This window comes from Hemiscyllium ocellatum, chromosome 5, assembly GCF_020745735.1.
Source record: "Hemiscyllium ocellatum isolate sHemOce1 chromosome 5, sHemOce1.pat.X.cur, whole genome shotgun sequence".
NCBI lineage: Eukaryota > Metazoa > Chordata > Chondrichthyes > Orectolobiformes > Hemiscylliidae > Hemiscyllium > Hemiscyllium ocellatum.
In genome coordinates, this window is record NC_083405.1 from 141,105,259 (window position 1) to 141,177,347 (window position 72,089).

The 72,089-nt window shown below is 51.0% G+C and overlaps 1 protein-coding gene across 1 annotated transcript; it reads left to right on the plus strand.

Moving 5' to 3' along the window:
• Window positions 1–291: 291 nt before the first annotated feature.
• Window positions 292–44,827, plus strand: LOC132815909 (plectin-like). Its single transcript, XM_060825286.1, has 2 exons — window positions 292–400; window positions 40,807–44,827. Exon 2 carries the CDS (start codon window positions 40,856–40,858, stop codon window positions 44,789–44,791), a length of 3,936 nt encoding a protein of 1,311 aa, XP_060681269.1. The 5' UTR covers window positions 292–400; window positions 40,807–40,855; the 3' UTR covers window positions 44,792–44,827.
• Window positions 44,828–72,089: the final 27,262 nt, after the last annotated feature.

The following is a 72,089-nucleotide window of genomic DNA, read 5'->3' on the forward strand; positions in this document are numbered from 1 at the left end:
GTTTGGGTCTATGTTCAGGTTTTGAGTTAGGATTTGGGGTTAGGATTAATTTTCAGGTTAGGGTTTGTGTTCAGGATAAGGTTAATGTTTGGGTTATGGTTATGGGAGCAGCATCTTGTGTATGTATAGGGATCAGCATTGGGGAAGTATTTTCATGTTCTGGTCTAACAACATTCCTTACCTTCCCTATGACAAGTTTGGGCTGTTGTGGTTTGGCACGCCTCCATTTATTGATTTCACTGGAAAACTAATCTGCTGCCAACAATGCTGTTCCAGTGTCAGGGCGGGGAATCTCTACTTTAAAAAGGCTCAGACCTGAGTGAGAGCTATCCGGACTGGAGCACGAGCCTGGAACAGAACAAGAGCAGGCTGCAAGAGAAAGTGGACTGAACACTCCCAGGTAGGGATAGTGCTGTACACAGGGGAAGTTTAACTCTGTATTGGTGCTCCAGCTTCCTTTAGGGCAGTGTCTGTTTGGGGTGCAAGGTCTGGGATCTTGTCTAACCCTTAGTCCTGTGCTGAGGGTCAAGCTACAGACAGCAATCTGAAACAGAACTATGCAATGAACTCCACAGAACACCGCGGTATCGGGAGATAGGAGTTGTGCAGAGGCTGTGACCTCATCCAACGGTACAAGAGGACTGGGACGAGACTGGATGGGATATTAAAGGGAGAGGGGGAGTGAGGGGGGAGAGTGGGATTAGACTGGGTGGGATATTAAAGGGAGTGGGGAGTGAGGGGGGAGAGTGGGATTAGACTGGGTGGGATCTTAAATGGCGTCGGGAGTGAGGGGGGAGAGTGGGATTAGACTGGGTGAGTTTAGAAGACTGAGAGGGGATCTGATTGAGACATATAAGATTATTAAAGGATTGGACACTCTGGAGGCAGGAAACATGTTTCCGCTGATGGGTGAGTGCTGAACCAGAGGACACTGCTTAAAAATACGGGTTAGACCATTTAGGACAGAGGTGAGGATAAACTTCTTCACCCAGAGAGTGGTGGGTGTGTGGAATGCTCTGCCCAGAGGGCAGTGGAGGCCCAGTCTCTGGATTCTTTTAAGAAAGAGTTGGATAGAGCTCTTAAGGATAGTGGGATCAAGGGTTATGGGGATAAGGCAGGAACAGGATACTGATTAAGGATGATCAGCCATGATCATATTGAATGGTGGTGCAGGCTCGAAGGGCTGAATGGCCTACTCCTGCACCTATTGTCTATTGAATCACATTTCAGTATTTCGACTCACTTCCATAGTTGCTTTACTGTAATTTTAGGGGCTTGTTTGTATTTATTATGAATCAGATCAGGTAGGAGCCCAATTAAGTTCTGTTCTTTAGCTAAAGCCACCCCCCCAAAGCTGCTAAAGACCTCACACTGTTGCGTCTTCCCTGTCCCCCAAAATCACTCAATAGTTATAATCATGCATTGGAGCGGGATGTCTGTGCTGACCCACAAAGGTCAAACTGCACTCGTCCCATTGACTTGCATTTGGTGCAGAGTTTACTACACCCTGGAACTTGAAGAACTCATCCAGATGGATCGTGAACAGAGTGAGAATATCTGCCTGCACCACCCTCTGGGTTTAAAAAAAAGCCCCAGTCCCCCAGACCCACTGCCCAATGCCCCACACCCACTGCCCAACGCCCCACACCCATTGACCAACACCTCACACTCACTGCCCAGTGCCCCACACCCACTTCCCAGCCCCACACCAACTGCCCAATGCCCAACACTCACTGCCCAACACCCCACACTCACTGCCCAGTCCCCAACACGCACTGCCCAATGCCCCACACCCACTGTCCAACGCCCCACACTCACTGCCCAATGCCCCACACCCACTGCCCAATGTCCCACGCCCACTGCACAACGCCCCACACCCACTGCACAGTCCAACACCCACTGCCCAATGCACCAGACCCACTACCCAATGCCCCACATCCACTGCTCAGCCCCAACAACCACTGCCCTATGCCCCACACCCACAGCCCAATGCTCCACACTCACTGCCCAGCCCCAACACCCACTGCCCAATGCCCCACACTCACTGCCCAGCCCCAACACGCACTGCCCACCCCATAACACTCACTGCCCAATGCCCCACACCTGCATTGAGTGCAATGCACTCAACACCCACTGGCCAACCTCCCACACCCACTACCCAATGCCCCACACCCACTGCCCAATGCCCCACACCGCACTGCACAATCTTGTTATCTTGTTATTTGGTAGGAATAACAAGATAACAAGATAACAAGATAACAAGATGATGGATTACTGGGCTAATGGTAGGCTACTTGGTAGTGTGGATGAGCAGAGGGATCTTGGTGTCCATGTACACAGATCTCTGAAAGTTGCCACCCAGGTAAATAGTGCTGTGAGGAAGGCATATGGTGTACTGGGCTTTATTGGCAGAGGAATTGAGTTCCGGAGTCCTGAGGTCATGTTGCAGTTGTATAAGACTCTGGTGCGGCCTCATCTGGAGTATTGTGTGCAGTTCTGGTCGCCATACTATAGGAAGGATGTGGAAGCTTTAGAACGAGTGCAGAGGAGGTTTACCAGGATGTTGCCTGGAATGGTAGGAAAATCTTATGAGGAAAGGCTGAGGCACTTGGGGCTGTTCTCATTGGAGAAGAGAAGGTTTAGGGGAGATCTGATAGAAGTGTATAAGATGATTAGGGGTTTAGATAGGGTAGATACTAAGAACCTTTTACCGCTAATGGAGTCAGGTGTTACTAGGGGACATAGCTTTAAATTAAGGGGTGGTAGGTATAGGACAGATGTTAGGGGTAGATTCTTCACACAGCGGGTTGTGAGTTCATGGAATGCCCTGCCCGTATCAGTGGTGAACTCTCCTTCTTTATGGTCATTTAAGCGGGCATTGGATAGGCATTTGGAAGTTATTGGGCTAGTATAGGTTAGGTAGGATTCGGTCGGCGCAACATCGAGGGCCGAAGGGCCTGTACTGCGCTGTATCCTTCTATGTTCTATGTTCTATGTTCTATGCTGCCCAACACCCCACACTCACTGCCCAATGCCCCACATTCACTACCCAATGCCCCACACTCAATGCCCAGCCCCAACACCCACTGCCCAATGCCCCACACCCACTGCCCAATGCCCCACACTCACTGCCCAATGTCCTACACCCACTGTCCAATGCCCCACACCTGCTGCCCAACACCCCACACTCACTGCCCAATGCCCCACATTCACTACCCAATGCCCCACACTCAATGCCAAGCCCCAACACCCACTGCCCAATGCCCCATACTCACTGCTCAATGCTCCCCACACACTGCCCAGTCCCCAACATCTACTTCCCAGCCCCCAACACCCACTGCCCAACACCCCACACTCACTGCCCAGTCCCCAACACCCACTGGCCAACCTCCCACACCCACTACCCAATGCCCCACACCCACTGCCCAATGCCCCACACCGCACTGCACAACGCCCCACACCCACTGCCCAATGCCCCACAACCATTGCCCAATGCCCCACACCGCACTGCACAACCCCCCACACTCACTGCCCAGCCCCAACACCCACTGCTCAATGCCCCACACCCACTGCCCAACGCCCCACACTCACTGCCCAATGTCCTATACCCACTGTCCAACGCCCCACACTCACTGCACAACCCCCCACACTCACTGCCCAGCCCCAACACCCACTGCTCAATGCCCCACACCCACTGCCCAACGCCCCACACTCACTGCCCAATGTCCTATACCCACTGTCCAACGCTCAATGCCCAGTCCCCAACACCCACTGTCCAATGCCCCAAACTCACTGCCCAGTCCCCAACACCCACTGCTCAATGCCCCACACCCACTGCCCAACGCCCCACACTCACTGCCCAATGTCCTATACCCACTGTCCAACGCCCCACACTCACTGCACAACCCCCCCCACTCACTGCCCAGCCCCAACACCCACTGTCCAGCCCCCAACACTCACTGCCAAATGCTCCACACCAACTGCCCAACGCCCCACATTCACTGCCAAATGCCCCACACTCAATGCCCAGTCCCCAACTCATACTACCCAATGCACCACACTCACTGGCCAGCCCCAACACCCACTGTCCAATGCCCCAAACTCACTGCCCAGTCCCCAACACCCACTGCTCAATGCCCCACACCCACTGCCCAACGCCCCACACTCACTGCCCAATGTCCTATACCCACTGTCCAACGCCCCACACTCACTGCCCACTGCCCCACACACTGCCCTGCCCCCAACACCCACTGCCAAGCCCCCAACACGCATTGCCCAATGCCCCACACCCACTGCCCAATGCCCCACACACTGCCCTGCCCCCAACACCCACTGTCCAGCCCCCAACACACACTGCCCAGTCCCCAACACCCACTGCTCAGCCCCCAAACTCCAATGCCCAATGCCCCACACTCACTGTCCAACACCCCACACTCACTGCCCAGACCTAACACCCACTGCCCAGTCCTCAACACCCACTGCCCAATGCCACACACTCACTGCCCAGACCCAACACCCACTGCCCAGTCCTCAACACCCACTGCCCAATGCACACACCCACTGCCCAATGCCCCACACCCACTGCCCATGTCCCCAACACCCAGTACCCAATGCCCCACACACAGTGCACAATGCCCCACACACACTGCCCAGACTCAGCACCCACTGCCCAATGCACAGCACCCACAGCCCAATGCCCCACACTGACTGCCCAGTGCCCAACACCCACTGCCCAATGCCCTACACTCACTGCCCAGTGCCCAACACCCACTGCCCAATGCCCCACACCCACTGTCCAGTCCACAACACTCACTGCCCAATGCCCCACACTCACTGCCCAGTGCCCAGCACCCACAGCCCAACGCTCCACACTCACTGCCCAGTCCCCAACACCCACTGCCCAATGCCCCACACCCACTGCCCAATTCCCAACACCCACAGCCCAGTCCCCAACACCCACTGCCCAGTCCCCAACACCCACTGCCCAATGCCCCACACCCACTGCCCAATCCCCAACACCCACAGCCCAGTCCCCAACACCCACTGCCCAGTCCCCAACACCCACTGCCCAGTCCCCAGCACCCACAGCCCAATGCTCCACACTCACTGCCCAGTCCCCAACACCCACTGCCCAATGCCCCACACCCACTGCCCAATCCCCAACACCCACAGCCCAGTCCCCAACACCCACTGCCCAGTCCCCAACACCCACTGCCCAGTCCCCAACACACACTGACCAATGTCCCACACCCACTGCCCAATCCCCAACACCCACAGCCCAGTCCCCAACACCCACAGCCCAGTCCCCAACACCCACTGCCCAGACCCCAACACCCACTGCCCAGTCCCCAACACCCACTGCCCAGTCCCCAGCACCCACAGCCCAATGCTCCACACTCACTGCCCAGTCCCCAACACCCACTGCCCAATGCCCCACACCCACTGCCCAATCCCCAACACCCACAGCCCAGTCCCCAACACCCACTGCCCAGTCCCCAACACCCACTGCCCAGTCCCCAACACACACTGACCAATGTCCCACACCCACTGCCCAATCCCCAACACCCACAGCCCAGTCCCCAACACCCACTGCCCAGACCCCAACACCCACTGCCCAGTCCCCAACACCCACTGCCCAATGCCCTACACCCACTGCCCCGTGCACAACACCCACTGCCAATGTCCCACACTCAATGCCCAGTCCCCAACACCCACTGCCCAATGCCCTACACCCACTGCCCAGTGCCCAACACCCACTGTCCAATGCCCTACACCCACTGCCCAGTCACCAACACCCACAGCCCAATGCCCCACACCCACTGTCCAGTCCCCAACACCCACTGCCCGTCCCACACTCACCGCCCAGTCCCCAACACCCACTGCCCAATGCCCCACACCCACTGCCCAGTCCCCAACACCCACTGCCCAATTCCCCACACCCACTGTCCAGTCCCTCACACCCAATGCCCAGTCCCTCACACCCACTGTCCAGTCCACCACACCCACTGCCCAGCCACCAACACCCACTGCCCAATTCCCCAACATCCACTGCCCAATGGCCCCACACCCACGGCCCAGTCCACAACACCCACTGCCCAATGCACCACACCCACTGCCCAATGCCCCACACCCACTGCCCAGTCCCTCACACTCACTGCCCAGTCCCTCACACCCACTGCTAAGTCCTTCACGCCCACTGTCCAGTCCCTCACACCTACTGCCCAGTACCTCACACCCACTGCCCAGTCCCTCGCACCCACTGCCCAGTCCCTCACACTCACTGCCCAGTGCCTCACGCCCACTGCCCGATGCCCCACACCCACTGCCCAGTCCCCAACACCCACTGCCCAATGCCCCACCCACACAGCCCAATGCCCCACACTCACTGCCCAGCCTCAACACGCACTGCCCAGCCCACAACACTCACTGCCCAATGCCCCACACCCACTGCCCAACACCCCACACTCACTGCTCAATGCCCCACATTCACTGCCCAATGCCCCACACTTACTGCCCAGCCCCAACACCCACTGCCCAATGCTCCACACTCACTGCCCAATGCACCACACTCATTAGCCAGCCCCAACACCCACTGCCCAATGCCCTACACTCACTGCCCAATGCCCCACACCCACTGCCCAATGCCCCACACTCGCTGCCCAATGCCCCACACTCACTGCCAACGCCTCACACTCACTGCCCAATGCCTCACACCAACTGCCCAATGCCCCACACCAACTGCCCAATGCCCCACACTCACTGCCCAGCCCCAACACGCACTGCCCAACACCCCACACTCACTGCCCAATTCCCCACACCCACTGCCCAGTCCACCACACTCACTGCCCAGTCCCCAGCAAACACTGCCCAATTCACCACACTCACTGCCCAGTCCCCAATACCCACTGCCCATTCCCCAACATCCACTGCCAAATGCCCCACACCCACTGCCCAATGGCCCCACACCCACTGCCCAGTCCTCAACACCCACTGCCCAGTCCACCACGCCCACTGCCCAATACACCACACCCACTGCCCAATGCACCACACCCACTGCCAGTCTCTGACAACCAATGCCAAGTCCCTCACACGCACTGCCCAGTCCCCAACACCAACTGCCCAGTCCCCAACACCCTTTGCCCAGTCCCCATACCCACTGCTCAATGACCCACACCCACTGCCCAGTCCCCAACACCCACTGCCCAGTCCCTAACACCCATTGCAGAGTCCCCAACACCCACTGCCAAATGCCCCACACCAACTGCCCAGTCCGCAACAACTACTGCCCAGTCCCTCACACCCACTGCCCGATGCCCCACACCCACTGCCAAGTTCCCAACACCCACTGCCCAGTCCCCCACACCCACTGCCGAGTCCCTCAAATCCACTGTCCAGTCCCTCACACCCACTGCCCAGTCCCTCACACCCACTGCCCAGTCCCTCACAACCACTAACCAATGCCCCACACTCACTGCCCAGTCCCTCACACCCACTGCCCAGTACCCAACACCCACTGCCCAGTCCCTCACACCCACTGCCCAATACCCCACACCCACTGCCCAATGCCCCACACTCACTGCCCAATGCCCCACACTCACTGCCCAACACCCCACACTCACTGCCCAGACCCAACACCCACTGTCCAGTTCCTCACACCCAATGCCCAGTCCCTCACACCCACTGCCTAGTCACCAACACCCACTGCCCAATTCGCCACACTCACTGCCCAGTCCCCAATACCCACTGCCCATTCCCCAACATCCACTGCCCAATGGCCCCACACCCACTGCCCGGTCCTCAACACCCACTGCCCAGTCATCAACACCCACTGCCCAATGGCCCCACACCCACGGCCCAGTCCACCACACCCACTGCCCAATGCCCCACACCCACTGCCAGTCTCTCACAACCAATGGCAAGTCCCTCACACGCACTGCCCAGTCCCCAACACCAACTGCCCAGTCCCCAACACCCATTGCCCAGTCCCCAATACCCACTGCCCAATGACCCACACCCACTGCCCAGTCCCCAACACCCACTGCCCAGTCCCTAACACCCATTGCAGAGTCCCCAACACCCACTGCCAAATGCCCCACACCAACTGCCCAGTCCCCACACCCACTGCCAAGTCCCCAACACCCGCTGCCCAGTCCCCCACACCCACTGCCGAGTCCCTCAAATCCACTGCCCAGTCCCTCACACCCACTGCCCAGTCCCTCACACCCACTGCCCAATGCCCCACACACTGCCCAGACTCAGCACCCACTGCCTGATGCACAGCACCCATAGCCCAACGCCCCACAATCACTGCCCAGTCCCAACACCCACTGCCCAATGCCCTACACTCACTGCCCAGTGCCCAATACCCACTGCCAAATGCCCCACACTCACTGCCCAATGCCCCATACCCACTGCCCAATCCCCAACACCCACAGCCCAGTCCCCAACACCCACTGCCCAGTGCCCAACACCCACTGCCCAATGTCCCACACTCACTGCCCAGTCCCCAACACCCACAGCCCAATGCCCCACACCCACTGTACAGTCCCCAACACCCACTGCCCAATGCCCTACACCCACTCTCCCGTGCCCAACACCCACTGCCCAATGTCCCACACTCACTGACCATTCCCAACACCCACTGCCCAATGCCCTACACCCACTGCCCAGTGCCCAACACCCACTGTCCAATGCCCTACACCCACTGCCCAGTCCCCAACACCCACTGCCCAATGCCCCACACCCACTGTCCAGTCCCCAACACCCACTGCCCAACGTACAACACACATCGCCCAGTCCCCAACACCCACTGCCCAATGCCCCACACCCACTGCCCAGTCCCCAACACCCACTGCCCAATTCCACACACCCACTGTCCAGTCCCTCACACCCACTGCCAAGTCCCTCACACCCAGTCCAGTCCACCACACCCACTGCCCAGTCACCAACACCCACTGCCCAATTCCCCACACTCACTGCCCAGTCCCTCACGCCCACTGCTAAGTCCTTCACGCCCACTGTCCAGTCCCTCACACCCACTGCCCAGTCCCTCACACCCACTGCCCAGACCCTCACACCCACTGCTCAGTCCCTCGCACCCACTGCCCAGTCCCTCACACTCACTGCCCAGTCCCTCACGCCCACTGCCCGATGCCCCACACCCACTGCCCAGTCCTCAACACCCACTGCCCAATGCCCCACCCACACAGCCCAATGCCCCACACTCACTGCCCAGCTCCAACACGCACTGCCCAGCCCACAACACTCACTGCCCAATGCCCCACACTCACTGCCCAACACCCCACACTCACTGCCCAATGCCCCACATTCACTGCCCAATGCCCCACACTTACTGCCCAGCCCCAACACCCACTGCCCAATGCTCCACACTCACTGCCCAATGCACCACACTCAATGCCCAGTCCCTAACACCCACTGCCCAATGCCCCACACTCACTGCCCAATGCCCCACACTCACTGCCAAGCCCCCAACACCCACTACCCAATACCCCACACCCACTGCCCAATGCCCCACACGCACTGCCCAATGCCCCACACTCACTGCCCAATGCCCCACACTCACTGCCAACACCTCACACTCACTGCCCAATGCCCCACACCAACTGCCCACTGCCCCACACTCACTGCCCAGCCCCAACACGCACTGCCCAACACCCCACACTCACTGCCCAATGCCCCACACTCACTGCCCAGTCCACCACACTCACTGCCCAGTCCCCAATACCCACTGCCCATTCCCCAACATCCACTGCCCAATGGCCCCACACCCACTGCCCGGTCCTCAACACCCACTGCCCGGTCCTCAACACCCACTGCCCAATGGCCCCACACCCACGGCCCAGTCCACCACACCCACTGCCCAATGCCCCACACCCACTGCCAGTCTCTCACAACCAATGGCAAGTCCCTCACACGCACTGCCCAGTCCCCAACACCAACTGCCCAGTCCCCAACACCCATTGCCCAGTCCCCAATACCCACTGCCCAATGACCCACACTCACTGCCCAGTCCCCAACACCCACTGCCCAGTCCCTAACACCCACTGCCCAGTCCCCAACACCCACTGCCAAATGCCCCACACCAACTGCCCAGTCCCCACACCCACTGCCAAGTCCCCAACACCCACTGCCAAGTCCCCAACACCCACTGCCCAGTCCCCCACACCCACTGCCGAGTCCCTCAAATCCACTGCCCAGTCCCTCACACCCACTGCCCAGTCCCTCACAACCACTAACCAATGCCCTACACTCACTGCCCAGTCCCTCACACCCACTGCCCAGTCCCTCACACCCACTGCCCAATGCCCCACACACTGCCCAGACTCAGCACCCACTGCCCGATGCACAGCACCCATAGCCCAACGCCCCACAATCACTGCCCAGTCCCAACACCCACTGCCCAATGCCCTACACTGACTGCCCAGTGCCCAACACCCAATGCCAATGCCTTACATTCACTGCCCAGTGCCCAATACCCACTGCCCAATGCCCCACACTCACTGCCCAATGCCCCATACCCACTGCCCAATCCCCAACACCCACAGCCCAGTCCCCAACACTCACTGCCCAATTCCCCACACCCACTGCCCAGTCCACCACACTCACTGCCCAGTCCCCAGCAAACACTGCCCAATTCACCACACTCACTGCCCAGTCCCCAATACCCACTGCCCATTCCCCAACATCCACTGCCAAATGCCCCACACCCACTGCCCAATGGCCCCACACCCACTGCCCAGTCCTCAACACCCACTGCCCAGTCCACCACACCCACTGCCCAATGCACCACACCCACTGCCCAATGCACCACACCCACTGCCAGTCTCTGACAACCAATGCCAAGTCCCTCACACGCACTGCCCAGTCCCCAACACCAACTGCCCAGTCCCCAACACCCTTTGCCCAGTCCCCATACCCACTGCTCAATGACCCACACCCACTGCCCAGTCCCCAACACCCACTGCCCAGTCCCTAACACCCATTGCAGAGTCCCCAACACCCACTGCCAAATGCCCCACACCAACTGCCCAGTCCGCAACAACTACTGCCCAGTCCCTCACACCCACTGCCCGATGCCCCACACCCACTGCCAAGTTCCCAACACCCACTGCCCAGTCCCCCACACCCACTGCCGAGTCCCTCAAATCCACTGTCCAGTCCCTCACACCCACTGCCCAGTCCCTCACACCCACTGCCCAGTCCCTCACAACCACTAACCAATGCCCTACACTCACTGCCCAGTCCCTCACACCCACTGCCCAGTACCCAACACCCACTGCCCAGTCCCTCACACCCACTGCCCAATACCCCACACCGACTGCCCAATGCCCCACACTCACTGCCCAATGCCCCACACTCACTGCCCAACACCCCACACTCACTGCCCAGACCCAACACCCACTGCTCAATGACCCACACCCACTGCCCAGTCCCCAACACCCACTGCCCAGTCCCCAATACCCACTGCCCAATGCCCCACACCCACTGCCCAGTCCCCAACACCCACTGCCCAATTCCCCACACACACTGTCCAGTCCCTCACACCCAATGCCCAGTCCCTCACACCCACTGCCTAGTCACCAACACCCACTGCCCAATTCGCCACACTCACTGCCCAGTCCCCAATACCCACTGCCCATTCCCCAACATCCACTGCCCAATGGCCCCACACCCACTGCCCGGTCCTCAACACCCACTGCCCAGTCATCAACACCCACTGCCCAATGGCCCCACACCCACGGCCCAGTCCACCACTCCCACTGCCCAATGCCCCACACCCACTGCCAGTCTCTCACAACCAATGGCAAGTCCCTCACACACACTGCCCAGTCCCCAACACCAACTGCCCAGTCCCCAACACCCATTGCCCAGTCCCCAATACCCACTGCCCAATGACCCACACCCACTGCCCAGTCCCCAACACCCACTGCCCAGTCCCTAACACCCATTGCAGAGTCCCCAACACCCACTGCCAAATGCCCCACACCAACTGCCCAGTCCCCACACCCACTGCCAAGTCCCCAACACCCACTGCCCAGTCCCCCACACCCACTGCCGAGTCCCTCAAATCCACTGCCCAGTCCCTCACACCCACTGCCCAGTCCCTCACACCCACTGCCCAATACCCCACACCCACTGCCCAATGCCCCACACTCACTGCCCAATGCCCCACACCCACTGCCAGTCTCTCACAACCAATGGCAAGTCCCTCACATGCACTGCCCAGTCCCCAACACCAACTGCCCAGTCCCCAACACCCACTGCCCAGTCCCCAATACCCACTGCCCAATGCCCCACACCCACTGCCCAGTCCCCAACACCCACTGCCCAGTCCCTAACACCCATTGCAGAGTCCCCAACACCCACTGCCAAATGCCCCACACCAACTGACCAGTCCCCACACCCACTGCCAAGTCCCCAACACCCACTGCCCAGTCCCCCACACCCACTGCCGAGTCCCTCAAATCCACTGCCCAGTCCCTCACACCCACTGCCCAGTACCCAACACCCACTGCCCAGTCCCTCACACCCACTGCCCAATACCCCACACCCACTGCCCAATGCCCCACACTCACTGCCCAATGCCCCACACTCACTGCCCAACACCCCACACTCACTGCCCAGACCCAACACCCACTGCTCAATGACCCACACCCACTGCCCAGTCCCCAACACCCACTGCCCAGTCCCCAATACCCACTGCCCAATGCCCCACACCCACTGCCCAGTCCCCAACACCCACTGCCCAATTCCCCACACACACTGTCCAGTCCCTCACACCCAATGCCCAGTCCCTCACACCCACTGCCTAGTCACCAACACCCACTGCCCAATTCGCCACACTCACTGCCCAGTCCCCAATACCCACTGCCCATTCCCCAACATCCACTGCCCAATGGCCCCACACCCACTGCCCGGTCCTCAACACCCACTGCCCAGTCATCAACACCCACTGCCCAATGGCCCCACACCCACGGCCCAGTCCACCACACCCACTGCCCAATGCCCCACACCCACTGCCAGTCTCTCACAACCAATGGCAAGTCCCTCACACGCACTGCCCAGTCCCCAACACCAACTGCCCAGTCCCCAACACCCATTGCCCAGTCCCCAATACCCACTGCCCAATGACCCACACCCACTGCCCAGTCCCCACCACCCACTGCCCAGTCCCTAACACCCATTGCAGAGTCCCCAACACCCACTGCCAAATGCCCCACACCAACTGCCCAGTCCCCACACCCACTGCCAAGTCCCCAACACCCACTGCCCAGTCCCCCACACCCACTGCCGAGTCCCTCAAATCCACTGCCCAGTCCCTCACACCCACTGCCCAGTCCCTCACAACCACTAACCAATGCCCTACACTCACTGCCCAGTCCCTCACACCCACTGCCCAGTCCCTCACACCCACTGCCCAATGCCCCACACACTGCCCAGACTCAGCACCCACTGCCCGATGCACAGCACCCATAGCCTAACGTCCCACAATCACTGCCCAGTCCCAACACCCACTGCCCAATGCCCTACACTCACTGCCCAGTGCCCAATACCCACTGCCAAATGCCCCACACTCACTGCCCAATGCCCCATACCCACTGCCCAATCCCCAACACCCACAGCCCAGTCCCCAACACCCACTGCCCAGTGCCCAACACCCACTGCCCAATGTCCCACACTCACTGCCCAGTCCCCAACACCCACAGCCCAATGCCCCACACCCACTGTACAGTCCCCAACACCCACTGCCCAATGCCCTACACCCACTCTCCCGTGCCCAACACCCACTGCCCAATGTCCCACACTCACTGACCATTCCCAACACCCAATGCCCTACACCCACTGCCCAGTGCCCAACACCCACTGCCCAGTGCCCAACACCCACTGTCCAATGCCCTACACCCACTGCCCAGTCCCCAACGCCCACTGCCCAATGCCCCACACCCACTGTCCAGCCCCCAACACCCACTGCCCAACGTACAACACTCATCGCCCAGTCCCCAACACCCACTGCCCAATGCCCCACACCCACTGCCCAGTCCCCAACACCCACTGCCCAATTCCACACACCCACTGTCCAGTCCTTCACGCCCACTGTCCAGTCCCTCACACCTACTGCCCAGTCCCTCACACCCACTGCCCAGTCCCTCACACCCACTGCTCAGTCCCTCGCACCCACTGCCCAGTCCCTCACACTCACTGCCCAGTCCCTCACGCCCACTGCCCGATGCCCCACACCCACTGCCCAGTCCCCAACACCCACTGCCCAATGCCCCACCCACACAGCCCAATGCCCCACACTCACTGCCCAGCCCCAACACGCACTGCCCAGCCCACAACACTCACTGCCCAATGCCCCACACTCACTGCCCAACGCCCCACACTCACTGCCCAATGCCCCACATTCACTGCCCAATGCCCCACACTTACTGCCCAGCCCCAACACCCACTGCCCAATGCTCCACACTCACTGCCAAGCCCCCAACACCCACTACCCAATACCCCACACCCACTGCCCAATGCCCCACACCCACTGCCAAGCCCCCAACACCCACTACCCAATACCCCACACCCACTGCCCAATGCCCCACACCCACTGCCCAATGCCCCACACTCACTGCCCAATGCCCCACACTCACTGCCAACACCTCACACTCACTGCCCAATGCCCCACACCAACTGCCCAATGCCCCACATTCACTGCCCAGTCCACCACACTCACTGCCCAGTCCCCAATACCCACTGCCCATTCCCCAACATCCACTGCCCAATGGCCCCACACCCACTGCCCGGTCCTCAACACCCACTGCCCGGTCCTCAACACCCACTGCCCAATGGCCCCACACCCACGGCCCAGTCCACCACACCCACTGCCCAATGCCCCACACCCACTGCCAGTCTCTCACAACCAATGGCAAGTCCCTCACACGCACTGCCCAGTCCCCAACACCAACTGCCCAGTCCCCAACACCCATTGCCCAGTCCCCAATACCCACTGCCCAATGACCCACACCCACTGCCCAGTCCCCAACACCCACTGCCCAACACCCCACACTCACTGCCCAATGCCCCACACTCACTGCCCAATTCACCACACTCACTGCCCAGTCCCCAATACCCACTGCCCATTCCCCAACATCCACTGCCAAATGCCCCACACCCACTGCCAAATGGCCCCACACCCACTGCCCAGTCATCAACACCCACTGCCCAGTCCACAACACCCACTGCCCAATGGCCCAACACCCACTGCCCAGTCCACCACACCCACTGCCCAATGGCCCCACACCCACGGCCCAGTCCACCACACCCACTGCCCAATGCACGACACCCACTGCCCAATGCACCACACCCACTGCCAGTCTCTCACAACCAATGCCAAGTCCCTCACACGCACTGCCCAGTCCCCAACACCACCTGCCCAGTCCCCAACACCCATTGCAGAGTCCCCAACACCCACTGCCCAATGACCCACACCCACTGCCCAGTCCCCAACACCCACTGCCCAGTCCCTAACACCCATTGCAGTGTCCCCAACACCCACTGCCCAATGCCCCACACCATAGAACATAGAACATAGAACATAGAAGGATACAGCGCAGTACAGGCCCTTCGGCCCTCGATGTTGCGCCGACCGAGTCCTACCTAACCTATACTAGCCCAATAACTTCCAAATGCCTATCCAATGCCCGCTTAAATGAACATAAAGAAGGAGAGTTCACCACTGATACGGGCAGAGCATTCCATGAACTCACAACCCGCTGTGTGAAGAATCTACCCCTAACATCTGTCCTATACCTACCACCCCTTAATTTAAAGCTATGTCCCCTAGTAACACCTGACTCCATTAGCGGTAAAAGGTTCTTAGTATCTACCCTATCTAAACCCCTAATCATCTTATACACTTCTATCAGATCTCCCCTAAACCTTCTCTTCTCCAATGAGAACAGCCCCAAGTGCCTCAGCCTTTCCTCATAAGATTTTCCTACCATTCCAGGCAACATCCTGGTAAACCTCCTCTGCACTCGTTCTAAAGCTTCCACATCCTATAGTATGGCGACCAAAACTGCACACAATACTCCAGATGAGGCCTCACCAGAGTCTTATACAACTGCAACATGACCTCAGGACTCCGGAACTCAATTCCTCTGCCAATAAAGCCCAGTACACCATATGCCTTCCTCACAGCACTATTTACCTGGGTGGCAACTTTCAGAGATCTGTGTACATAGACACCAAGATCCCTCTGCTCATCCACACTACCAAGTAGCCTACCATTAGCCCAGTAATCCATCATCTTGTTATTCCTACCAAAGTGAACGACTTCGCACTTAGCTACATTGAATTCCATTTGCCACATTTCCGCCCAGCTCTGCAACTTATCTATATCCCGCTGTAACCTACCACTTCCTTCCTCACTATCCACAACTCCACCAACTTTTGTGTCATCCGCAAACTTGCTTACCCAGCTTTCAAGTCCTTCCTCTAGATCATTTATAAAGATAACAAAAAGCAATGGTCCCAAAACAGATCCTTGTGGTACACCGCTAGTAACTGCGCTCCAAGATGAACATAATCCATCAACTACTACCCTCTGTCTCCTTCCAGCCAGCCAATTCCTAATCCAAACCTCTAATGTATCCTCAATGCCATACCTCCGAAGTTTTAGCATTAGCCTACCATGGGGAACCTTATCGAACGCCTTACTAAAATCCATATATACAACATCTACTGCTTTACCCTCGTCCACTTCCTCCCACACCAACTGCCCAGTCCGCAACAACTACTGCCCAGTCCCTCACATCCACTGCCCGATGCCCCACACCCACTGCCAAGTTCCTAACACCCACTGCCCAGTCCCCACACCCATTGCCGAGTCCCTCAAATCCACTGCCCAGTCCCTCACACCCACTGCTCAGTCCCTCACAACCACTAACCAATGCCCCACACTCACTGCCCAGTCCCTCACACCCACTACCCAGTACCCAACACCCACTGCCCAGTCCCTCACACCCACTGCCCAATACCCAACAACCACTGCCCAATGCCCCACACCCACTGCCCAGTCCGTCACACTCACTGCCCAGTCCCTCACACCCACTGCTAAGTCCCTCACGCCCACTGTCCAGTCCCTCACACCTACTGCCCAGTCCCTCACACCCACTGCCCAGTCCCTCACACCCACTGCTCAGTCCCTCGCACCCACTGCCCAGTCCCTCACACTCACTGCCCAGTCCCTCACGCCCACTGCCCGATGCCCCACACCCACTGCCCAGTCCCCAACACCCACTGCCCAATGCCCCACCCACACAGCCCAATGCTCCACACTCACTGCCCAGCCCCAACATGCACTGCCCAGCCCACAACACTCACTGCCCAATGCCCCACACCCACTGCCCAACACCCCACACTCACTGCCCAATGCCCCACATTCACTGCCCAATGCCCCACACTTACTGCCCAGCCCCAACACCCACTGCCCAATGCTCCACACTCACTGCCCAATGCACCACACTCACTAGCCAGCCCCAACACCCACTGCCCAATGCCCCACACTCACTGCCCAGTCCCCAACACCCACTGCCCAATGCCCCACACTCACTGCCCAATGTCCTACACCCACTGCCCAATGCCCCACACTCACTGCCCAACGCCCTACACTCACTGCCCAATGCCCCACACTCACTGCCAAGCCCCCAACACCCACTACCCAATACCCCACACCCACTGCCCAATGCCCCACACCAACTGCCCAATGTCCCACACTCACTGCCCAATGCCCCACACTCACTGCCAATGCCTCACACTCACTGCCCAATGCCCCACACCAACTGCCCAATGCCCCACACTCACTGCCCAGCCCCAACACGCACAGCCCAACATCCCACACTCACTGCCCAATGCCCCACACTCACTGCCCTACACCCCACACTCACTGCCCAACACCCCACACTCACTGCCCAGCCCCAACACGCACTGCCCAACACCCCACACCCACTGCCCAATGCCCCACACTCACTGCCAAGCCCCAACACCCACTGCCCAATGCCCCACACTCACTGCCCAGTCCCCAACACCCACTGCCCAATGCTCCACACTCACTGCCCAATGCACCACACTCTCTAACCAGCTCCAACACCCACTGCCCAACACCCCACACTACTTCCCAGTCCCCAACACCCACTGCCCAGTCCCCAACACCCACTGCCCAATGCCCCACACCGCACAGCACAACGCCCCACACCCACTGCCCAATGCCCCACACCCACTGCCCAATGCCCCACACCGCACTGCACAACGCCCCACACCCACTGCACAACGCCCCACACCCACTGCCCAATGCCCCACACCCACTGCCCAGCCCCAACACCCACTGCCCAATGCCCCACACCCACTGCCCAATGCCCCACACTTACTGCCCAGCCCCAACACCCACTGCCCAATGCCCCACACTCACTGCCCAGTCCCCCACACCCACTGCCCAATGCCCCACACTCACTGCCCAATGTCCTACACCCACTGCTCAATGCCCCACACTCACTGCCCAGCCCCAACACCCACTGCCCAACGCCCTACACTCACTGCCCAATGCCCCACACTCACTGCCCATGTCCCCAACACCCAGTACCCAATGCCCCACACACAGTGCACAATGCCCCACACACACTGCCCAGACTCAGCACCCACTGCCCGATGCACAGCACCCATAGCCCAACGCCCCACAATCACTGCCCAGTCCCAATACCCACTGCCCAATGCCCTACACTGACTGCCCAGTGCCCAACACCCAGTGCCCAATGCCCTACACTCACTGCCCAGTGCCCAACACCCATTGCCAAATGCCCCACACTCACTGCCCAATGCCCCACACCCACTGTCCAGTCCACAACACCCACTGCCCAATGGCCCCACATCCACGGCCCAGTCCACCACACCCACTGCCCAATGCCCTACACCCACTGCCAGTCCCTCACACCCACTGCCCAGTCCCTCACACCCACTGCCCAGTCCCCAACACCCAATGCCCAGTCTCTCACACCCATTGCCCAGTCCCTCACACCAAATGCTCAGTCCCTCACACCCACTGCCCAATGCCCCACACCCACTGCCAAGTCCCCAACACCACCTCCTGTCCCCAACACCCACTGCCCAATGCCCTACACTCAATGCACAGTCCCCAAGACCCACTGCCCGAAGCCCCACACCCACAGCCCATTCCAGAACACCCACTATCCTGTCCCCAACACCCAGTACCCAAAGCCCCACACCCACTGCCCGGTCCCTCACACCCACTATCCAGTCCCTCACACCCACTGCCCAATGCCCAACACCTGCTGCCTTATGCCCCATACCCACTGCCCAGTCCCCAACACCCACTGCCCAGTCCCTCACACCCACTGTCCAGTTCCCCATACACATTGTCCATTCCCTCACACCAATTGACCTGTGAAACAGGTGTTCTGGTCTATTGAACTTCTGTCCACAGTTTCACGCCATCAGTATGATTATCTATCGCTGCAGTTTGGATGCTGCCTGAACTGCTGTGCTCTTCCAGCACCACTAATCCATGATCATCTATTCCCCACCCTCCTCTCCTTTATCTCTCCACCCTTCAGGCTCTCTGCCTGAATTCCTGATGAAGGGCTTTTGCCCGAAATGTCGATTTTACTGCTCCTCCGATGCTGCCTCAACTGCTGTGGTCTTCCAGCACCTCTCATCCAGAATCTGGTTTCCAGCATCTGCTGTCATTGTTTTTACCTAGTCCCTGACTACCCCTGCCCCAGCTGGTCACCTGATGAGACTCGCACACTTTCCCCTCTTCTGTCCAGTCTAAACTATCCCAGCACAGTCCTGGCTGGTCATCCAGGTTCTGCTCTTAGGTTCTCCAAACTCTGTTGTCCATTTGCTGTTAACTCACAGCTTGTGTCTGTCAGCAGCATCCCTGCGTTCTCTGATCTACGACGGCTTCTCGTTATGGACAGCCTCCATTTTAAAGGCCCATCCTTCCTTCTCCCGACTTGCCCCATTCCTTCTCTGTAAACTGCATAAAACTGTTCCATGTGCTGATACCTCCTTTAGTGGCTCAGTGTTACTTTTGATTTGAAAAGTGCACTTTGGGACATGTTTACTGAAAGCACAAGATGGTTACAAGTTTCAGCTGCTGTCTATGTCTGTCTCTGTCTGTCCCTTTATTTCTCAAGGCTCTTTGTGTTAATACTCTAATAAGCTACAAAGTACAGAGGAACCTCAATTATCCAAACAACACATGGGCTGGCACAGTGGCTCAATGGTTAGTACAGCTGCCTCCCAGCACCCAGGACCCAGGTTTGATTCCCGCCTTGGGTGATATGTCTGTATGGAATTTGCATGTTCTCCCTGTATGTGCGTGGGTTTCCTCCCACAATCTAGAGATGTGCAGGTTAGGTGAATTGGCCATAGTTTTAGGAACATTAGTCAGAGGGAAATCAGTCTGGGTGGGTTACTCTTCGGAGAGTCATTGTGGACTTGTTGGACTAAAGGGCCTGTTTCCACACTGTCGGGAATCTAATCTAATCTAAAACACAGGCTGGGAGTATTTTGTTTGGTTAATCAAATTCCAGATAATTGAATGCCAGATAACATAGTTTCGCCCAGCATCAGGACCTTGCGATCTAGCTGATAATCCGAAAGCTGGATAATCGGAGTTCCTCTGTATAAGGTTTACGGGTGAGGCACTACAAGGCAATCGGAGATGAGGATTGGAATAATTCCAAGCCTGAGGATGAATAAATGATAAATTCACAAAGTGATGCTGCCTTGAGCTGGCAGCCTTGAACAAGTTCAATCTGGACTTTTACCTTGCTCAGACGTGCAGAGGTTGCCCACGGAAACCGTTATAGAGTCATAGAGATGTACAGCATGGAAACAGACCCTTCGGCCCAACCTGTCCATGCCGACCAGATATCCCAACCCAATCTAGTCCCACCTGCCGGCAGCCGGCCCATATCCCTCCAAACCCTTCCTATTCATATACCCATCCAAATGCCTCTTAAATGTTGCAATTGTACCAGCCTCCACCACATCCTCTGGCAGCTCATTCCATACACGTACCACCCCCTGTGTGAAAAAGTTGCCTCTTAGGTCTCTTTTAGATCTTTCCCCTCTCACCCTAAACCTATGCCCTCTAGTTCTGGACTCCCTCACCCCAAGGAAAAGACTTTGTCTATTTATCCTATCCATGCCCCTCATAATTTTGTAAACCTCTATAAGGTCACCCCACAGCTTCCGACACTCCAGGGAAAACAGCCCCAGCCTGTTCAGCCTCTCCCTGTAGCTCAGATCCTCCAACTCTGGCAACATCCTTGTAAATCTTTTCTGAACCCTTCCAAGTTTCACAACATCTTTCCGATAGGAAGGAGACCAGAACTGCACACAATATTCCAACAGTGGCCTAACCAATGTCCTGTACAGCTGCAACATGACCTCCCACCTCCTGTACTCAATACTCTGACCAATAAAGGAAAGCATACCAAACACCGCCTTCACTATCCTATCTACCTGCAACTCCACTTTCAAGGAGCTATGAACCTGCACTCCAAGGTCTCTTTGTTCAGCAACACTCCCTAGGACCTTACCATTAAGTGTATAAGTCCTGCTAAGATTTGCTTTCCCAAAATGCAGCACCTCGCATTTATCTGAATTAAGCTTCATCTGTCACTTCTCAGCCCATTGGCCCATCTGATTAAGATCCTGTTGTAATCTGAGATAACCTTCTTCGTTGTCTACTACACCTCCAATTTTGATGTCATCTGCAAACTTACTAACTGTACCTCTTATGCTCGCATCCAAATCATTTATGTAAATGACGAAAAGTAGAGGGCCCAGCACCGATCCTTGTGGCACTCCACTGGTCACAGGCCTCCAGTCTGAAAAACAACCCTCCACCACCACCCTCTGTCTTCTACCTTTGAGCCAGTTCTGTATCCAAATGGCTAGTTCTCCCTGTATTCCATGAGATCTAACCTTGCTAACCAGTCTCCCATGGGGAACCTTGTTGAACGCCTTACTGAAGTCCATATAGATCACATCTACTGCTCTGCCCTCATCAATCTTCTTTGTTACTTCTTCAAAAAACTCAATCAAGTTTGTGAGACACGATTTCCCACGCACAAAGCCATGTTGACTATCCCAAATCAGTCCTTGCGTTTCCAAATACATGTAAATCCTGTCCCTCAGGATTCCCTGCAACAACTTGCCCACCACCGAGGTCAGGCTCACCGGTCTATAGTTCCCTGGCTTGTCTTTACCGCCCTTCTTAAACAGCGACACCGCGTTTGCCAACCTCCAGTCTTCTGGCACCTCACCTGTGACTATCGATGATACATATACCTCAGCAAGAGGCCCAGCAATCACTTCTCTAGCTTTCCACAGAGTTCTCGGGTACACCTGATCAGGTTCTGGGGATTTATCCACTCTTAACTGTTTCAAGACATCCAGCACTTCCTCCTCTGTAATCTGGGCATTTTGCAAGATGTCACCATCTATTTCCCTACAGTCTACATCTTCCATATCCTTTTCCACAGTAAATACTGATGCAAAATATTCATTTAGTATCTCCCTCATTTTCTGTGGCTCCACACAAAGGCCGCCTTGCTGATCTTTGAGGGGTGAAAATGCGTTGCTGGAAAAGCGCAGCAGGTCATGTAGCATCCAAGGAGCAGGAGAATCGACATTTCAGGCATGAGCCCTTCTTCAGGAATGAATGACGCTCTTGCCCGAAACGTCGATTCTTCTCCTCCTTGGATGCTGCCTGACCTGCTGCGCTTTTCCAGCAACGCATTTTCAGCTCTGATTTCTGCAGTCCTCACTTTCTCCTAGTTGATCTTTGAGGGGCCCTATTCTCTCCCTAGTTACCCTTTTGTCCTTAATATATTTGTAAAAATCCTTTGGATTCTCCTTAATTCTATTTGCCAAAGCTATCTCATGTCCCAGTTTTGCCCTCCTGATTTCCCTGTTAAGTATACTCCTACTTTCTTTATACTCTTCTAAGGATTCACTCGATCTATCCTGTCTGTACCTGACATATGCTTCCTTCTTTTTCTTAACCAAACCCTTAATTTCTTTAGTCATCCAGCATTCCCTATACCTACCAGCCTTCCCTTTCACCCTGACAGGAATATACTTTCTCTGGATTCTTGTTCTCTCATTTCTGAAGGCTTCCCATTTTCCAGCCGTCCCTTTACCTGCGAACATCTGCCCCCAATCAGCTTTTGAAAGTTCTTGCCTAATACCGTCAAAATTGGCCTTCCTCCAATTTAGAACTTCAACTTTTAGATCTGGACTATCCTTTTCCATCACTATTTTAAAACTAATAGAATTATGGTCGCTGGCCCCAAAGTGCTCCCCCACTGACACCTCAGTCACCTGCCCTGCCTTATTTCCCAAGAGTAGGTCAAGTTTTGCACCTTCTCTCGTCGGTACATCCACATACTGAATCAGAAAATTGTCTTGTACACACTTAACAAATTCCTCTCCATCTAAACCTTTAACACTATGGCAGTCCCAGTCGATGTTTGGAAAGTTAAAATCCCCTCCCATAACCACCCTGTTATTCTTACAGATAGCTGAGATCTCCTTACAAGTTTGTTTCTCAATTTCCCTCTGACTATTGGGGGGGGTCTATAATACAATCCCAGTAAGGTGATCATCCCTTTCTTATTTCTCAGTTCCACCCAAATAACTTCCCTGGATGTATTTCTGGGAATATCCTCCCTCAGCACAGCTGTAATGCTATCCCTTATCAAAAATGCCACTCCCCCCTCCTCTCTTGCCTCCCTTTCTATCTTTCCTGTCGCATTTGTATCCTGGAACATTAAGCTGCCAGTCCTGCCCATCCCTGAGCCATGTTTCTGTAATTGCTATGATATCCCAGTCCCATGTTCCTAACCATGCCCTGAGTTCATCTGTCTTCCCTGTTAGGCCTCTTGCATTGAAATAAATGCAGTTTAATTTATTAATCCTACCTTGTCCCTGCCTGCCCTGACTGTTTGACTCACTTCTGTTCTCAGCTGTACCAGTCTCAGATTGATCTCTTTCCTCACTATCTCCCTGGGTCCCACACCCCCACCTTACTAGTTTAAATCCTCCCAAGCAGTTCTTGCAAATTTCCCTGCCAGTATATTAGTCCCCTTCCAATTTAGGTGCAATCCGTCCTTCTTGTACAGGTCACTTCTACCCCAAAAGAGATTCCAATGATCCAAAAAAATGTGAATCCTTCTCCCCTACACCAGCTCCTGAGCCATGCAATCATCTGCTCTATCCTCCTATTCCTGCCCTCACTAGCTGATAGCACTGGGAGTAATCCAGATATTACTACCCTTGAGGACCTCCTTTTTAAATTCCTGCCTAACTCTCTGTAATCTCCCTTCAGAATCTCAACCTTTTCCCTTCCAATATCGTAGGTTCCAATGTGGACAATGACCTCCTGCTGGCCCCTCTTCCCCCGTGAGAACATTCTACACCCTCTCTGAGACATCCTTGATCCTGGCACCAGGGAAACAACACACCATTCTGCTTTTTCTCTGCTGGCCACAGAAACGTCTGTCTGTACCTCTGACTACAGAATCCCCTAACACAATTGATCTCTTGGAAGCCGACGTACCCTTCGTTGCATTAGAGCCAGTCTCGATACCAGAAACTTGGCTGTTTGTGCTCTGTTCCCCTGGGAATCCATCACCCCCTACATTTTCCAAAACAGCATACCTGTTTGAAATGGGTATATCCACAAAAGACTCCTGCACTAGCTGCCTACCTCTCTCACTCTTCCTGGAGTTAACTCATCTATGTGACTGTATCTGAGACTTTCCCCCCTTCCTATAACTGCCACCCACCACATGCTGTTGCTGTTGCAAATTCCTCATCGCTTCTATCTGTCTCTCCAACCGATCCACTCAATCTGATAAGATTTGCATCCAACAACATTTATGGCAGATATAATCCGCAGTGACCCTTAAACTCTCTTTAAACTCCCACATCTGACAAGAAGTACATATCATTCTTGTGAAGTGTTGGTTTCTGGACATCCAATAAAATGCCCTGTTGATAGAACCGTTTTATAACGCAGTCGAGCAAATCATCATGAGTGGAGTGTTCAGAGACCACATCCAACAGCTCCCGACACATTCCTCATTTATCAGAGCTCTCCTTGGTGGGCGGCACGGTGGCACAGTGGTTAGCACTGCTGCCTCACAGCGCCTGAGACCCGGGTTCAGTTCCCGACTCAGGTGACTGACTGTGTGGAGTTTGCACGTTCTCCCGTGTCTGCGTGGGTTTCCTCCGGGTGCTCTGGTTTCCTCCCACAATCACAAAGATGTGCGGGTCAGGTGAATTGGCCATGCTAAATTGCCCGTAGTGTTAGGTAAGGGGTAAATGTAGGGGTATGGGTGGGTTGCGCTTCGGCGGGTCGGTGTGGACTTGTTGGGCCGAAGGGCCTGTTTCCACACTGTAAGTAATCTAATCTAATCCTTCGCACTGGATTCAGTAAGGTGTAGGAAGCTCAGCCTCAACCCCCACACACACATTTACTCACACTCACACTCACACTTACACTCACTCATTCACACACTTGCAGACATGCTTACACACATGTACACACGTACTCACTCCCACTCTTACACACTCACACTTACACACTCACTCATGCTTACACACATGCACATACACACACTTATTCATAATCTTACCCACATACACTCACCCTTTCATACACATATTTGTACACACACTCACGCATACATTTACACACACATGCACATACACTCATTCTCGCACGCACACATACATCTGCACACACAAGTGCACATAATCTCATTCTTCCACATACATACAGGTGCATACTCACTCTCTCACACATAGATGTGCACAGGCAGTGAGACACACTCTCACAGGCACTCACACATACGTAGTGTCTTGCACAATGCTGCATACAGACACACTCAATCTCTCTTTATCACACAGTCACTCTCACACTCAGTCTTGCACACGTACATGCACACGCACTCACACATGCACACTGTCTTGCTTACACTCTTGTATATACACACAGACACACTCTCATGCCTACACATACTCATACTTTCTCAATCGCTCTCACACACACACAAATTCACTTTCACACATACACTCACTTCTCACAGACTCATTCTCTCACACATGCACTCACTCACACAAACTCACTCATCTAATCTCTCTCACACACAGTCACTGACTCTGCACTCACTCTCGTACACTCTCACTCTCACACACTCATTCAATCTCACAAACTCACTTTCACACACAAACTCACTCATTCCTCTCTTGCACATTTCTCATACATACGCACACTCTTGCACACACCAACAATCATTCTCACACCCACACAAACTCAGTCTTGTGAACGCTCACTGTCTATCACACTCACACTCATTCTCTCTCAACCATGAGCACACTCTCACACATACACTTACTCTCACACACATTCACTTTCTTACAAACACACTTACTCATACAAACTCACTTCCTTGCATGCTCATTTTCACACAAACTCATTTGCTCACTCATATATTCACACTCACACACACCTACTCACATGTTCATTCTCTCTCAAACACAAAACATATTCTTGCTTACACACTCACACTTATTAACACACTCATTCTCATACACATTCACTCTCACACACAATCACTCATTCATTCACACACACTCACTCTCACATCCACAGACACACATTCACTCATTGTCTCACACATGTACACATTCACTCAAACATACTCGCACACTCACTCATGCACACAAACATTTCTCATATGGACATGCACAGTCTCTCACACGTGTGCGCGCACACACACACACACACACACACAGCCATACACCATGCACGCACATACACCTTCTCGTAAAGACACACACACACACACACACACACATAACTGGACACAAAGACTTTCATTTTCTCACATGCACACACACAGACAAAGACACACACAAGGACACTCACTTACCCACTCTCTCTCTCATACAGACACATGCACTCACACACAGTCATCTATATACCCACATGCATACCCACAATTACAGGGAATGGTATGGGGAGGAGTGAAGGATATGGAGTCAGTTGTTCTAACTTTCACTAGTCAAAGAACAAAGAAGATGTACAGCCCAGGAACAGGCCCTTCAGCTCTCCAAGCCTGAGCTGATCTAAATGTACTGTTTAAACCTGTCAGTCAATCCCTCAGCATTTGTATCCCTCTCCTCCCTACCTGATGAAGGGCTTTTGCCCGAAACGTCAATTTTCCTGCTCCTCGGATACTGCGTGAACTGCTGTGCTTTTCCAGCACCACCCTATTCTGGAATCTGGTTTACAGCATCTGCAGTCATTGTTTTTACCGCTGCTCCCCACCTCCTCATGCATCTGTCCAGATGCATCTTAAATGAATCGACTCTACTACTTTGCTGGCAACGCATTCCAGACGCCCACCATCCTCTGTGTGAAGTACTTGCCGCGTATATCCGCCTTAAACCTTCCACCTCTCACCTTGAAAGCGTGACCTCTTATTATTGAATCCTTCACCCTGGGAAAAAGCTCAATCTCCTTTTTTCTAATGAAAACAAACCTAACCTACTTCAACCTCTCTTCATAGCTAGCACCTTCCATACCAGGTAACATCCTTGTAAACCTTCTCCCCACCCTCTCCAAAGCGTCCACATCCTTTTGGTAAAATGGCGACCAGAACTGTACACAGTATTCTAACTGCGGCCGAACCAAAGTCTACAATATTAACATGACCTGCCAGCTCTTATACTCAATACCCCGTCCAATGAAGGCAAGCATACTATATGCCTTCTTGACCACTATATCCACCTGTGCAGCCACCTTCAGGGTACAATGGACCTGCACTCCCAGATCTCTCTGCTCATCAACTTTTCCCAAGGCTCTTCCGTTCATTGTATAATTTGCTCTAGAATTAGAATTGCCTAAATGCATCACCTCACATTTGTCTGGATTGACATCCATCTGCCACATTTCCGCCCAGCTCTCCAGTCTATCTATATTCTCCTGTATTCTCTGACAGTCCCTTTTGCTTTCTGCTACTCCAACAATCTTCATGCCATCTGCAAACTTGCTGATCATACCAACAGTGCCCTCTTCCAGATCATTGATGTCTATCACAAACAACAGTGACCCCAACACTGACCCCTGTGGGACACCACTGGTGTACCATTTGGAGAAACTCCCTTCAACTACTACTCTCTGTCTCCTGTTGCTCAACCAGTTCTTTACCCACCTCGCTAGAACACCCTGCACACCATGTGACTTCACACTCTCACAGTCCTCAGGATTCTTACTCTAATCATTACCTGTCCCCATGTGCGCTTCACACAAATACAGAGCACAAAACATTTGTAAAACTCACACTGCAAGTGATTGAGAAAATGAGACACTTATTGGACACAGCCCTCTAGACTGTCCACAGGAGAGGTGTAACAGTGGTTTAGTAATCCAGAACCCAAGCAAATGGGTTCAAAACCCACTACACCAGATGGTGAAATTTGAGATCAATAAAAACTGGAAGTTGAAAGCTACATATGACTCCAGACCCAAAAGCTGGTCTTCTGAAATGGCCCGAGCTAACCACTGAGATCAAGTGCCAATGAGGAATGGCCAGGTCACTGAATCTCCCGTCCAATGAATGAATTAATTAAACGCTGCCAGAACCAGAAGCCCAGCTTCCTCGACACCATCCCCCAGGACAGCTTTTGTAAATAGGGTTAAAGAGAGTCCAAAGAGATTCAAAAACTGCATTAAGGGCAAAAGAGGAACTAGGGAGAGTATACCCCCCCTTAAAGATCAACAAGGCCACCTATGTGTGGAACTACAGGAGGTGGGTGAGACACTAAATGAGTATTTCGTGTCTGTATGTACTGTGGAGAAGGGTGTAGAAGCGACAGAACTTGGAGAAACAAACAGTGATATCTTGAAACAAAAATAGAAATTGCTAGAAAAACTCAGCAAGTCTGGCAGCACCTGTGGAAAGAAATCATAGTTAACATTTTGGGTTGAAAGACCCTTCCTTGGAACAGTTCGTACATTGTCTATGTGGTCTTCAGCAAGGTGTTTGACAAGGTTACTCATGGGAGGCTGGTTAGCAAGGTTAGATCACATAGAATACAGGGAGAACTAGCCATGTGCACATAGAACTGGCTCGAAGGTAGATGAGAGTGGGTGATGATGGAGGGTTTCTTTTCAGACTGGAAACCTGTGACCAATGGAGTGCCACATGGATCAGTGCTGGATCCACTGCTTTTTGTCATTTATATCAATGATTTTTATGTGAATATAGGAGATACAGTTAGTAAGTTTGCAGATGACACCAAAATTGAAGGTGCAGTGAACAGCGAAGAGGGTTACCTCAGATTACAACGGGACCTTGATCAGATGGGCCAATGAGCCGAGGAGTGGCAGATGGAGTTTAATTTAGGTAAATGCGACATGCCGCATTTTGGAAAAGCAAATCAGAGCAGGATTTAGACACTTAATAGTCTTGGGGAGTATTGCTGAACAAAGAGACCTTGGAGTGCAGGTTCATAGCTCCTTGAAAGTGGAGTCACAGGCAGATAGGATAGTGAAGAAGGCATTTGGAATGCTTTCCTTTATTGGTCAGAGTATTGAGTACAGGAGTTGAGAGGTCATGTTGCAGCTGTATTGGTTCAGCCACTTCTAGACTACTACGTTTAATTCTGGGGTCCCTGATATAAGAAAGATATTAAATTTCAGAGAGTGCAGAAAAGATTCACGAGGATGTTGCCAGGGTTGGAGGATTTGAGCTACAGAGAGAGGTTGAATAGGTGGGGCTGTTTTCCCTGGAGCTTCGGAGACTGAGGTGTGACTTTATAGAGGTTTATAAAATCATGGGGGGCATGGATAGGGTAAATAGACGAGGTCTTTTCCCTCTCCTGAACAAGAGGGCATAGGTCTAGGGTGAGAGGGGGAAGATTTAAATGAGACCTAAGGGGCAACTTTTGCACGTAGAGGGTGGTGTGTGTCTGGGATGAGCTGCCAGAGGATGTACTGGTGTTGGAGAGGGTGTACAGGAGGTTTACAAGAATGATCCCAGGAATGAACGGTTGTCATATGAGGAATGGTTGAGGACTCTGGGTTTGTACTGAATGGAATTTAGAAGGATGAGGAGGGATCAGATTGAAACTTACAAAATACTGAGAGGTCAGGACAGAATAGCTGAGGAGAAGATGTTTCCACTGGTAGGAGAGACTAGGACCTGAGGGCACAGCCTCAGAGTGAAGGGATGATCCTTTAGAACTGAGATGGAGAGGAATTTCTTCAGCCAGAGGGTGGGGAAACTGTGGAACGTATTGCCACAGAGGGCTGTGTAGGCCAAGTCATTGAGTGTATTTAAGACAGAGAAAGATAGATTAGATTAGATTAGACTTACAGTGTGGAAACAGGCCCTTCGGCCCAACAAGTCCACACCGACCCGCCGAAGCGCAACCCACCCATACCCCTACATATTACCCCTTACCTAACACTACGGGCAATTTAGCTTGGCCAATTCACCTGACCCGCACATCTTTGTGACTGTGGGAGGAAACCGGAGCACCCGGAGGAAACCCACGCAGACACGGGGAGAACGTGCAAACATAGGTTCTTGGGTCAAGGGTTCTGGGGAGAGGGCAGGAGATTGGGTTTGAGAAACATATCAGCCATAATGGAAAGGCAGAGCAGGTCTCATTCTCTTATATCTTATGGTCATATTATTTTACAGTGTGGAGTTAGTTACAGAGTAAAACAACCTCTACATTGTCCCCATCAAACACTCCTGGGATAGCATGGGATGAGATATTGAGTAAAGCTTCCTCTACACTGGCCCCATCAGATAGGGACAGCATGGAGTTAGATATGGAGTAAAGATCTCCCTACACTGTCCCCTATCAAACATTCCCAGGACACATTGTTTTGGATCTTTGAGAGTGTTTTCTGGAGAATGAAAAGTGCTAGGTGTATTCATTAATATAATCTTGTTTGAATTCCAATCAGCTGAAGAGCTGCTTCACCTCTCTCTTGGTACGTGTGACTGAGGAGGTATATTCCTCACACACAGTCAACTATAACGGTTTAGGGCTGTGAACTATGATGGTCTACCTGGTACTGTTTCTGTACGACTGGCTCTGATATTTGGAGGGTTCTGGTCATTGCATACAGGTTTGCTCCTTCACACCAGATAGTAAGGCACGTAAGTGGTGTAAGAATATGGAGTCAGAGAAATCTACAGCACATGAAAGGCCCTTCAGCCCTCATCATACCTGTGCTAGTCCAAAACAACCATCCCACTCCCGTCGCCATCCCGAAATTACCCAATTCAGACCTTATTTCCTTCCCCAGCCTTGGTTTTTTTTCTGGATTGAATGCTCCCCCCCCACCTGCCATCCCCCCGCCTGCCATCCTCCCGCCTCCCCCCCGCCTGCCATCCCCCCGCCTGCCATCCGCCCGCCTCCCCCCCGCCTGCCATCCGCCCGCCTCCCCCCCGCCTGCCATCCCTCCGCCTCCCCCCCCACCTGCCATCCCCCGCCTCCCCCCCACCTGCCATCCCTCCACCTCCCCCCCCACCTGCCATCCCCCCGCCTCCCCCCCGCCTGCCATCCCCCCCACCCCCCCGCCTCCCCCCCGCCTGCCATCCCCCCGCCTCCCCCCCGCCTGCCATCCCCCCACCTCCCCCCCGCCCTCCCCCCCCCGCCTGCCATCCCCCCGCCTCCCCCCCGCCTGCCAACCCCCCGCCTCCCCCCCCGCCTGCCATCCCCCCGGCTCCCCCCCCGTCTGCCATCCCCCCGCCTGCCATCCCCCTGCCTCCCCCCCGCCTGCCATCCCCCCACCTCCCCCCCGCCTGCCATCCCCCCGCCCCCCCCCCCGCCTGCCATCCCCCCACCCCCCCCCCGCCTCCCCCCCGCCTGCCATCCCCCGCCCCCCCCCCCCCGCCTGCCAACCCCCCGCCTCCCCCCCCGCCTGCCATCCCCCCGGCTCCCCCCCCGTCTGCCATCCCCCCGCCTGCCATCCCCCTGCCTCCCCCCCGCCTGCCAACCCCCCGCCTCCCCCCCCCGCCTGCCATCCCCCCGGCTCCCCCCCGCCTGCCATCCCCCCGCCTGCCATCCCCCCGGCTCCCCCCCACCTGCCATCCCCCCGCCTGCCATCCCCCCGCCTCCCCCCCGCCTGCCATCCCCCCACCTCCCCCCCCCGCCTGCCATTCCCCCCGCCTCCCCCCCGCCTGCCATCCCCCCGCCTCCCCCCCGCCTGCCATCCCCCCAGCTCACCCCGCCTGCCATCCCCCCGCCTCCCCCCCGCCTGCCATCCCCCCGCCTGCCATCCCCCGCCTGCCATCCCCCCGCCTCCCCCCCGCCTGCCATCCCCCCGCCTCCCCCCGCCTGCCATCCCCCCGCCTGCCATCCCCCGCCTGCCATCCCCCCGCCTCCCCCCCGCCTGCCATCCCCCCGCCTGCCATCCCCCCGCCTCCCCCCCGCCTGCCATCCCCCCGGCTCCCCCCGCCTGCCATCCCCCCGCCTGCCATCCAGCCCAATCGGGCAGACTGGGATCACCAATATCAGGACACTTAACAGAAGCCTCCCCACTTCCTAAACACTACCTGTCCCTCCATCTATCTTTGTGACATCTGCAAAGTTAGCAACAATGCCCTCAGTTCCTTTGTCCACATCGTTAATGTATAACGTGAATAGTTTTGGTACTAACATTGATCCCTGTGGAACTCCACTAGTCACCAGCTGCCATCTTGAAAGAGACCCATTTATCCACACTGTCTGTTTTCGCCAGTCACCCAATCCTTTATCCATGATGGGACCTTGTCTCTAACACCATGTGCTGTTATCTTTTTCACCGTCTCCTGTGCAGCAACTTGTCAAAGTCCTTCAGAAAACCCAAATAGATCAACAACAAAAATAGAAATTACTGGAAATGCTCAGCAGGTCTGACAACATCTGTGGAGAGAAATCAGAGTTAATGTCCAGTGATCCTTCCTCAGAACTCAAACAGATAACACCCACTGGGTCCCCTTTGTCTAACTTGCTCATTACCTTCTCAAAGAATTCTAACAGATTGATTAGGCATGACCTCCCCTTGATGAAGCCGTGCTGACTCAGCCCTGTTTTACCCTGCACTTCCAAGTACTCTGTTATCTCATCTTTAATAATGGACTGTAAAATCTTACCAACGACTGAGGTCAGGCTAATCGGTCTCCCTCTTCCTGTCTTCTGCCTCCCTCCCTTCTTGAACAGTGGGTTATATTAACAGACAGGTATACAAACAGTGAAGCAGAGGGTGTTAGTGCAGTGGGACAGGGACAGGGACAGGGACAGGCAGTGAGGCAGGGGGTGTTCGTACAGTGGGACAGGGACAGGGACAGGCAGTGAGGCAGGGGGTGTTCGTACAGTGGGACAGGGACAGGGACAGGCAGTGAGGCAGCGAGTGTTAGTGCAGTGGGACAGGGACAGGGACAGGGACAGGCAGTGAGGCAGGGGGTGTTCATGCAGTGGGACAGGGACAGGGACAGGGACAGGCAGTGAGGCAGGGGGTGTTAGTGCAGTGGGACAGGGACAGGGACAGGCAGTGAGGCAGGGGGTGTTAGTGGAGTGGGACAGGGACAGGGACAGGCAGTGAGGCAGGGGGTGTTCATGCAGTGGGACAGGGACAGGGACAGGCAGTGAGGCAGGGGGTGTTAGTGCAGTGGGACAGGGACAGGGACAGGGACAGGCAGTGAGGGAGGGGGTGTTAGTGCAGTGGGACAGGGACAGGGACAGGCAGTGAGGCAGGGGGTGTTAGTGCAGTGGGACAGGGACAGGGACTGGCAGTGAGGCAGGGGGTGTTAGTGCAGTGGGACAGGGACAGGGACAGGCAGTGAGGCAGGGGGTGTTAGTGCAGTGGGACAGGGACAGGGACAGGGACAGGCAGTGAGGCAGGGGGTGTTAGTGCAGTGGAACAGGGACAGGGACAGGCAGTGAGGCAGGGGGTGTTAGTGCAGTGGGACAGGAACAGGGACAGGCAGTGAGGCAGGGGGTGTTAGTGCAGTGGGACAGGGACAGGGACAGGCAGTGAGGCAGGGGGTGTTAGTGCAGTGGGACCGGGACAGGGACTGGGACAGGCAGTGAGGCAGGGGGTGTTCATGCAGTGGGACAGGGACAGGGACAGGCAGTGAGGCAGGGGGTGTTAGTGCAGTGGGACAGGGACAGGGACAGGGACAGGCAGTGAGGCAGGGGGTGTTAGTGCAGTGGGACAGGGACAGGGACAGGCAGTGAGGCAGGGGGTGTTAGTGCAGTGGGACAGGGACAGGGACAGGCAGTGAGGCAGGGGGTGTTAGTGCAGTGGGACAGGGACAGGCAGTGAGGCAGGGGGTGTTAGTGCAGTGGGACAGGGACAGGCAGTGAGGCAGGGGGTGTTAGTGCAGTGGGACAGGGACAGGGACAGGGACAGGCAGTGAGGCAGGGGGTGTTAGTGCAGTGGGACAGGGACAGGGACAGGGACAGGCAGTGAGGCAGGGGGTGTTAGTGCAGTGGGACAGGGACAGGGACAGGGACAGGCAGTGAGGCAGGGGGTGTTAGTGCAGTGGGACAGGGACAGAGACAGGGACAGGCAGTGAGGCAGGGGGTGTTAGTGCAGTGGGACAGGGACAGGGACAGGCAGTGAGGCAGGGGGTGTTAGTGCAGTGGGACAGGGACAGGGACAGGCAGTGAGGCAGGGGGTGTTAGTGCAGTGGGACAGGGACAGGGACTGGCAGTGAGGCAGGGGGTGTTAGTGCAGTGGGACAGGGACAGGGACAGGCAGTGAGGCAGGGGGTGTTAGTGCAGTGGGACAGGGACAGGGACAGGGACAGGGACAGGCAGTGAGGCAGGGGGTGTTAGTGCAGTGGGACAGGGACAGGGACAGGCAGTGAGGCAGGGGGTGTTAGTGCAGTGGGACAGGGACAGGGACAGGCAGTGAGGCAGGGGGTGTTAGTGCAGTGGGACAGGGACAGGGACAGGGACAGGCAGTGAGGCAGGGAGTGTTAGTGCAGTGGGACAGGTACAGGGACAGGGACAGGCAGTGAGGCAGGGAGTGTTAGTGCAGTGGGACAGGGGCAGGGACAGGCAGTGAGGCAGGGGGTGTTAGTGCAGTGGGACCGGGACAGGGACTGGGACAGGCAGTGAGGCAGGGGGTGTTAGTGCAGTGGGACAGGGACAGGGACAGGGATAGGCAGTGAGGCAGGGGTTGTTAGTGCAGTGGGACAGGGACAGGGACAGGCAGTGAGGCAGGGGGTGTTAGTGCAGTGGGACAGGGACAGGGACAGGGACAGGCAGTGAGGTAGGGGGTGTTAGTGCAGTGGGACAGGGACAGGGACAGGGACAGGCAGTGAGGCAGGGGGTGTTAGTGCAGTGGGACAGGGACAGGGACAGGGACAGGCAGTGAGGCAGGGGGTGTTAGTGCAGTGGGACAGGGACAGGGACAGGGACAGGCAGTGAGGTGGGGGTGTTAGTGCAGTGGGACAGGGACAGGGACAGGGACAGGCAGTGAGGCAGGGGGTGTTAGTGCAGTGGGACAGGGACAGGGACAGGCAGTGAGGCAGGGGGTGTTAGTGCAGTGGGACAGGGACAGGGACAGGCAGTGAGGCAGGGGGTATTAGTGCAGTGGGATAGGGACAGGGACAGGGACAGACAGTGAGGCGGGGGGTGTTAGTGCAGTGGGACAGGGACAGGGACAGGCAGTGAGGCAGGGGGTATTAGTGCAGTGGGACAGGGACAGAGACAGGGACAGGCAGTGAGGCAGGGGGTGTTAGTGCAGTGGGACAGGGACAGAGACAGGGACAGGCAGTGAGGCAGGGGGTGTTAGTGCAGTAGTTCCTTGATTCTTAAGATGACTGATTTATGTTCAGTGCATTGTTCATTTTGTTCTGGTTCACTCACAACTTGCCCTCCTCAGACAGAGCTCAGTGGAACATTTAGGTCAACATTCATTTTTCAATCATTGTGACGTCTTGCTGCTCCTCAACTCAGTTACCTGTTCTCATGCCAAAATCCTCCAAGATCTCTGTATTCCTTTAACACCTGCCTTTTAAACAATCATCTTTCACACTTTTTGTGGGTCCATTATTATAGCGTAAAAAATGAGGTCTGCAGATGCTGGAGATCACAGCTGCAAATGTGTTGCTGGTCAAAGCACAGCAGGTTAGGCAGCATCTCAGGAATAGAGAATTCGACGTTTCGAGCATAAGCCCTTCATCAGGAATAAGAGAGAGAGCCAAGCAGGCTGAGATAAAAGGTAGGGAGGAGGGACTAGGGGGAGGGGCGATGGAGGTGGGATAGGTGGAAGGAGGTCAAGGTGAGGGTGATAGGCCGGAGTGGGGTGGGGGCGGAGAGGTCAGGAAGAGGATTGCAGGTTAGGAGGGCGGTGCTGAGTTGAGGGAACCGACTGAGACCCGGTGGGGGGAGGGGAAATGAGGAAGCTGGAGAAATCTGAATTCATACCTTGTGGTTGGAGGGTTCCCAGGCGGAAGATGAGGCGCTCCTCCTCCAGCCGTCGTGTAGTTGTGTTCTGCCGGTGGAGGAGTCCAAGGACCTGCATGTCCTCGGTGGAGTGGGAGGGGGAGTTAAAGTGTTGAGCCACGGGGTGATTGGGTTGGTTGGTTCGGGCGGCCCAGAGGTGTTCTCTGAAGCGTTCCGCAAGTAAGCGGCCTGTCTCCCCAATATAGAGGAGGCCACATCGGGTGCAGCGGATGCAATAGATGATGTGTGTGGAGGTACAGGTGAACTTGTGGCGGATATGGAAGGATCCCTTGGGGCCTTGGAGGGAAGTGAGTGTGGAGGTGTGGGCGCAAGTTTTACATTTCCTGCGGTTGCAGGGGAAGGTGCCGGGGGTGGAGGTTGGGTTGGTGGGGGGTGTGGATCTGACAAGGGAGTCACGAAGGGAGTGCATTATTATAGCGCCTTTCACATCCTCAGTATGGTCCAAAGCAGGTCATTGCCAATGAAGAGGATTTCAGAGAATAGACATTGTCAAATGAAGGAAAATCAGGCAGTTCATTTATTGTGCACAGAAGGATCCCACAAACAGCCATGTGATGAAGCCCAGGTAATCTCTCCTTCTTTGTGATAATGATTCAGTGATTATTCTAGTCTAGGACAGTGTGAGAGTCTCCCTGTTCTTCAGTGAGATCGTGACAGGAGTCATTAACCTCACAGAGACAGAGAGAGGTCGGACTGGGGTCCCCTCCAACAGCTCTGCTACCTCATGTGTCGAAGACCTCTCTGTTGAGAGAGTTTAATCCACACACCTCAGCCCTCAGTTCCAGTCCATCAACCTAACAACTCCATGCCTGCATTTATTCACTGCACAAGATGCCTTCTATAGAAACCATGAAGATATCTGCACTGTTACAGGTCAGAGGTTTAGGTGTGGCTCAGTCTGCTGGAAACTCTCACTGTACAGGGTGAGACTAATCTGGAATTCCAATCAACATAGACTGCCATACTGTTTCAGAGACAGATTGGCACTCAGTCATCAGGCCTGGACTAAAAATGTCCAATTTGCATTCATACATTCTGAGTTACCAACTAATGACAGCGACCTTGCTGTAATGCCTCCATTTCAAACACCCTGAATAAGTTCAGGCTGAAGACTTCCGGCAGTCCTCATCTCCACTCCCACCCCTGTCCAGCCAATGTCCCAGTTCACTTCTGCAACATCTCCAAGCCCAGGGCCAGGTGCATTCCTTCGCTGGGCCCCCTTACCCTCTTCACTTACAGTCACACCTTCCTGTCCCTGATCGAATAATTGGCTCTGTCCAAAAAGCTGCGACTGCTCCCTGGAATAAAGTGCCCAGCTCACTCTCCCACTCCCTGATGCTCTGCAGTGTCTGTAGCTCAGTCTTCATTTCATGTATTGCAGATGTGTTGGGAAATGTAGGGCTACAAAGATGGGATGGGTCTGGGCCAGATGCAGTTGGTGTGGACTCAATGGGCTGAATGGCCTGCTTCCATACTGTAGGGATTCTGTGATTTAACATTGTAGTTTCTTGGAAATCAAGTGTGCAGGCCATTCAGCCCAGCTGTTCTGTGCTGGTGTATCTGCCCCACACACGTATCCTCTCACTCACTTTTCATCACATCCCAGTGTCCTATCCCTTTCTCTCTCATGTATTTATCCAGCTTTCCCCTTCAATGACCACCTTGAGCACTCCTTCTGGGAGCAAGTTTCCCATCTGGCTCACTCGCTGGGGAAAGAGGAGTGTCCTAAATTGCTGAACAGTTTTATTAGTAACTGTTTTGTATTTATAGCATCAAGGTCTGATTTCAGTCACACTTGGAAACACCTTCTCTGTGTCCTTTCCAGCAAAACCCTTCCTTATGTTTATGGCCACAATCTCATCCCAGTGACCAAGTCAAAGCTGCACTTCTCTAACCTTTTTGGCAGTGTGGCCAGGGTTTAAGAAACTCTCCCTAATGACAAAACAGGCAGGTAGGTTCGAACAGTGAGGTCCTGTCAGTGCTGATAATCACCTGAACTTTTCATAACACTTCATGCCCAAACAGACTGGGGTCTTGCCAAGTGCACACAGTACTTTCAGACAAAGTGGAAAGTCCATCACAATGTGAGTGAGGCTCATGATGAAATGTGTTGGTATAAATGTTGTTTGTGCATTTCACTGATAACATCAGCGTATCAGCAGACAGCTGGCACTTGTGGTAATTATTCTCCAGAAATTCTTGTGCCTGTCTATTTCCATCTCCTTATCATCTCTTTACAAATGACAAAGAGTCTGACTGTTCAATTACACACCCACCTTTCATTCTCAGAACAACTGGGTATGGTGCAGTCATTGATATTCCACACTCACATCTCACCAGTCTGTCAGTCTTCAACCCTCACCATCTCTACAGTCTGACTGAATCCCAGGAAAAGCACCATAATCATGGTCAGGGGGAAACTCTGGGCAAATTACTATTATCCATGCACTGAGAAACTGCTCATTTCCAGTCAGGATGACTGGTGTTTTTAAAAAGAAAATAAATTGCTGGCTGTGTGCAAGCACTGGGGGTAGGTGCAGCAAGTGTACAGAAGGCAGAAAGGACACCCCATCTTTACAACAACAGAAAGGACCACCCCCATTTTAAACAGTAGCTACTGTAAGCAAATAAGCTGTTGAACATGTCATATCTTTTAATTCATTAGGCAAGCGATTATTCAGGCTGAGGATGGTTTTTAGTCTGGTTGAGGGGGATTTTCAGTCAGGTCAAACATAAGAATGTAAGAACTAGAAGCAGGTGGAGGCCATTCAGCCCCAATAGTCTACTCCACCATTTAATACCATCGTGATTGATCACATCTCAGCCTCAACTCTACTTTCCTGACCATCCTCCATAACCCATTATTCATTAAAAACCCATTCATCTCCTCCTTACATTTTATTCAATGTCCCAGAATCCACTGCACTCTGCGGGAGGGAATTCCACAGATTTATGTCACTTTGAGAGAAGTGATTTCTCCTTGTCTCTGTTTTAAATCTGCTACCCCCTTATCCTAAAACTATCATCTCACATTCTAGATTGTCCCATGTGAAGAAATATGCGCACTTCATCAACTTTGCCAATCCCCTTTAGCAGCTTATAGACCTCAATGAGATCTCCTCTCATTCTTCTAAACTCCACACAGAATGGGCCTAAACTGTTCAATCTCTCTTCATGAAACAAACCCCTCATGAATCAATCTAGTTACCCTCCTCTGAAGTACTTCCACCTACAGGAGCTGTAGGTGGGGCAGTGGCTGTATGTGGGGCAGGGGGTTGATGGGGAGACGTGTTGAAGAATCTTTGGTGAATTCCTGCAGTGCACCTTGTAGTTAGTACACACTGCTGCTACTGAGTGTCGGTGGTGGGAGGGAATAGCAGTTTGTGGATGTGGTTCTAATCTAGGGCTGCTTTGACCTGGATGGTGTGAGCTTCTTGAGTGTTATTGGAGCTGCCCCCATCCAGGCAAATGGGGAGTATTTCATCACACTCCTGCCTTGTGAGTTACTCGTTTTTCCCTTTTTAGAAACCCTAAAGTGTGGAAACAGGCCCTTCGGCCCAACAAGTCCACGCCAACCCTCCGAAGAGTATCCCACCCCAACCCATTCCCCTATCCTATTACTCTACATTTCCCCTGACTAATGCACTTAACCTACACATCCCTGAACACTATGGACAATTTAGCATGGCCAATTCACCTAAACTGTACATCTTTGGACTGTGGGAGGAAACTGGAGCAATCCCACTCAGACACAGGGAGAATGTGCAAACTCCACATGGACAGTCACCAGAGCCTGGGTATCTAGTGCTGTGAGGCAGTAGTGCTAACCACTGAGCCTCCATGCTGCCCATATGCCGCAGGATTCCCAGCCTCTGACCTGCTCTGGTCATTGTTAACACTGTGCGTACACTGTCACTGGCTCAAAATCCTGGAACTTCTTCCCTAACGGCATTGTGGGTCGACATGGACTGCAGTGGTTCAGGAAGGCAGCTCCCCACCACCTTCTCCCGTGCAATTAAAGGAGGACATGAAACACTGGCCTAGCCAGCAATACCCAGGTCCTATGAAAGAATTTCAAAGGAGAATACAGTGTTCCATTGGTAGGGAACAGTTGATTGGTTCTGTAGTAATAAGATTATAAATAGTCTCCAATTCAGGAGACTGAGTATGAGGCTGACTGTGAGCCATAACAATATTTTCATGTCTTTAAAGTGGAATCACCATCACGACACGTGGCAGATAGATTCCTGACTCGGAGACAATGGCGAACGTGAATCGTGTGCAGAATGGAGAAGCATCAGCTTTCCTTGGTGAGCAATGCTGCTCTGGGAGCACAGCTGGCCAGAGTCAACAGTCACTGGGGCCAGCAGCAAGGAGCAGTGACCCTGGAATGAACCTCTCCCAAAAACAGAGCTTCACTATCTTTCAGAAAGGTGAGTGCAGTATTGCTGGCCTCCTCATTCATTCAACCAATGAGAAGATGAGCATTTACCAAGCGAAGGTGAAGGGCTTGTTGCAGCCAGGAACAGCAATGATGCTGTTAGAAGCACAAGCAGCTACTGGCTTTATCATTGACCCAGTGACCGAACAAAAATTGTCTGTGGATGAGGCTCTCCAGGAGGGAATCATTGGGACAGATGTATATGATAAATTAGTGTCTGCAGAAAAGGCAGCAGTGGGTTATAAAGACCCTTACACTGGGGACCTCATCTCCCTCTTTGAGGCTTTGAAGAAAGACCTGGTTGTATGTTCACATGGAATCCGTTTACTGGAAGCCCAGATAGCAACAGGGGGCATCATTGACCCCTTCTCTGGCCAACATATTTCAGTCGATGCTGCCTATCAACGAGGGATATTTGATGAGGAGATGAACAAGATCCTCTCTGACCCCAGTGATGACACCAGAGGATTCTTTGACCCCAACACACAGGAGAACCTCAGTTACCTAGAGCTGAAGCAGAGATGTGTGACTGACCCAAAGACTGGGCTGTGTCTGTTGATTGTTACAGACAAAGTGGTGAAGGGAATCCAGCTTCACGTTGATGAAAAGATCAAGGCAGTCTTCAAAAAGACTTTGGTTTCATTAAAATTCGGCAGGTTCAGAGGCCGGAAGGCAACTCTTTGGGAAATCATCAATTCTGAATACTTCACTGCAGATCAAACCAAGGCGTTTGTTGTAAAGGTCAAAACAGGAGAATGCACAATTGAGACAATTATCACCGAAGTGACCACAACCATTGAACAAACAGAAAGGAAGAAGAAGGAAGTGATGTTTCATGGTCTAAGACGAAAGGTATCTGCTCAGCAGTTATTGGAGAGCAACATCATTAATGAGAGTTTGTTCCAAAAACTTGACAAAGGACTCACCACGACAGAAGAGGTTTTACAGCTCCAGTCCGTGAACAGATACCTGAAAGGAACCTGCAGCATTGCTGGCGTCTTTGTGGAGTCAACCAATGAGAAGATGAGTATCTACCAGGCAATGAAGAAGCATTTACTGATGCCAGGAACAGCCTTGATCCTGTTGGAGGCGCAGGCTGCGACTGGATTCCTCATCGATCCAGTGAAGAATGCAAAGTTCACTGTTGATGAGGCAGTAAATGAAAAACTTGTTGGTGCAGACCTCCGTCAGAAACTGCTGTCTGCTGAGAGAGCTGTGACTGGCTACAAAGATCCCTACACAGGGGATGTGAACTCCTTGTTTCAGGCCATGAAGAAGGATCTGATCGTGAAAGATCATGGGATCCGTCTCCTTGAGGCACAGATTGCCACAGGAGGCATTATTGACCCTGTGAACAGTCACCGACTGCCTGTCGATGTGGCCTACCAGCGAGGAATGTTTGATGAGGAGATGAACAAGATTCTCTCTGACTCCAGTGATGATACCAAAGGATTCTTTGACCCCAACACTAAAGATAATTTGACCTATCTGCAGCTGATGGAGCGATGTGTGATAGAGCCAGAAACTGGGCTTTGTCTGTTGTGTCTGAGGGACCTGTGTTATATAGACAATCAAACAATCATTGCCTTTCAAAAAGCAACAATCTCCATCAAAAAGGGGAAATTCGAAGGAAGAACCATGTCAGTCTGGGAATGTCTCAACTCAGATTACATCACAGACAGTAAGAGACGAGAGATTGTACAAGAATTCACCTCCAAAAAATTAACAATTGAACAAATCATTACCATTATCATCAACACCATTGAAGAGAGAGAACGCAGAACTCAGACAAACATTACAGTTGATGGCTTCAGAAAGAAAATCTCTCTCACGGAGTTGCTGAAATCTGAAATCATTGATAGCCAGACATTTGAAGAAGTCCAGACAGGCAAGTTGACAGTTACAAATCTTCTCAAGAAGTCCTCTGTACAGAAATACCTAGAGGGTCACAGCAGCATTGCTGGGGTCCTTGTGGAGTCAACCAATGAGAAGATGAGTATCTACCAGGCAATGAAGAAGCATTTACTGATGCCAGGAACAGCCTTGATCCTGTTGGAGGCGCAGGCTGCGACTGGATTCCTCATCGATCCAGTGAAGAATGCAAAGTTCACTGTTGATGAGGCAGTAAATGAAAAACTTGTTAGTGCAGACCTCCGTCAGAAACTGCTGTCTGCTGAGAGAGCTGTGACTGGCTACAAAGATCCCTACACAGGGGATATGAACTCCTTGTTTCAGGCCATGAAGAAGGATCTGATCGTGAAAGATCATGGGATCCGTCTCCTTGAGGCACAGATTGCCACAGGAGGCATCATTGACCCTGTGCACAGTCACCGACTGCCTGTCGATGTGGCCTACCAGCGAGGAATGTTTGATGAGAAGATGAACAAGATTCTGTGCGATGCTGGGGATGACACCAAAGGATTCTTTGACCCAAATACGAAAGAGAACTTGACCTATCTGCAGCTGATGGAGCGATGTGTTAAAGACCCAGAGACTGGGCTCTGTCTGTTAAAGTTGACAAACAAAGCAGTAAAGACTCAGCAGGTTTGCAACAAGGTAGAAATTGAAAAAGCTTTTAGAGACGAAGTAATAACTATGACATGTGGTCCATTCAAGGGCAAGACTGTCTCAGTGTGGGAACTGCTCCATTTAGAGTATTTCACTGAAGAAAAGAGGAATGAGCTGATTGCAAAGTACAAGAGGAAGGAGATCAATATGAAGACCATCATCAAAATTATCACCACAACTATTGAGCAAACTCAGACAGAGACAGTCACTGTGACTACTTCCCATCCTGTCACATGTGCAGTTCCTCAGCTCCTCACTGCTGAAGAGGTAGAAGCAGCATTGAGAAAGGAAATGGTGTGCTTTTCTGTGTGGTGCTTTCTTCATTCTCAACTCTTCACTGAAGACAAGAGAAATGAATTGTTAGAGAAATACCGAAACAAGGAGATAGAGCTCGAGACAATCATCAAACTCATCCGCACTATCATTGAGGGAACTCAAACACAGAAAGAAACATCAATCACCTTTTTAGGTTTCCGCTCGGAAATTACTGCTGAAGAACTGGTGGAATCGAAGATCATTGATGAACAAACATTTCAGGATCTGCAGACAGGGATGAAGACTGTGCAAGATGTTAGTGAGTTGGAATCAGTAAAGGTGTATCTCCAGGGATCAGACAGCATTGCTGGGGTCCTTGTGGAGTCAACCAATGAGAAGATGAGTATCTACCAGGCAATGAAGAAGCATTTACTGATGCCAGGAACAGCCTTGATCCTGTTGGAGGCGCAGGCTGCGACTGGATTCCTCATCGATCCAGTGAAGAATGCAAAGTTCACTGTTGATGAGGCAGTAAATGAAAAACTTGTAAGTGCAGACCTCCATCAGAAACTGCGGTCTGCTGAAAGAGCTGTGACTGGCTACAAAGATCCCTACACAGGGGATATGAACTCCTTGTTTCAGGCCATGAAGAAGGATCTGATTGTGAAAGATCATGGAATCCGTCTCCTTGAGGCACAGATTGCCACAGGAGGCATTATTGACCCTGTGCACAGTCACCGACTGCCTGTCGATGTGGCCTACCAGCGAGGAATGTTTGATGAGAAGATGAACAAGGTTCTGTGCGATGCTGGGGATGACACCAAAGGATTCTTTGACCCAAATACGAAAGAGAACTTGACCTATCTGCAGCTGATGGAGCGATGTGTTAAAGACCCAGAGACTGGGCTCTGTCTCTTGCTACTTAAAAAGTAAATGAGTTCAATAAAGATGAAAATTCTACAAACTGGATATCATTTGTACTTTGGTTTATGATGGTTTTCACTTGTTTCAGAATCTAGGAGAAAGTGAGGACCACAAATGCTGGAGGGTCAGAGTCAAACAGTGTGGTGCTGGAAAAGCACAGCCGGTCTGGTAGCATCCCAGGAACTGAAGAATCGATATTTTGAGCATAAGCCCTTCATCATGATGCTCCTCGGATGTCAGCATTGAAATGATCATTTTCAGATGTCCGCTCCTGCCTCCTGTCAGATAATTTGCCAGGGGGAAGTAGCTTCTAACTCCGCAAATTGAATTAACATCACTTCTGTGCTGGCCCCCTTTTAATCAAGCAACTTTTATCAACTCCCACATCACTCAGTGGAAAGTCATTTCTAGTTCACTAAAAATTAACATAATTATGGTCAATTTTCCTGAGCTGAGATCTGATTTAACAGATGTGGAGACATCTATATCAGTGCTGAAGTTGGAGGAGGAGTCATAGAGTCATAGAGATGTACAGCACGGAAACAGACCCTTCGGTCCAACCCGTCCATGCTGCCTAGATATCCCAGTCCTACCTACCAGCACCCGGCCCATATCCCTCCAAACCCTTCCTATTCATATACCCATCCAAATGCCTTTTAAATGTTGCAATTGTACCAGCCTCCACCACATCCGCTGGCAGCTCATTCCATATACGTACCACCCTCTGCGTGAAAAAGTTGCCCCTTAGGTCTCTTTTATATCTTTCCCCTCTCACCCTAAACCTATGCCCTCTAGTTCTGGACTCCCCCACCCCAGGGAAAAGACTTTGCCTATTTATCCTATCCATGCCCCTGATAATTTTGTAAACCTCTATAAGGTCACCCCTCAGCCTCCGACGCTCCAGGGAAAACAGCCCCAGCCTGTTCAGCCTCTCCCTGTAGCTCAAATCCTCCAACCCTGGCAACATCCTTGTAAATCTTTTCTGAACCCTTTCAAGTTTCACAACACCTTTCCGATAGGAAGGAGACCAGAATTGCACGCAATATTCCAACAGTTGCCTAACCAATGTCCTGTACAGCTGCAACATGACCTCCCAACTCCTGTACTCAATACTCTGACCAATAAAGGAAAGCATACCAAATGCCACCTTCACTATCCTATCTACCTGCGACTCCACTTTCAAGGAGCTATGAACCTGCACTCCAAGGTCTCTTTGTTCAGCAACACTCCCTAGGACCTTACCATTAAGTGTATAGGTCCTGCTAAGATTTGCTTTCCCAAAATGCAGCATCTCACATTTATCTGAATTAAACTCCATCTGCCACTTCTCAGCCCATTGGCCCATCTGGTCCAGATCCTGTTGTAATCTGAGGTAACCTTCTTCACTGTCCACTACACCTCCAATTTTGGTGTTATCACAACTGTACCTCTTATGCTCGCATCCAAATCATTTATATAAATGACAAAAAGTAAAGGACCCAGCATGAACCTTGTGGCACTCCACTGGTCACAGGCCTCCAGTCTGAAAAACAACCCTCCACCACCACCCTCTGTCTTCTACCTTTGAGGCAGTTCTATATCCAAATGGCTAGTTCTCCCTGTATTCCATGAGATTTAATCTTGATAATCAGTCTCCCATGGGGAACCTTGTTGAACGCCTTACTGAAGTCCATATAGATCACATCTACTGCTCTGCCCTCATCAATCTTCTTTGTTACTTCATCAAAAAACTCAATCATGTTTGTGAGACATGATTTCCCACGCACAAAGCCATGTTGACTATCCCGAATCAGTCCTTGCCTTTCCAAATACACGTACATCCTGTCCCTCAGGATTCCCTCCAACAACTTGCCCACCACTGAGATCAGGCTCACTGGTCTATAGTTCCCTGGCTTGTCTTTACCACCCTTCTTAAACAGTGGCACCACGTTTGCCAACTTTCAGTCTTCCGGCACCTCACCTGTAACTATCGATGATACAAATATCTCAGCAAGAGGCCCAGCAATCACTTCTCTAGTTTCCCACAGACTTCTCGGGTACATCTGACCAGGTCCTGTGGATTTATCCACCTTTAACCGTTTCAAGACATCCAGCACTTTCTCCTCTGTAATCTGGACATTTTGCAAGATGTCACCATCTATTTCCCTACAGTCTATATCTTCCATATCCTTTTCCTCAGTAAATACTGATGCAAAATGTTCATTTAGTATCTCCCCCATTTTCTGTGGCTCCACACAAATGCCACCTTGCTGATCTTTGAGGGGCCCTATTCTCTCCCTAGTTAACCTTTTGTCCTTAATATATTTGTAAACACCCTTTGGATTCTCCTTAATTCTATTTGCCAAAGCTATCTCATGTCCCCTTTTTGCCCTCCTGATTTCCCTCTTAAGTATACTCCTACTTCCGTTGTACTCCTCTAAGGATTCACTCGATCTATCCTGTCTGTACCTGACATATGCTTCCTTCTTTTTCTTAACCAAACCCTCAATTTCTCTCATCATCCAGCATTCCCTATACCTACCAGCCTTACCTTTCACCCTGACAGGAATATACTTTCTCTAGATTCTTGTCATCTCATTTCTGAAGACTTCCCATTTTCCAGCCGTCCCTTTACCTGCGAACATCTTCCTCCAATCAGCTTTTGAAAGTTCTTGCCTAATACCGTCAAAATTGGCCTTTCTCCAATTTAGAACTTCAACTTTTAGATCTGCTCTATCCTTTTCCATCACTATTTTGAATCTAATAGAATTATGGTCGCTGGCCCCAAAGTGCTCCCCCACTGACACCTCAGCCACCTGCCCTGCCTTATTTCTCAAGAGCAGGTCAAGTTTTGCACCTTCCCTAGTAGGTACATCCACATACTGAATCAGAAAATTGTCTTGTACACACTTAACAAATTCCTCTTCATCTAAACCTTTAACATTATGGCAGTCTCAGTCGATGTTTGGAAAGTTAAAATCCCCTACCATAACCACCATATTATTCTTACAGATAGCTGAGATCTCCTTACAAGTTTGTTTCTCAATTTCCCTCTGACTATTAGGGGGTCTATAATACAATCCCAATAAGGTGATCATCCCTTTCTTATTTCTCAGTTCCACCTAAATAACTTCCCTGGATGTATTTTCGGGAATATCCTCCCTCAGCACAGCTGTAATGCTATCCCTTATCAAAAATGCCACTCCCCCTCCTCTCTTGCCTCCCTTTCTATCTTTCCTGTAGCACTTGTATCCTGGAACATTAAGCTGCCAGTCCTGCCCATCCCTGAGCCATGTTTCCGTAATTGCTATGATATCCCAGTCCCATGATAGGAGAGGGAGCAGTTAATGGGGAGACAGGGAAGATTCTGGGTAATCATATTCCTGGGAAGGGAAAGAATGGACACTCCAATCTCGCCATCTACTTCCCCCGTTGCCAGCCATATTAAAGAACAGTGTACAATGATACAATAATAACAGCACTGATAGTCACAGAGTATTACAGCCAAGAAACAGGCAATTCGGCCCATCAATAACCTTCACAACAATAACCTTAAAACTGATGACAACTGAGCTGCTTATTCTCATCTCATGTTTCACTTAATTGAATAACGTTTTGAACTTTCTATGTGGCACAGCTATTGCAGATTGTGTTCAGAAATTCAGGGGTTTTTTTGCAAAGAAAGTTGAGTCATTATGTGTTCATGATTTTTTTCAGGAATTTTAAGGTTATTATCCTCCAGCTCCATTTATTGCATGGCAACATTTTCTGTTCCAACCAACAAACACCAAAATACATTAAACTTGTCTACCTGCACTCGGTCAACAATCGATCATCGAGAGAGTGGTGCTGGAACAGCACAACAGGTCAGGGCAGCTTCCAAGGCTGTGCTTTTCCAGCACCACACTCTTGACTCTAATCTCCAGTATCCGCGGTTATCATTTTCACCAATAATCTACCATGCCCTGGCCTATTTGGTCTCTCCTCATAGCCGAGACTCTCCATCACAGGCAGTGTCCTGGTGAAAAGTCTCTGCACTCCATCCTTCTGACAATGTGGTGACCAGAACTGCACACAGTCTTTCAGCTGTTGGAAACAAATGCTCTCTAACATTGTAACAAGATTTCCTTGCTCCTATGTTATATGACCTGGATAATATCCCACATGGCGAAAGTGAGGACTGCAGATGCTGGAGATCAGAGTCGAGAGTGTGGTGCTGGAAAAGCACAGCAGGGCAGGCAGCATCTGAGGGGCAGGGGAGTCGATGTTTCTGGAAAAAAGCCCTTCATCATCATTTCTGACGAAGGGTCTTTGCCCAAAATGTCAATTCTCCTGTTTCTTCAGATGCTGCCCGACCTGCTGTGCTTTTCCAGCACCACACTCTCGACTCTGATCTCCCAAACACCTTCTGCCCCACCCTGTCTGCCAGTGCTGCAATGTTCAGGAATCTATGGACTTGCAATCAAAGTCCCTTTGTTCCTCAGTGCTCCCCAGGGACCTACCATTCATTGTGTATATCCTTCCCTTATTAAACTCCCCAAAATGCATCACCTCACACTTATCAGGATTAAATTCCATCTGCCATTGCTCTGCCCAATTTGCCAGCTGATCAATATCAGATTGTAGCCTAAGACCATGCGTCTTAATATTAACAACACCCTCAATTTTTATGCTATCTGCAAACCTACCAATTCTATCTTCTACATTCCATCCAAGTCATTAATGTAGATAACAAACATTGAACATCCCACACTGATCCCTTGTCAGAGGCTTCCAATCACAAAACCAACCCTCTATGATCACCTTTCGGTTCTGATCTGGAAGCCCAGTTTGGATCCAATTTGCCAACTTGCCTTGGATTCCATGAGCTCTTCCCTTTTGGATCAACCTTCCATGTGGGATCTTGTGAAGTCCATGTAGATCATATCAACAGCACAACCCTCCTCAATATAACGTTAAAAATCACACAACACCAGGTTATAGTCCAACAGCTTTAATTGGAAGCACACTAGCTTTCAGAGCGACGCTCCTTCATCAGGTGATAGTGGAGGGCTCGATCGTAACAGAATTTATAGCAAACATTTACAGTGTGATGTAACTGAAATTACACATTGAAAAATTGATTATCTGTTAAGCCTTTCATCTGTTCGAATACAGGGATAGTTTCACTTCTTTCATGTGTAAATCACATGAATGCAACTTTTTAAAGTTGCATTCTCGGGTTAGCTGTTAACAATGGGTGATAGCTAGACAATATGTTGAAGATGTTAGCCCCCTGTGTTCTCTGTCTATGACCTGATGTTTAGATTGATTCTAATTTAAAAAGTGAGATAACAGAGTTTTACATGAATTTGTGCAGTTTTTGAGCAAAGTACAATGTAACACTGCAAGTACAAATTCACCCCACAAAATATATGTGTGCTTGTGGGTCTTTGTCTGTCTGTGTGTGTCTGTCTGCCTGGGGTGGGGGTGCATGTGTGAGTTTGGGAGTGTGTGTGTCTATAAGGGTGTGTGTGGGTGCCTGTGTGCGCATCTGTGTGTATGTGAGAGTGTGTGTGTGTGTGTGTGTGTATATTAACTCTGTGAGGGGGTGCATGTGTGAGTGTGGGGAGTGTGTGTGTCTATAAGGGTGTGTGTGGGTGTCTGTGTGCGCGTCTGTGTGTATGTGAGAGTGTGTGTGTGTGTAGTGCAATGGTGGTCACCTGTGATGTGACATGAACCCAAGGTCCCTGTTGAGTCCCTCCCTATGGGTCCCGAAACTTAGCTATCAGCCTCTGCTCGGCCACTTTCCTCTGCTGCCTGTCCCGAGGTCCACCTTGGAGGATGGTCACCCGAAGGTCCGAGGCTGAATGTCCTGGACCACTGAAGTGTTCCCCAACTGGGAGGGAACCCTCCTGTCTGTTGATTGTTGTGCGGTGCCCATTCATCTGTTGTCGTAGCCTTTGCTCGGTTTCCCCAGTGTACCATGCCTCAGGGCATCCTTGCCTGCAACGTATAAGATAGACAACGTTGGCTGAGTCACATGAGTACCTGCCATGTACAAGGTGGGAGGTGTTCCCACGCGTAATAGTGGTATCTATGTCCACACTTTGACACGTCTTTCAGCGCCCACCGTGACAGGGTTGTATGGAGTTGTCCTGAGAGCCGGGCAGCTTGCTACGAACAACGATCTGTTTGAGGTTTGGCGGTTGTTTAAAGGCAAGTAGTGGAGGTGTGAGGAAGGTCTTGGTGAGGTACTCACCCTCATTGATAATGTGTTGCAGATCACAAAGAACATGGTGTAATATTTCAGCTGCTGGGAAATACTGAACAACGAAGGGTACACTGTCAGTTGCAGCACGTGTCTGCCTCCTGAGGAGGTCATTACGGTTCCTTGCTGTGGCACGTCAGAACTGGCGGTTGATGAGTTGAGCATCGTATCCCGTTCTTGTGAGGGCATCCTTGAGTACAGTACTCAAATGGCTTTGACAGTCTGCCCAGAGAACTGCTCTCCTTTTCCCGAAGGGTCTCAAGGACACTACGTGCTGACCACTTCCTGATGGACTTGTGGTCAAAGGTGTTTTTCTTCATAAACTTCTCCACAAAGGACAGGTGGTATGGAACAGTCCAACTATTCAGAGCGTTCCGCGGCAGCGAGGCCAGGCCTATCCTTCACAACACCGGGGACAGGTAGAACCTCAATACGTAGTGACACTTGGTGTTTGCGTACCGGGGATCCATGCACAGCTTGATGCAGCCACACACAAAGGTGGCCATCGGGGTGAGGGTGGCATTGGGTGTGTTTTTTTCCCCTGTTGTGTCATTGTGTCCCTTCGGACCCGGTCCATCTTTGATCTCCACATGAAGTGGAAGATGGCCCGGGCGACTGCGGCAGCACAGGTTCTGGGGATAGGCCAGACCTGTGCCACATATAACAACTGTGGGCGGCACGGTGGCACAGTGGTTAGCACTGCTGCCTCACAGCGCCTGTAGACCTGGGTTCAATTCCCGACTCAGGTGACTGACTGTGTGGAGTTTGCACGTTCTCCCCGTGTCTGCGTGGGTTTCCTCCGGGAACTCCGGTTTCCTCCCACAGTCACAAAGATGTGCGGGTCAGGTGAATTGGTCAAGCTAAATTGCCCGTAGTGTTAGGTAGATGTAGGGGTATGGGTGGGTTGCGCTTCGGCGGGTCGGTGTGGACTTGTTGGGCCGAAGGGCCTGTTTCCACACTGTAAGTCTAATCTAAAAAAATCTAAAAAACTGAGAGTACCTCACACCTGATGACCAGGTTTTTACCCGTGATGGAGAGCGACCGTAGCCTCCATCTGCCCAGTTTCTGCCTCACTTTACTGATACGCTCCTCCCAAGACTTGGCGCATGCACCAGCCCCCCCAAACCAAATACCCAACACCTTCAGGTGGTCAGTCCTGACGGTGAAGGGGATCGAGGATTGGTCGGCCCAGTTCCCGAAGAGCATGGCCTCGCTCTTGCCTCGGTTTACCTTGGCCCCCGAGGCCCAGTCAAACTGGTCACAAATGCACATGAGTCTGCGCACGGACAGCGGATCCGAGCTTAACCAGCAGGCCCCTGCTGCCAGGAATAGTCACCCCTCTCAGCCTCGCATCCTTCCTGATGGACTCGGCAAATGGCTCTATGCAACACACAAACAAGACAGGAGAGAGAGAGAGAGGGCAGCCCTGCCTGACTCCAGAGCTGACTGGGATTCTGTCTGATGAGAGTGAAATCTGTCTTCCTCCAATTCAGACATTATAGAACATAGAACATTCCAGCGCAGTACAGGCCCTTCGGCCCTCGATGTTGTGCCGCCCTGTCATACCAATCTGAAGCCCCTCCCACCTACACTATTCCATGTACGTCCATATGCTTGTCCAATGACGACTTAAACGCACTTAAAGTTGGTGAATCTACTACTGTTGCAGACAAAGCATTCCATACCCTTACTACTCTCTGAGTAAAGAAACTACCTCTGACATCTGTCCTATATCTATCTCCCCTCACTTTAAAGTTGTGTCCCCTCGTGTTTGCCATCCCCATACTTGGAAAAAGGCTCTCCCTGTCCACCCTATCTAACCCTCTGATTACCTTATATGTCTCTATTAAGTCACCTCTCACCCTTCTCTCTAACGAGAACAGCCTCAAGGCCCTCAGCCTTTCCTCGTAAGACCTTCCCTCCATACCAGGCAACATCCTGGTAAATCTCCTCTGCACCCTTTCCAAAGCTTCCACATCCTTCTTATAATGCGGTGACCAGAACTGTACACAATACTCCAAGTGTGGCCGTACCAGAGCTTTGTACAGCTGCAGCATAACCTCCTGGTTCCAGAACTCGACCCCTCTATTAATAAAGGCCAAAACACTGTATGGCTTCTTAACAACCCTGTCAACCTGGGTGGCAACTTTCAGGGACATTCATTTCCTTTTTCTGTTTCTAAGAGCCTTCAAGGACATCTTCCATCATTATTACAGTGACGGTTTCCTTCATCAATAATGCCAAGCCCCAACTTCTCTTACATCCCCACCCCATCGCATCTGAAACATGTGTACCCTGGGATGCTGTCCTTCCCTCCACCGTGTCTCAGTGATGGTAATGATATCATATTCCCACATACTGATCAACGTTCTGAGCTCACTGGCTTTACCAGACAGGCTCCTCGCATTAAAGTAGATACAAGTTAGCTTTCTGGACCTCTGATACGCCTTGATTCTACAGAAGAAATAGTGGAATTGGTGATAATGTGGAGAATATTCCACGGGTGTCTGATAAAAACAGGAAGGTGAGTCGAATTTCAGTCTTTGTGCTGTGACTTCACTGTCCCCAGATCCCACTGTCCCTCCAACATCCAGAAATCATTCATAGAATTTTCGGAATTGTTACAGTGTAGAAGGAAGCCATTTGTCCCATCAAGTCTATACTAACTATTATCCACATACATTACGGTCAATCTCTCCAATCTCCACACTCAATAAATGGGTCTTTGTAGCCTTTGGCACAGAGAGTTCCAAAGGTTCCCCACCCTCCGAGCGTAGAACTTCCCGCTTGTCCAAATCTGAAATGGCTGAGCCTTTCAACAATAATAACATACATTGAGAAAGTTAACAAAGAAATGAACCATTTTTGATGCTCCTGTGACAGGAAGAGCCCATTACGGGGCCACCCTGACTAAAAGCAGTGGGTCAGGCAGCATCCAAGGAACAGGAAATTCGACGTTTCGGGCAAAAGCTCTTCATCAGGAATGATTCCTGATGAAGGGCTTTTGCCCAAAACGTTGATTCTCCTGTTCCTTGGATGCTGCCTAACCTGCTGCGCTTTAACCAGCAACACATTTGCAGCTCTGACCTCCAGCATCTGCAGACCTCACTTTTTACTCAAAGCAGTGGGACCTGGGCTCTGACAACCAACAAATGCTGCAGTTAATGACAGCAATGTGGGACAAGATGGGGATATGAGAAACTTGTGGCACTTCTACTGCTTCCAGCCATTGACTCTGAGCCAGAGTACCTTGTAATTCAATCCACACTTTTGCTTTAGATTAGATTAGATTACTTACAGTGTGGAAACAGGCCCTTTGGCCCAACAAGTCCACACTGACCCTCCAAAGACCAGCCACCCAGACCCATTCCCCTACATTTTATCCCTTCACCTAACACTACGGGCAATTTAGCATGGCCGATTCACCTGACCCGCACATCTTTGGGCTGTGGGAGGAAACCCACGTAGACACGGGGAGAATGTGCAAACTCCACACAGACGGTTGCCTGAGGTGGGAATTGAACCCGGGTCCCTGGCGCTGTGAGGCAGCAGTGCTAACCACCGTGTCACCGCACTTGGAACAAAGCAGCCAGCAACCTCACACAATATCAGCTCTCTGACTGGGGCTGTTAATCTGATCCAGTCAGGAACCGTGGCTGACATATAAAAAGGGGAGTGTCGGAGATGGTGAGACTCTGGTACCTGACTCTATCAAGTCAAGAGCTGCTCACATATAATTAAAGGGTAACGTGGTGACAGGATACTGGCCTCTCTGGAGTTATTTCAGTGGACATGGGAGTAAACTGCAATCCTGAAGAAACCCGCTTGCAACAGTGGTCTTTGAGTTGGGGCGAGTATTTTCTTATGCCATGCATTTGATTGGGAAGCTTGATTCATTCGACAGTTTGCTGAGGTCACGACAATAGGCAGGGTCATGGACAGTGAGAAAGATTACCAGAAATTGCAATGGGGAAATCTGGGAAGTGGCCAAGAAATGGCAAATGGAGTTTAATAAAGAAAAGTGTGAGGTCTTGCATTTTGGAAAGTCAAATCCAAGTAGGGGTTTCATGGTGAATGGTGGGGCCTCAAGGGGTGTAGTGGAACAGAGGATCCTTGGAGTTCAGGTGAAAGTGGAGACAGGGCAGTGAAGGCGGCTTTTAGCACACTGGCCTTCATCAGTCAGGGCAGTGAGTATAGAAGGTGGGAAGTTATGTTGCAGTTGTACAGGATGTTGGTGAGGCCGCACTTGGAGTATTATGTTCAGCTTTGGTCACCTTGTTGTAGGAAGGATGTTATTAAACTGGAAAGAGTGCAGAAGAAATTTACAAGGATGTTGCCTGGACTCAATGGTCTGGGTTAGAGGGAGAGGTTGGACAAGCCTGGACTTTTCCCTTTACAGCGAAGGAGACTATGGAGGGATCTTATCGAGGTGTATAAGACCATGAGAGACATGGATCAGGTGAATGCGCTCAGTCTTTTTCCAAGGGTTAGGGAGTTGAAGACCAGAGGGCATCAGTTTAAGGTTAGGGGGGAAAGAGTAAAAGGGAACCTGAGGGGCAACACAGGTTTTTACACAGAGGGTGGTACGCATATGGAATGAGCTGTCCGAGGAAGTGATTGAGGTGGGTCCATTAACAACATTTAAAAGGCATTTGGACAAATACACGGATAGGAAAGGCTTAGAAGGACATGGGCCAAGTGCAGGGAAATGGGGTTAGCGAGGGGGGGCATTTTGGTCGGCATGGACCAATGGGCCAATGGCCTGTCTCTGTGCTGTAGGATGCCATGACATTGTGACAGCCTTTAACCAGCAATTCCAGAATCAGGGGAATCTGTGTTAGGGTTTTTGACTTGGTTCCGTCAACTGGCAGAAGCCAGTGAATTTGGTTTAACCCTTAATGAGATACTTAGAGACATCTGATATGTGGGATTAATGATTTAACTATGCAAAAACTAGCTGAAGCCTAACTAGACTTCAAACAGGCAGCACAACTGACTTTATCATGGGAAAATGCAGCAAGTGGAACATGAGTTGCAGGCCATTGCATTGGAAGCTGACTGGGATTGGGGAGCACCATATGACAGCATACAATTCCATAACTTCATCAGGGGGACTGTAGGTCAGCTCACAGCAAAACCCCAAAGAAGGCCAAGCCTTGGCCAGACAGTTACACTTCCCTTCAGGATCCGGTCAGTAAGCCATTGTAGCTGTTATTGGGATGCAGACTCAAGACAGCAAAGGAGTTCTGAAAAACTTGAGTAAGAGAACTCATAGACGGGTATCCAGGAGAGTTCATAACCTGTAAAGTCCACCTATATCTGGTTTGGAACAATTACATTTCTTAGCAACATCCAAATCAGAATGAATTAAAATAGACATCTGGTTAGCTGGTCACCTGATTCCAGTCGAGGCTGATACCAGCGTGGTTGTTTCAGTGATTACAGAATTAGTTTTTCATAAAATTTGCTCTGGATTCCAAACCTTAGGTTGGCACAAGACCATGGATTGACTGAGAACCTATCCCGGGGATTTACAGATTCAGGGGACAACTTTGGTTTCAGTCTCTTAGGAGAAGCAACTGTTTCAGTTCCTACTGACTGTAGTAAAAGATTCGGGCCCAAACTTGGTAGGAGAAATTGGTTGCGAGAGATTTACCAAGATTGGCTCCACATTTCTCAATTAAGAACAAAGAACAAAGAATATTACAGCACAGGAACAGGCCCTTCGGCCCTCCAAGCCTGCTCTGATCCAGATCCTCGATCTAAACCTGACACCTATTTTCTAAGGATCTGTACCCCTCTGCTCCCTGCCCACTCAGGTATCTGTCTGGACACATCTTAAATGACCCTCTTGCACACACCTCTACCACCTCCACTGGCAATGCATTCCAAACACCCACCACCACCCTCTGTGTGAAGAATTTTCCACACATATCTCCCTTAAACTTTTCCCCTCTCACTTTGAACTCATGACCCCTAGTAATTGAGTCCCCAACTCTGCTTCTTGCTATCCACCCTCTCATGGGCTTGTAGGCCTCAATCAATTGAGGTTCCCCTCAATTCCATCTCTCTAATGAAAATAATCCTGCTCATAGCCAGCTCCCTCCATACCAGGCAACATCCTGGTAAACCTCCTCTGCACCCTCTCCAAAGCATCCACATCCTTTCGGTAATGTAGCGACCAGAACTGTACACAGTATTCCAAATGTGGCCGAACCAAAGTCCTATACACCTGTAACATGACCTGCCAACTCAGTGGCACAGTGGTTAGCACTGCTGCCTCACAGCGCCTGTAGACCCGGGTTCAATTCCTGCCTCAGGCGACTGACTGTGTGGAGTTTGCACGTTCTCCCCGTGTCTGCGTGGGTTTCCTCCAGGTGCTCCGGTTTCCTCCCACAGTCCAAAGATGTGCAGGTTAGGTGAATTGGCCATGCTAAATTGCCTGTAGTGTTAGGTAAGGGGTAAATGTAGGGGTATGGGTGGGTTGCGCTTCGGTGGGTCGGTGTGGACTTGTTGGGCCGAAGGGCCTGTTTCCACACTGTAAGTCTAAGCTAATCTAAACTCTTGTATTCAATACCCCGTCTGATGAAGGAAAGCAAGCCGTATGCCTTTACTGACCTGTGTTGCCACCTTCAGGGAACAATGGACCTGAACACCCAGATCTCTCTGTATATCAATTTTCCCCAGGACTTTTCCATTTACTGTAGATTTCGCTCTGGAATTGGATCTTCCAAAACACATCATCTCGCATTTGTCCAGAATTGAACTCCAGCTGCTATTTCCCTGCCCATCTCTCCAATCTCTGTATTCTGCTGTATTCTCTGCCAGTCCCCTTCACCTATCTTAGTGCCATTTCCAAACTTGCTAATCAGACACCTACACCTCCCTCCAGATCATTTATGTAAATCACAAACAACAGTGGTCCCAGCACGGATCCCTGTGGGACATCACACATTTTCCTTCTTTATGTTCATTTAAGCGGGCATTGGATAGGCATTTGGAAGTTATTGGGCTAGTATAGGTTAGGTAGGACTCGGTCGGCACAACATCGAGGGCCGAAGGGCCTGTACTGCGCTGTATCCTTCTATGTTCTATGTTCTATGTTCTATCACTGGTCACAGGTCTCCATTTTGAGAAACTCCCTTCCACTCCTACTCTCTGCCTCCTGCTGCCCAACCAGTTCTCTGTCCATCTCACTGGAACACCCTGGACCCCACGTGACGTCACCTTCTCCATCAACCTACCTTGGCAAACACCTTACTGAAGTACATGTATATGACATCAATAGCCCTTCCCTCATCAATCAACTTTGTCACTTTCTGGAAGAATTCCACTAAATTGGTAAGACATCACCTTCCCTGCACAAAACCATGTTGATTTTTGATAAGCCCATTTTCTTCCAAATGGGACTAGATTCTGTCCCTCAGTCTCTTCTCCAGCAGTTTCCCTACAACTGACGTCAGGCTCACCGGTCTGTAATTACCTGGATTATCCCTTCTACCCTTCTTAAACAAGGGGACAACATTAGCAATTCTCCAGTCCTCTGGGACCTCCCCCGTGTTCAAGGATGTTGCAAAGATATCTGTTAAGGCCCCAGGTATTTCCTCTCTCGCTTCCCCCAGTAACCTGGGATAGATCCCATCCAGACCTGGGGACTTGTCCACCTTATTGCCTTTTAGAATACCCAACACTTCCTCCCTCCTTCTGCCAACTTGACCCAGAGTACTCAAACATCTATCCCTAACTTCAACATCCGTCATGTCCCTCTCCTCAGTGAATACCGATACAAAGTACTCATTAAGAATCTCACCCATTTTCTCTGACTTCACACTGTACTTTCCTCCTTTGTCCTTGAGTGGGCCAACCCTTTCTCTAGTTACCCTCTTGCTCCTTATGTACATAGAACATAAAACATGACAGCACAGTACAGGCCCTTCGGCCCTCGATATTGTGCCAACCTGTGAAGCCAATCTGAAGCCCATCTAACCTATACTATCCCATTCTCGTCCATATGTCTGTCCAATGACCATTTAAATGCCCTTAAAGTTGGCGAGTCTACTACTGCTGCTGGCAGTGCGTTCCACACCCATACCACTCTCTGATTAAAATAAAAGGCTTTGGCATTTTCCTTAACCCTGTTTGCTAACGATATTTCATGACCTGTTTTAGCCCTCGTAGTTCCTTGTTTCAGGTTGGTCCTACTTTCCCGATATTCTTCCAAAGCTTCATTTGTTTTCAGATGCTGATCCTTCCTTTTTCAGCTTCACTCATCTCACAATTTCACCTATCATCCATGGTTCCCCAATCTTGCCATTTCTATCCCTCATTTTCACAGTGACATGTCTGTCCCGCACTCTAATCAACCTCTCTTTAAAAGTCTCCCACATATCAAATGTGGATTTGCCTTCAAATAGCTGCTCCCAATCCAGATTCCCCAACTCCTGCTACATTTTGATATAGTTGGCCTTACCCATAATTTAGCGCACTTCCTTTGGGACCACTCTCATCTTTGTCCACGAGTGTTGTAAAACTTAAAGTCACAGAGTCATCGCGATGTACAGCACGGAAACAGACCCTTCAGTCCAACCCGTCCATGCCAACCAGATATCCCAACCCAATCTAGTCCCACCTGCCAGCACCCGGCCCATATCCCTCCAAACCCTTCCTATTCATATACCCATCCAAATGCCTTTTAAATGTTACAATTGTACCAGCCTCCACCACTTCCTCTGGCAGCTCATTCCATACACGTACCACCCTCTGTGTGAAAAAGTTGCCCCTTAGGTCTCTTTTATATCTTTCCCCTCTCACCCTAAACCTATGCCCCCTAGTTCTGGACTCCCCCACCCCAGGGAAAAGACTTTGCCTATTTACCCTATTCATGCCCCTCATAATTTTGTAAACCTCTATAAGGTCACCCCTCAGCCTCCGACGCTCCAGGGAAAACAGCCCCAGCCTGTTCAACCTCTCCCTGTAGCTCAGATCCTCCAACCCTGGCAACATCCTTGTAAATATTTTCTGAACCCTTTCAAGTTTCACAACATCTTTCTGATAGGAAGGAGACCAGAATTGCACACAATATTCCAACAGTGGCCTAACCAATGTCCTGTACAGCCGCAACATGGCCTTTCAACTCCTGTACTCAATACTCTAACCAATAAAGGAAAGCATACCAAACACCTTCTTCACTATCCTATCCACTCGCGACTCCACTTTCAAGGAGCTATAAACCAACTTATGGAGTTGTGATCACTATTCCCAAAGTAATCCCCGACTGAAACTTCAACCACCCGGCTGGGCTCATTCCCCAGCACCAGGTCCAGTACGGCCCCTTCCTGAATTGGACTGTTTACAAACTGCTCTAAAAAATCCTCCTGGGTGCTCCTTACAAATTCTGCTCCATCTGGACCTCTAACACTAAGTGAATCCCAGTCAATGTTGGCAAAATTAAAATCTCCCATCACCACCAGCCTATTGCTTCTACATCTCTCCATAATCTGTTTACATATCTGTACCCCTACCTCCCCCCTGCTGTTGGGAGGCCTGTAGTACTGCCCCAATATTGTTACCGCATCCTTCCATTTCTGAGCTCTGCCCATATTGCCTCACTGCTCGAGTCCTCCCTCATTCCCTCCTACAGCACAGCTGGGATACCCTCACTGACCAGAAATGTAACTCCTCCACCCGGTTTATCTCCCTCTCTATCCAGCCTGAAGTATCCATATCCTGGAATATTTAGTTGCCGATCATGTCCTTCCCTCGACCAAGTCTCAGTAATAACAATAACATCATATTCCCAGGTACTAATCCAAGCCCTAAGTTGAACTTCTAGCATTAAAACAACTGCACCTCAGAGCACCAGTCCCTCTGTGTTTATCCTCTGCTCGCTGCCTACTCTTCCCCTTAGTCACACTGACTTCATTATCTAGTTCCGTACAGGCTTTAGTTCCTACCTCCTTCCTGTCCATTAACCTCCTCATTTGGTTCCCATCCCCCTGCCACATTAGTTTAAACCCTCCCCAACAGCGTTAGCAAAACCACCCCCAAGGACATTGGTTCCAGTCCAGCCTCCTGCCTCCTGCTCTTTCTCTGCCTTATGGTCACCCATTCCTTTACTCCCTCAGCAATCCTAACCTGCGGTGTGACCAATTCACTAAACATGCTATCCATGACCCCGTCAGCACCGTGGCATCGCGGACGCTCCACGGTGAGTCCATCTGCAGCTCCAGAACCGTCATGGGGTCTAACGAGAGCAGCAGCTGGACACACTTCCTGTCCATGAAGGAGTCAGGGACATCAGCCCCGTTCCTGAGCACCCACATTGAACAAGAGAAGCATAACACGGGGCTGAGATCTCCTGCCATTTTAACCTTAAGTTTAACAATAATAACAAATGATAGATACATGATAAAAGAAAAAAAGAATTTTTTTTACGAATCACATGATAAAAAGAAATAGAAAAGCCTTACTTTATCAACACAGTTTTTTTTTAGTTCGAGGAGGAGGGTGGGTGGGAGAGACTACATGTGTAGGGACTCGGGTTCAGCTACTGCCCAAATATGTTGGTTCACTCACCTTCCCAGAGTGCACTTTGACCGCTCCCGCTCAGCTCCTCACCCTCACCGTTCCAGCCACTGCTGCTGCCACTGAATATTACAAAATGGCTGCCTGAGTGAACTGCTAATGAAATATCCGGAAGTTCTCCAGGAAGCTGTAGGGACCAAGGGAACCGAGGCCATCTTGCATGTTGACCAGGAAGCAATCCCATGACCCTGCAAGGCCGGCCCAGTGTCAGTTACCTTACGGGCAAAACTAGAAATCGGGAGGCTGGATAGTGAAGGAATCTTCAAACCAGTCCAGTTTGTGGAATGGACAACACTGGTCATACCCACTGTGAAGCTCAGTGCCTTAGTTCCCTCTGGTTTGGATTTTAAACAAACAGTAAACTGTTTTCCACAGCTGGATAAATTCCCAATCCCTCAAAATGAGGATTTATACACAGAGCTGGCAGGGGGTCTGTCCTTCATGAAACCTGACATGAACCACATGTAATTGTGTTCTGACCAGGATTCTCACAAATATACCAAATTAATACCCGGGGGGGTTTGTGCCAATATATGAGACAGCTATTAACCACGTTGACTCAGCCAGTCACTTTCATGGGCTCAATGTTCTTAGTCATTGTAGACACCCTCTCAGTGGCTGGACACACAGAGAGTTCATTCATCAAACGCTGGGATGACAATAAACTGTGCATATCTTTTTGCAACACACAGAGTCCTGGAAGTATTAGTCACAGATAACAGGCCATCGTTTACCGACAGACAAATTTGATTAAAGGTTCAATGGGATTCAAACCCATGTCACTCATCATGCAGTAGGTCTGGCAGAAAGAGCAATCTAAACTTTAAAGGCAGGCTTAAAGAAACAGTCTACAGCCTCGCTAGATCCCAAACTGTCCCAGTTCCTATTTGATTATAGGGTCACCCCTTATGCGACTCCAGGGCTAGCACTGGGAGAATTCCTGTTGAGTAGAGGACTCAGTATCAGGTTAAGTCTAATCTTCGCAGACCTGGGGGGAAGAGGGTGAAATGGCATCAGGAAAACAGCAATGCCAGGTCCAAGACTCCCCCAAGCAAGAGAGACAGTTTGGTTCAGGGGATGAAGTTTGGCGGAAGAACCATAGATAAGGCCCTGCACTGGTGAGAAACTTGGTCAGGACAAATGATGTATAAAGTTTGGGTAGGTCCTAAACCAATACACAGACCATGTAAAAACTGCAACCATACAAATGGGGCGAAGCAAAAAGTGCCCGGCTCCTCAGAAATTTGTGAATTGCAGAGGGTTCACTGTCTGTCAAACATTGTCAAGTCCTCAGGAAGGGCCAAAGGCCTGTTCCTGTGCTGGAGTATTCTTTATTCATTTTTCCTCACAGTCAGAGATGGACGTGATGGAGGAAGAAGAGAATGAAATTCTCCTGAGGGTTTTTTCCCGTTCTACCTAGGCCTGGCCTGCCAGCTGCTGCTCTCACCCTCTCCCTCTCCTCCAGCCCACAGTCAGGGCTTCAGCCTGCCACACCCTGAGGACACTCCTACTCATTCATCGCCAGTTGCCAGTGGGGAGCAGAGGGATACCCTCACAGAAACCAAAGGTCAACATTCCAACCTGAGGACACAGCCCTGGAGACATGGGCCAGGACTTTGTGCATCTCCTCAGCTCCATCAGGGAGGAGCAGTATGGATGGGAAAGACTGAAGTGTTTTACATCACTGAATTTGGGGAAAGCACCAGGCTGGGCTATAATGTATCTCTCATTGCCAGGAAATTCCCAGGAGGGGCTAGTGTGAGGCTGGCTTTCTGAGTCTCTCTGCCAGCAGATCACAGTGGGTTATTAATGTTGGTTACAAACAATAAAAGGCATTGACTGTGTGATGATTGGGCAGGCAGCAGAATCTCACATCAGGGACATTCGGAGGCAACCAGCTCAGGATCAGACCCTTCGATCCGGGAACAGACCCCTTCGATCCAGCTCATCCATGCTGATCAATCTTCCCAGCCCATGACCATTTGGGTGAGTGGAAGTCTGCGATTGAGAAAATCTCAGAGACTATGTCCTAACAATGTAGGTTTGGGATTAACCAGGCATGGCATGCATCAGGGAAGTGATGACCTTGTGGTATTGCTCATAGACTGTTAATTCAGAGACCCAGATAACATTCTGTACTCAGTCTCATGAATTGTTTTCCATAAGGCCATAAGACATAGGAGTGGAAGAAAGGCCATTCGGCCCATCGAGTCCACTCCGCCATTCAATCATGGCTGATGGGCATTTCAACTCCACTTACCCGCATTCTCCCTGTAGCCCTTAATTCCTTGTGACATCAAGAATCTATCAATCTCTGCCTTGAAGACATTTAGCGTCCCGGCCTCCACTGCACTCTGCGGCAATGAATTCCACAGGCCCACCACTCTCTGGCTGAAGAAATGTCTCCGCATTTCTGTTCTGAATTGACCCCCTCTAATTCTAAGGCTGTGTCCACGGGTCCTAGTCTCCTCGCCTAATGGAAACAATTTCCTAGCGTCCACCCTTTCCAAGCCATGTATTATCTTGTACGTCTCTATTAAGTCTCCCCTTAATCTTCTAAACTCCAATGAATACAATCCCAGGATCCTCAGCTGTTCCTCGTATGTTAGATCAACCATTCCAGGGATCATCCGTGTGAATCTCCACTGGACACGTTCCAGTGCCAGTATGTCCTTCCTGAGGTGTGGGGACCAAAACTGGACACAGTATTCCAAATGGGGCCTAACCAGAGCTTTATAAAGTCTCAGTAGCACATCTCTGCTTTTATATTCCAACCCTCTTGAGATAAGTGACAACATTGCATTCGCTTTCTTAATCACGGACTCAACCTGCATGTTTACCTTTAGAGAATCCTCGACTAGCACTCCCAGATCCCTTTGTACTTTGGCTTTACTAATTTTCTCACCATTTAGAAAGTAGTCCATGCTTTTATTCTTTTTTCCAAAGTGCAAGACCTCGCATTTGCTCACATTGAACTTCATCAGCCATTTCCTGGACCACTCTCCCAAACTGTCTAGATCTGTTTTCCTTCTTTATTCATTCCCAGGACGAGGGTATCACTATCTAGGCTAGTATTTATTGCCCCTCCCGAATTGCCCAAAGGCCAGTGAACAGTCACTCACATTGCTGTGGGTCTGGAGTCACGTGTAGGCCAGACCAGGTATGGTTGGTAAAGGACATTAATGACCCAGATGGGGTTTTCTGGCGATCTGGTTCAAATCCCGTCACTACAAATGATTGAATTTGAATTCAATAAAAACCTGGGAGTTAGTGTCTAATGATGACCATGAATCCATTGCTGTCCTTTAGGGAAGGAAACTGCCATCCTTACCTGGTCTGGCCTACACGTGACTCCAGACCCACAGCAATGTGGGTGACTCATTGCAATTAGGGATGGACAATAAATGCTGGTCTAGCCAGTGGGACCCTCATCCTGAGAGCGAGCAGAGAAAAACAAATCCTGACACTGAGTTCAATTTTCAACCTGTCAGCCAGAGATTTCAACTCAGTATAAAGTTCGACCACTATATCTGAAATAAAACTTTTTGTCTTCTGAAGAGTGCTTAGGGAATGATCATATTGTTGAAAAACAAGTGACTGTGACATCGGTGCTGATCCCAAGCTCCTTGTGACACCTGTCTGGCCCCTGTATCTCGCTCCTAAACTGGGATTCTGTCCACAGCCTCCTGCCAGGCCCCTGGAAGCAGCCAGTCAATGCTGTGAGAGACAGATTCTCCCCAACCGCTGGGTGAACACGCGCACTAACATCAGCATCTTTGAAGCAGCCAATAGCAACAAAGCCATGGCCCAGTGAGATGAACTTCACTGGGGCCAGCCACATGCTCAGGAGTCAGAGTCCCGATCACGAAAGCTATTCACCCTGATCCATCTCGAGGCAGGCCCTCAAATCCGAAGCTGACAAAGGAAGCATTTTAAAGAATCCTGGAAGGCTTCTGGTATGAAATACAGACACAGATCTCAGCAAATGAGACACCCTCGTTCAGAAGAAGCTGACTTGGAGGAAACTCCTGTGGGAAGGGACACAATTCTTTGAGAACAACAGTCAGCAAGAGGAAATACAGAAGAGGAACCAAAGAAAGGAATTCCATGATCACAAGGTCAAGGATCAACCTCCCCCATCCCTGAAACACTTTCACAAATACGGTGGGAGATACGGCTCTCGGCTTGGGCCTGTCAGAGTTACTGAGACATGGGGTTTCCCAGGTGGACAGACCGAGGCATCGAGATGTATAGCACATAAACAGATCCTTCTATGCTGACCAGATATCCCAACCTAATCTAGTCCCACCTGCCAGCATCCGGCCCATATCCCTCCAAACCCTTCCAATTCATATACCCATCCAGATGCCTCTTAAATGTTGCAATTGTACCAGCCTCCACCACTTCCTCTGGCAGCTCATTCCATACACGTACCACCCTCTGTGTGAATAAGTTGCCCCTTAGGTCTCTTTTATATCTTTCCACTCTCACCCTAAACCTATGCCCTCTAGTTCTGGACTCCCCCACCCCAGGGAAAAGACTTTGTCTATTTATCCTAGCCATGTCCCTCATAATTTTATAAACCTCTATAAGGTCACCCCTCAGCCTCCGACACTCCAGGGAAAACAGCCCCTAGCCTGTTCAGCCTCTCCCTGTAGCTCAAATCCTCCAACCCTGGCAACATCCTTGTAAATCTTTTCTGAACCCTTTCAAGTTTCACAACATCTTTCCGATAGGAAGGAGACCAGAATTACACGCAACACTCCCTAGGACCTTACCATTAAGTGTATAAATCCTGCTAAGATTTGCTTTGCCAAAATGCAGCACCTCGCATTTATCTGAATTAAACTCCATCTGCCACTTCTCAGCCCATTGGCCCATCTGATTAAGATTCTGTAGTAATCTGAGGTAACCCTCTTCGCTGTCCACTACACCTCCAATTTTGGTGTCATCTGCAAACTTACTAACTGTACCTCTTATGCTCGCATCCAAATCATTTTTGTAAATAATGAAAAGTAGAGGACCCAGCACCGATCCTTGTGGCACTCCACTGGTCACAGGCCTCCAGTCTGAAAAACAACCTTCCACCACCACCCTCTGCCTTCTACCTTTGAGCCAGTTCTGTATCCAGATGGCTAGTTCTCCCTGTATTCCATGAGATCTAACCTTGCTAACCAGTCTCCCATGGGGAACCTTGTCGAACACCTTACTGAAGTCCATATAGATCACATTTACTGCTCTGCCCTCATCAATCCTCTTTGTTACTTCTTCAAAAATGTCAATCAAGTTTGTGAGACATGATTTCCCACACACAAAGCCATGTTGACTATCCCAAATCAGTCCTTGCCTTTCCAAATACATGTACATCCTGTCCCTCAGGATTCCCTCCAACAATTTGCCCACTACTGAGGTCAGGCTCACCGGTCTATAGTTCCCTGGCTTGTCTTTACCACCCTTCTTAAACAGCAGCACCACATTTGCCAACCTCCAGTCTTCCGGCACCTCACCTGTGACTATCGATGATACAAATATCTCAGCAAGAGGCCCAGCAATCACTTCTCTAGCTTCCCACAGAGTTCTCGGGTACACCTGATCAGGTCCTGGGGATTTATCCACCTTTAACCGTTTCAAGACATCCAGCACTTCCCACTCTGTAATCTGGACATTTTGCAAGATGTCACCATCTAGTTCCCTACAGTCTATATCTTCCATATCTTTTTCCACAGTAAATACTGATGCAAAATATTCATTTAGTATCTCCCCCATCTCCTGTGGCTTCACACAAAGGCCGCCTTGCTGATCTTTGAGGGGCCCTATTCTCTCCCTAGTTACCCTTTTGTCCTTAATGTATTTGTAAAAACCCTTTGGATTCTCCTTAATTCTATTTGCCAAAGCTATCTCATGTCCCCTTGTTGCCCTCCTGATTTCCCTCTTCAGTATACTCCTACTTTCTTTATACTTTTCTAAGGATTCACTCGATCTATCCTGTCTGTACCTGACATATGCTTCCTTCTTTTTCTTAACCAAATCCTCAATTTCTTTAGTCATCCAGCATTCCCTGTACCTACCAGTCTTTCCTTTCACCCTGACAGGAATATACTTTCTCTGGATTCTTGTTATCTCATTTCTGAAGGCTTCCCATTTTCCAGCTGTCCCTTTACCTGCGAACATCTGCCTCCAATCAGCTTTTGAAAGTTCTTGCCTAATACCGTCAAAATTGGCCTTTCTCCAATTTAGAACTTCAACTTTTAAATCTGGTCTATCCTTTTCCCTGTCATTAGTGATTACCGATGATGATGACTTCTATCTCTACTCAGGATAAGGATAAACAAGGATACATGAGGATAAACAAGGATACTAGTTGAGGCTCCCTAGAAGTTAAATTCCAGATCATCCTCAAACCTGCCTCAGTCAAAGTCACACCCTGATGTTCCCTGGCTGAGGACCAAATTTGATGTAATTAATCTAAAGGGTGTGACTGCCTCCTGAAACACAGTGTCTGAACCTCTCTCCCTCTCTGATGTTTCTGGGTCATCACAGCCCAGACTCCAGACCATCCATCCTTACACTAACACATGGTCCAGATGTCCACACCAGTGTCCACCAGCTCCCACCGACTACAGCTGCAATACATCACCTCCCCAGTCACCTCTATTCTACTCAATTAGTTAATCGGGATATTAAATATTTTTGAGAGGTATTTCTTAACTGTATTCTTACGATGTACTGTTTGACAGAACTGTTGATGACACCTGCCCTCACTTTCCTGTTGATCAAGGGTAGACTGATGGGGAAATAATTGGCTGAATGAGATTTATCCTGATGTTTATGTACAGGACATACCTGGGCAATGTACCACATTGGTAGGTAGATGTCAGTGTTGTAGCTGTAATGGAACAGTTTCTCTGCGGGAGTGGTGAGTTCTGGAGTACAAATCCATTTTAATGCGAGGAGCCTGTCTGGTAAAGCCAGTGAGCTCAGAACGTTGATCAGTATGTGGGAATATGATATCATTACCATCACTGAGACACGTTGGAGGGAAGGACAGCATCCCAGGGTACACATGTTTCAGATGCGATGGGGTGGGGATGTAAGAGAAGTTGGGGCCTGGCATTATTGATAAAGGAAACTGTCACTGTAATAATGATGGAAGATGTCCTAGAAGCTCCTCAAATGAGGCCACTTGGGTCAAGCTTAGAATTAGAAAAATGGTGATTACTTTGCTGGGGCCTCACATATAGGAGCAGATATCCGGCAAATTACAGAAAGGTAAAATGCTCTATTCCTGATGAAGGGCTTTTGCCCAAATCATCGATTTTCCTGCTCCTCAGATGCTGCCTGACCTGCTGTGCTTTTCCAGTACCACTTTAATCTAAATTACAGAAAGGTGTCAGACGGACAGGGTAGTCACCCTGTAGGAGATGTCAATTTTGGTTTGTCCTGTGTACCTAAGTACAGTGAAAAGCTTTGTTTACAAACAGTACAGGCAGATCATAGTAAGCAGGTGGTTAAAAAAAACTTCGAAGTAGGCACACAGATTACACCACACAGGACCAGTACTGAGTAAGATCAATATGAACAAGTCAGCATTATTTGAAGTTAGAGAGTCCATTCATCAGTCTAATAACGGACGGGAGGGAGCTGTTCCTGAACCTGTTGGTGTGTGTGTTCAGGTTTCTGTACCTTCTGCCTGATGGAAGAGGGTGTGGGAGATCATTCCCGGGGTGTGATGGGTCTTTGATGATGTTGGCAGCCTTTCCGCGGCAGTGAGCCGTGTAAATGGAGTCCATGGATGGAAGGTTGGCTTCTGTGATGGTCTGGGCTGTGCACACCACCTTCTGTAGTTTCTCACAGTTACTGTACCAGGCTGTTACCCACCGGGACAGGATGGTGTCAATGCTGTACCTGGAGACGTTGGTGAGGGTCCTTATGGACACGCTGGATTACCTGAGCTGCCCGAGGAGGAAGAGTTGTTGTTGTACCTTCTTTACCGTCACATCTACGTGGGAAGGCCAGGACGGGCTGTCAGTTACCGTCACTCTGAGGAACTTGACACTGTCCACCCTCTCAACCTCCACTCCGTTGATGTAGATGGGGGGTACGTCCTCCTCCTCTCTTCCTGAAGTCAGTGATCAGTTGTTTAGTTTTGCCGACATTGAGAGAGGGGTTGTTCTCATTGCACCGTGTCACGAAGGCCCCCACCCCGCCCTGTATTCTGCCTCATCGCTGTTAGATATCCGTCCCAACACTGGGGTGTGGTCAGTGAATGTGTAGATGGCGTTTGTTGGAATTTGGCTACACAGTGTCCAGGGAGTACAGTCAGGGGCTGAGAACACATCCTTGGGGGGCTGCAGTGATGAGTGTTATTGTGGGGGGGGAGGTCCTGTTGTCTATCTTCACTGATTGCGGTCTGTGGGTCAGGAAGCTGAGGATCCAGTTGCAGAGGGCGCAGCCGAGACCAGAGTTATGAGATCAGTCTGGAGGCGATAGTGGTGTTGAAGGTGGAGCTGTATTCAATGAACAGGAGCTCTATAGAGGTGTCCTTGTTGTCCAGATGTTCCAGGGATGAGTGCAGGGCGAGGGAAACACCAGCTACTGTGGACCTGTTACATCGATTGGCAAATTGTAGAGGATTGAGGCAGGCTGGGAGACTGGAGTTAATGTGGGCCATGACCAGCATCTCGAAACACTTCATGGTTACTGAGGTCAGAGTCACTGGGTGATAGTCACTAAGGCACACTGCGTGTGCTTTCTTAGGGATGATGGTGATTTTTCTAACATTAACAGGGATTGCCTTAGTGTGAAAGGATTAGTAAAAAGTGAGGACTGCAGATGCTGGCGATCAGAGCTGAAAAATGTGTTGCTGGTTAAAGCACAGCAGGTCAGGCAGCATCCAAGGAACAGGAGATTCGACGTTTCGGACATAAGCCCTTCATCAGGAATGAAAGGATTAAACAAGGTGTCATTTTTAAAGTGTATCCAAGAGAGCTTTCTGTGTCAGTAGATAGATGGCCCCTCTAGGTGGTCAGTAGAGAGATGGTCCTTCAAAATGGTCAGTAGATAGATGGTCCCTCTAGATGGTCAGTAGAGAGATGGTCCTTCAAAATGGTCAGTAGAGAGATGGTCCCTCTAGATGGTCAGTAGATAGATGGTCCTTCGAGATGGTCAGTAGAGAGATGGCCCTTCTAGATGATCAATAGAGAGATGGTCCTTCGAGATGGTCAGTAGAGAGATGGTCCCTCTCGATGGTCAGTAGAGAGATGGTCCCTCTAAATGGTCAGTAGAGAGATGGTCCTTCAAAATGGTCAGTAGAGAGATGGTCCCTCTAGATGGTCAGTAGATAGATGGTCCTTCGAGATGGTCAGTAGAGAGATGGCCCTTCTAGATGATCAATAGAGAGATGGTCCTTCGAGATGGTCAGTAGAGAGATGGTCCCTCTCGATGGTCAGTAGAGAGATGGTCCTTCAAAATGGTCAGTAGAGAGATGGTCCCTCTAGATGGTCAATAAAGAGATGGTCCTTTGAGATGGTCCCTCTAGATGGTCAGTAGAGAGATGGTCCTTTGAGATGGTCAGTAGAGAGATGGTCCCTCTAGATGGTCAATAGAGAGATGGTCCTTCGAGATGGTCCCTCTAGATGGTCAGTAGAGAGATGGTCCTTCGAGATGGTCTCTCTAGATGGTCAGTAGAGAGATGGTCCTTCAATATGGTCAGTAGAGAGATGGTCCCTCTTGATACTCAATTGAGAGATGGTCCTTCGAGATGGTCAGTAAAGAGATGGTCCTTCGAGATGGTCAGTAGATAGATATCCCTCTAGATGGTCAGTAGAGAGATGGTCCCTCTAGATGTTCAGTAGAGAGATGGTCCTTTGAGAGATGGGTGAGTGCTAGACCTAATCCTGGGGATTGAAGCTGCTCAAGTGCTGAAGTTTCAGAGTGTGCTTTTTGGGGGCAGTGACCATAGCTCTGTAATTTTCAAAGTCATTATAGAAGGGGATAAAAATAATGCAGAAGTGAAGTGTCTAAATTGGGGGAAGGCCAATTTCAATATCATTAAACAGGACCCGGCAAACAGAGATGAGGAGCAGTTACTTACAGGTAAGTCTACATTTGGAAGGTGGGAGTCTTTCCAAAGTAGTCTCGTGAGAACTCAGTGTCAGTGTGTTCCCCTGAGAGTGAAAGGCAAGGGTTTGATTGAAAAAAAACAAGGAAACCTCTGCACAGGTTAGGATTGTTTTCACTGGGGGGATCTCAGAGTCTTGTAAAAGTCTAACAGGACTAGACAGGGTAGATGCAGGGAGGATATTCCTGATGGTGGGTGTGTCCAGAACTCGGGGTCACAGACTGAGGATTCAGGGTGGACCATTTAGCCCGGCGATGAGGAGACATTTCTTCACCCAAAGAGTGGTGAGCCTGTGGAATTCATTACCACAGGAAGGAATTGATGCCAAAACATTGAATGTATTCAAGAGGCAGCTGGGTATGAGATCGAAGGTT

Bases quoted from the DNA above. Each gene is read 5' to 3' on its own strand.
- LOC132815909 (XM_060825286.1), top strand. From the start codon at position 40,856: ATGGCGAACGTGAATCGTGTGCAGAATGGAGAAGCATCAGCTTTCCTT.